General features: G+C 51.4%; 2 protein-coding genes across 3 annotated transcripts in view; both read left to right on the forward strand.

Moving 5' to 3' along the window:
• Positions 1–23,524: 23,524 nt before the first annotated feature.
• PIGQ (phosphatidylinositol glycan anchor biosynthesis class Q) lies at positions 23,525–52,534 on the forward strand (the record flags this gene model as incomplete). Its single annotated transcript, XM_082006991.1, has 10 exons — positions 23,525–24,198; positions 29,511–29,642; positions 30,837–30,957; positions 36,394–36,520; positions 37,520–37,673; positions 40,908–41,019; positions 42,901–42,981; positions 44,021–44,135; positions 47,986–48,047; positions 52,382–52,534. The coding sequence occupies 10 exons, from the start codon at positions 23,525–23,527 to the stop codon at positions 52,532–52,534; spliced, it is 1,731 nt and encodes a 576-aa protein (XP_081863117.1).
• A 10,856-nt stretch (positions 52,535–63,390) lies between these two features.
• The window catches only part of RAB40C (RAB40C, member RAS oncogene family), a gene marked incomplete at its 5' end in the record, with an annotated part of 34,069 nt that continues 26,986 nt past the window's right edge, over positions 63,391–70,473 (forward strand). The window contains one exon of one of the 2 annotated variants that reach the window (XM_082006562.1): positions 63,391–63,544. In XM_082006562.1, the coding sequence (XP_081862688.1) occupies positions 63,391–63,544 (154 nt within the window). The remainder of the gene's footprint in view (positions 63,545–70,473) is intronic. The other variant, XM_082006563.1, reaches the window with a different exon arrangement.

Raw genomic sequence — 70,473 nt, forward strand, 5'->3', positions numbered from 1 at the left:
GTGCATCCTCACACCAGCCCGGCTGCGGGGCGTCCGGGGGTGCAGCTCTGTACCGGGACCTGTTGTGTCGAGGAAGGATTTGACCCTGAGCAATGAGCCCCATCCACACAGAATGAGCCCTCAAATTCTCCGCCCTCCCCGGAAGAAATGCAGGTTTTGGTTCTAATGGGGAAGAAGCCGGCGAGTCCCTCCAGGGCAAAGCGGCGTCTGGGGGGCTGGCGCAGGCGGGCGCATGGGTGTCGGGTGCCCTGCGACTGCAGGAGGTTGCTGCTTGGCCACGCGCAGAGGAGCCCGGTTCTGCGGGCAGGGAGCCTCTGCAGGTCCGGCTGCCGGCGGAGGCGAGGAGCCGGGGCGCGCACTCCCCTGCCCGCTGCCGGGGCAGGCGGGGTGACGGGCTGTGGGACAGGCGTGACCGCGGGACGCACGCAAGGGCCAGCCCTGCGTCGAGGGGCCGCAGGGGACGTTCCCCAGACATGGCGATCTCAGGGAAGACACCTGGAAGTGGGGAAGCGTGTTTTAGCCCGGACTGGTTTTCCGGGCCGGATTACCCGTGTCCTGGCACAGGAGGGGGACGCAGGACAGAGTCAGCCCCACGCAGCCGGCGAGGCAGGACCACCCTCTCCAGCAGCAATGCCGCGTTAAAGGCAGTCTGTGTGCAGCCTCCCTCCGGCCAGTCTGTCCACCCAACCGTCCCCTTTGTGCCACGACGGCGCGTTCACGTGCAGGGCTGCCTTTAGCCCGGTTCCGCACCGGCTTTGGTTTTGAGCTTTGGAACGTCTTGGTCGGCTCCGGCACTGCAGCACCCAGGAGACGGCAAAGCTGTGCAGGTCCGCGCCCAGCACGGTGCGCGGGGCTGCGGGTGGGTTCCTCCTCTGTTCCCTGCCCTCAGCCGGGGAATCACTCCTGGGCTGGGGCTGCCCCAGGGAGGCTCCGGCTGGGTGGACAGGTCGCCTGCGAGCTTCAATGTCAGCTCAAGGTGGTTTAGCTTCAACGCCTTTAATAGCGTTTGTTTTCCTTTTCCTCTGGGGTGGCTTGACAGAAGAGGGTTAAAAATGGGGCAAGCATGTACGGGCACAGCGACAGGGCTTGGGCAAAAATCCTGTCACTGGCTCGGGTTTAAATCCCAAACACGGGAGCTCCAGGCTGAGGTCCCAGCAGCTCCGCTCCCTGGGGCCAGAAGGTGCCCCCCGGGAGCAGAACCATCTCGCCAGGGAGCAGCAGGCTCACCAGCTCCATGCTGTCCTTCTCCCAGGGCACACAGTGGTTCCCGGAGGGCTGTGGGAAGATTCACACGCCGTGCCCCTCCGTTCCCACAGGGAGCCATCTCCAGGCACCTGCCACCATGTCCAAGGACGACGTGGGCTGCAAGTTGACCTCCGTCTACAAGCACAAGGAGAGGAAGCCAAAAAAGCCCCACTACATCCCAAGGCCATGGGGCAAGCCATACAACTACAAGTGTTTCCAGTGCCCCTTCACCTGCATGGAGAAGTCCCACCTCTACAACCACATGAAGTACAGCCTGTGCAAGAACTCCCTCTCCCTCCTCATCGAGTCCGACTGGCCCTACAAGAAGGGCAATCTGCTCCACCCGGAGCTGCGGCTCCTGCACGCAACAGAGACCTCCCGCCTGCGTGGGCGGCGGGACGAGCGGGAGACCTGCGACTCCTCGGCCGCATCGGGGGGGTCGGTTAGGACGAAGCAGGCCGCCGGCAGAGACGGCCACGAGGACAAGCTGACGTCAGGGGTGGAGATCCTGCCTGCTGAAGGGGCTGGGGAAGAAGGCGGCCCGTTCCAAGAGGAGGAGGAGGACGTTGCTGGCCTGTTGAGGGAGATGGATGCAGGGGAGAAGAAGGAGAAAAACGAAGAGGCAGGCTGCCGAGGTGACCCAGCTGAGCCAGAAGTGAACACTTTGGTCTTCGGTTTTAAGAACAAGAGGGACAAACCTTGCAAGGAGGTGGAGCCTGACTTCATCATCACGGACGTCTTCTCCCTCAAGAACCACGTCGTGAAAAGTAGGGAAATGGCCTCCCCAGACCTAGATGTTAAGCCAAAGCATTGCAAAGTGCCAAAGAAATGCCTGGCCAGCAGTGGGATCCTCATGGAGCAGTGGAAGCTGGTGGCAAATGGGCAAAGCAGGAACACACCTGAGGTCTCCCCACCTTGTACCAACAGCAACATCATCCCGTGCTACCCCCCTCCAGCCTACGGTGACTACCATGAACCTCAGGGCCTCAACCTCTCACTGCTGGGTATTAATTATCCGTTGAACCCCAATCTCTTCTCCTACCTGAGCCCCACCATGGCCAACAGTGCTACGACACACCCGCACTTGGCTCAGCTGCCCTTCCTGGCCTCCACGGCCCAGCTGATGCACCCACATGCCTCCCACTTCCAGCCTCTGCAGAGCCCTGAGCGCTCAGCCTTCCTCCCCCGCTTCTACTACCCCTTGCTCTTCGAGCACACCTTCGGCTCCAATGAAAGCAAGATGTCCTCCAGCAAGCCAGAAGCCCAGCAGCTGGCGGGCTCTGTCATGCCCATGCCGCCCCAAGCCAAGCCCCCCAGTGAGCCCACCAAACCAGGGCTGCTGAAGGTACCAGTTGTGAAGACAAGTTTTCCTTGGTCGAAAGGAGTCCGAGAGGAGCCAGCCTCTGAGCTCAGCCACCCGGCCATGCTGGGGCAGGGGGAAGGGGAGAAATGGCTGTCCCAAGAGAAGGAGAGCAACCCAACTTCGGGCCTCAACAATCTACGCAAAAAGCCAGCCACTGACATCTACCAAAACACGGTGGGGATGAAGGACGGCACTTTTGCCCCCAGCAGTGTCCGGAAGATGGAGTTACCATTGGTGACCTGTCCGGAGACCAGTAGCCCTCCAGGCAACTCCCTGAAGAGGAAGTTCACTGCCAATGGGCTGGATTTGATGGGACCTGAAATGCTGATGCCTGGAAAACTCAGCTACCAGAGCAGGTAAGGTGCCTTTGATCTCTCTGCTTCTTCCTCACATCTGGCTGGCACTAAACATCATCTTCATAACCCATCATCTCCCTGATCCGCCTGCTTGCCTCTAAATCATAAGCTGAGCCTTCAAGGGCTGAGCACAGTCCAGGCTTGGTGGTCCATACCCCCAAGACTGCCAGTGCCCACCCAGAGCAGGGCTTTCCGCCCTCCAGGAACAAAGGACCCGAATAGCCTTCAGGTGGGTCCAAGCACCCGGGCAGCATCACCACTTGCTGCCCCTCACTTTCCCCGGTTTTATACAGAGCCAGAAGTGATGTCGTGGCTGTGTGATGTGGACCTGCGCTCCCCAACCACCGGGGAATCTCCTCTTGGGTCCCCAGATACCCCATGGTTGCTGGAACAATCACTGCTTATTTTTAAACATACACATTTGCATTCCTTTGATTTGCCTTCTGGTTTCAAAGCCCAGGGGGAGGGTCACATTTCCAAACATTTCCTTTTACCTGGGGCTAGAAATGTGCACAGCTCCTTTTAACAAAATTTCAGTTCCTCCCCTGGTTGTGCAAGTCCATCTGTGGCTCCAAGAAAAATGTCACTGTAAAACCCACCGCTTTTGGCACTCGGGCGAGCTTCCTCTGGAGAAGCTCTCCATGGTTTTCTATCTCCACCTGCCTCTTCCCTGCTCTCAGACCCCCTCCAACTGGGCCTTCAGGACGATGGGATGGTCATTTCCATCAATGTTCTCCAGTGTTCCAAGAAAAAGAATCCAGGTTTGGCCAGCTGAGGAGGGATCAACCACCAGCGCCATCTCTCCCGACTTGAATGGTCTGTCCCTTTGTTGGCTGGTGTTACGAAATAGGGTGTTTTTGGGTCCATCTGCCTCCTGGGAGAATGCTGCCAGCAGCAGGTCCAGCCAGGGCTCTGCATGCTCGGACCAAAGCCCTGCCTGGAAGGGCCTCACGCTGGCAGCAGACAGTGGAGGAACCCTGGCTCAATTTGGCAATGCTGGCCTCGGACACATGCCCAAGGATTTTCCTATCTCTTTCCCTACTGATTCTACTTATTTCTTCTCCACAGTGGTTCAAGGGCCAACCCTAGCCACATCCCCAAGGTCCTGGACCACTGGCACACGGAGATCCTCGCAGCCCGGCCTGAGGAACCGCAGAGAGGCAATGACGCTGAAGTTCTTCCCTCTGCGGGTGCTGGCCTGGACCATGGCCTCTGCAAGCAGAGCAGACCCCAAGAGACTTCTCCCACCGTCACAGAATCTGAGGCCACAACCGTGCTTATCGGGGACCTGTCCAAAACCCTAGAGGAGTACCAAGAGGTGGAGAAGAAACTGTCTGATCTTGCCAAGGAGGACACACCTGGGCAAAAAGAGCTGAGGGACCAGCTAGTCAAAATCCGAAGGGAGCTCTACCACATTCACCAGGCACTGGAGAAAGCCACCAAACCCCACGAGGGTCCTCTGGACCTTTCTGTGAAGAGATCCTCTGAAGGTCTGGAAAAGGTCCAGCAGGCCAAGAAGGAGCCCTGCAACGTGACCCTGGGAGGTGAGAAGCTCCACGGCAAAGACCAAGAGGCCCTCAACAAATGTACTGCCACCGGGGAGGCCGGAGACGCGGAGGGGCTGCCAAACTGCCTCCTCGAGGCTGAGAACAAAACCATCGACCTGCTGATCAAGATGAGCCGCTCTGAGAGCCTCCGGGCATCCTCCTCCGAGGCCCACCTGGGTGCCGTGATCAAGGCTGAGGTCCTGCCGCTCACCGTGCCCTTGGAGCTCCGGCACGTGATGGAGCCTTACTACAGCCGTACCACGAAGTGCGAGGCAGACTCCAGTGTCCTGCTCTGCTCCGACGGCAGATCCAGCACCACCCAGGGCCCTCAGCTCCCGGTCACCACCGAGGATGGGCCCCTGGGCTGCCGGGCCATGCAGCGCTCCCTCTCCTGCAGCCTCCCCAGCGAGACGGACGCAGTGTGTGTCCACAGCCCTCTGCATGCCGACCCCTAAGTCCACTTTGCTCGAAAGCTCCTGGATCTCACTGACCACCTCATGCTTCACCTTCCTAGCGTCCCACCTCTCCGCTCCCCCTCTTCCCCGTGGGTGAAAGCTTCACCACTGCCTGGCTGGGGCCACGTCGCGTGGGGTGCCAGCTAGCTCCCCCGGCTGACTCCACAAGGTGTAAGAAACCGGTCCCGGCCCTGCCCCGCTGCCAAGGACGGTGCTCCTGGGCTCTGCGTGCTCCACCGCCTCAGCTCCCTGCTCCTGGAAGCCCCTTCCGAAGGGAAGTCACTAGCAGGCAAGAAAACTGCTAAAAGCACCGAGATTCCAGCAGAAGGCTCACCCAGCCCTCTCATCAGAGACACTCGGGGACTTTTGCAGCCCAGCTCCCACGACCTGCAGACAGGGGAGGTGCCACAGGCAGGGTGTCTGCGAGGCCAAGCCTGGGTCCAGCTGTGGTCGTGCTGAAACAGACTGTGGCTGTCACAGCAAAGACACGGTGGCTTCGTCCCACGGCTCACAGCAGGGAATTAGGTGCCCAGCTGGGCTGACCCAGAGGCCAAGTACTTTCCCCACTGTGGAGACAAGAACGTCCTCCCAGCCACAACGACAGGATGACACAGGAGCCACCTGGCCACAGCCCCCATGGCCTCTCCCCATGCAGGCATGGCGCACGTTGCTCACGAAGGCCCCGTCCCTGCAGCGTACCGCTGCCACGAGCTCCTGCTCGCTAGTCCTAATCCCCCAAATGTTGACACACGGGACGGACAGCAAAGTGGGTGAGATGATGCTGCCGGCCACTCCACTGCTCAACAACTGTGAAGGGACAGACCTGGCCTGTCCCAAGCTGGAGCAATGCTGAGTGGCCACCCCTCAGCCAGAGCGCTGGAGAGCCAACCGCCCGGGCAGCTGCCTGCTGCCTGCCCGCTGCGGGGCGAGCGCTGGCCTTCCCGAACGGCCACCTTCTCCCCGTGCTCACTGGGGGCTCTTGCCTCTGTTGGGCAGGCTGGTGCCCACCACAGGGCCGTCACACCTCCCTGTCCCCTGCCACCCTGCTGAGCAGCATCTGCTGTGGCTCAGGATGTCCCCACGCTTGGGTCAGGATTTCTTGGACTCCTTCCTGCCGTGGGAGGTTTAAGGTGCTCTCCTCAGCCCAGCAAAGCCAGGCAACCTTCCTTCTCCCATCCACACTCAGGAGATGGTGGTGTCTCCTGCTAGCACCCAAGGCCTTCACTGGCTTGACCTGGTGGCTTGTTCTTCGCAATGAGAAGAGCTGGGGTTGGAGGCGGGAGGGCAGGACAAAGAGGACAGCAAGCAAAGCCACAAATAAGGGACCTACACAGCACAGCACAGCAAGGGAGCTTGAGATGCTGGCTCTTCTCTGGGCACAAAGTGGACAATCCTGCTGCGGGTGGATGAAGAAGGCAAGCCTCCATGTGGGACCTGGGACCCTCAAGTACTTTGATGGACCCAGACAACAGGAAGGGTTGACTCTTCTCACCTGATTGCTCTCTGGACAAAGCTTCCACCTCATCGGAGGGGTTTATTTTTCACTCAAGGACTTTGCTTAGGGCACATAGGCCTGTGGAGTTCTTGGTCTCTTCTGTCTGGAGAAAAGTGTGGGGCGGGGGGGGGCATTCAAAAGGAGGGATGCTCAGCTCAGCACCGTGGCCCTTTTGAGCCAGCTCCAGATCTTCCTGATGGGCCATGTCCTGCTGCTTCCCAGCATGGCCCCAGCCCCACAAGGCCCAAGTGAAGGTCATGAGACCCCACGAGACCAGACCCCAGAGCCTGGGTGCAGGACCCTCGATCCCAGAGCCCATGGGAGGTGGCACTGGGCCTTTATCTCTGGGTTTGAATAGCGCTGTCGTCTTTGGATGCCGTAACACCGTCAGCACAGCAGCCCCCTCCATACCAAGCACCTTGCTCGCATTACGCACTGCCAGTCTCTCTCCAGCCTCTTCTGCCACCCTGTGCCCCGCTGTCACCCACCCCTTCCCACCGTCCTCGCTCACACAGCCCTGGCAGCCGCCATCCCCCATGCCAGCACCTTCCCACTCCTCAGGGTTCCCTGCTCTCCCCGACACCAGTTTCTCCGTGCATCTCTCATGCTGGGACCCTCACCCAGCGCACAGCAGTGCACCCACAGGCACAGCCAAAAGGCTGGAGCCCCATTTTCCTGTGACATCCTTTGCTGACCACCCGGCTCTTACCTCCTCCGAGGAGCAACGGGATGTGTAGGTCCCTCTGCCCACCCTGGAGCCACATCTCCTCCCCACCCCAAGAAGCATGTTGTTTTTCTTAGCAGGTCCCCAGCTGAAGTTGGGCACCTTGGAGGTCCAACACACCAGAGGGGTAGCTGAGCTCCGTCCCCGGGGCTTCAGCAGATCAGGCCACCAAGACAGTGCTGCCTTTCACCCCTGTTTAGCTGAGATATTGCCTGCACACGAGTCACCTCTCCCTCCCCAGCCCCTGACTCCATCCTGCCACCCCAAGCTGGGGTGCTGCCCTGCTCCGTGGTGCCCACGCTGCGCGCCGGGCACCTCTCCCGCGAGCGGAGCCGGCACCAGCAGCCCTTGCCATGTCTCTCACGGTCTCCCTCACCTCCGCAGAAAGCCGGGGGGAACGAGTGGGAGGAGAAGGCCGATCACACGAGTATTTATTGTTCACGGTTTTACGAATGTACAAAACAAAAACCAAACCATTAAAGGGAAAACCTCCGAGCGGGAGTTGCGGCTGTCTGCTTTGCTCTCTTCTCCGGGGAGTCCTGCCTGCTCCGGCCGGCCGCTGCAGCAGCCCCACGCCACCAGCGCGATGCGGCCAGGTGTTGGTGCTGGCTGCACTTGGTTAGGGTTTACCTGGGTGGGTTTCGACTGTTTTCTTCTGCTGGATCAGCACTGGGACCCCATCGGCTTGTCCCGTGCTGGGGAGAGGGGCGGTCTGCTATGTCTGAAGGCAGTGGTCAGGAGGAGAAACGCCCTCACAGGAGCCATGAGGGTCCTAACTTCTCTTGCAGAAGTCCCTGCAGGTCCTAATTTCTCCTGCAGAAGTCTCTGTGCACGCACACAGCTTTTTCCTGCGGAAAGAGGCAGCCCAGCTCCCTTGAGAGCTACCACGGCTGGGCCATGGGACTGCAGCACCACAGCCTGGGTCCTGGTGCAGGCAAGAGCGGAGAGGAGGGTGTGGGGTTAAGTCCCATGTCCCCAGTGTCCACTCTGCACCTCAGCCTTTGCTCCTTGTCCCCGAAAAGGGGATGGCTCCCCTCCCTCCCTCCCCTGCCCAGGGGAATCCTGCCCACCGGCCACCAGGATGGGACCTTCAGGAGGTGGCCGAGCTGGTGGCACCCTTCCAGTTGAAAAGATGAAAGCATTTACCTTTGCATTTAAATAATGGATGGGAGTTGAACTACTGGGATGGCTTATCCAGTCTGCAATCTGCACCCCCAGGGCCCTCAGCCCACTCCAGCACAGCGCCCATTACACGGCTATTTGGTCACCCTAAAGGCATCTGATAGTGAGCCATTACCTGCTCTTTGCGGCAGGCCCACCTGATAGCCATCTTTCTCGGTCATGGTTGACTAAAGTCCCCCACTCGCATGTCCCCCCCACTCTCCTGCCAAGCCAAGACCAGTCCCAATCGCCAGCTGGAGGACCCAGCCAAATCCTTCCCCTGCCCTACCGAGGCCAGCAGCCCCCCTTCTCCTGGGGCAGGGGGACGCGGGGTCACAGCAGGTCCTCGGCACAGCTCAGAGCCCAACAGCTCCTGGTCAATGGAGCTTGCACAACTTTTATGGGTTTCTAACCCCAGGTGGGTACAGCTGCTCCTGCTCAAGTATTCCTTCTCCTCCGGGTTCAAGAGCAAAGGGATTGGGAGCGGGGGAGGTTTCTTAATAAACAAACCCTCAGGGAAGGCTTATCTTGGGCAAGGCAGTGGCAGGAACAGGATTTCAAGGTTCCTTGTAAAAGAGGAGGTTGTTGCTCTCCCAATCCCATCAGCACAAGGACGTGGCCCCGGAGAAGCTGAGAGCGGAGCTGGGACGCCAGAGGTGGGTTTGCTGCATCCCCAACCAGTTTTCCAGCCACGCTGGTGTGGCTGTGAGCTCCGGCTCGATGCACTGCTGGGGCCAACAGCAAGGGGAGACAGTGCAGGGGCAACCCGGCCCCCCGGGACACAGGGACGGGGCCACAGTTTGTGGGGAAGGGTGGCAGGATGTCATGTCAGGCTGCTTCTCATGAGCAGGGCAGCCACCAGCATGAGGTAGGAACATCCCACAGCACCCACGAAAACACCGTGTACCCAGATTTCCCTGGCTTGCTGGCAAAGGGCCAGCGGCAAATTTTGGGGATGGATCCCGGTGCTGGAACAGGACAGTCGCTGCAGGGGCACAGTCCTCGTCTGCAGGGAGGATGTCAGGGGCGGCGGTGGGCATCGCCTCCTCCCGCTGCACTCCAGCCTGGCAGGGGAAACCACAGCCCAAGGGACAGAGTTGCAGACGCCATTGGGTTGCAATGGGTAAAGGATGGGGTAGACCCAACCCCGTGTTCGGGGGAAGAGGGTGCTGCCACGCACTGGCTGGGTGCTCGCTGTGGCACCAAGAAACAGGGACATGTTGGATGTCAGGGTGAGTTCACCTCTTGCAACACCAGTCAGCATATTATGGGGGATGTCCAAGTGACCCGGGGCCACAAAAATCCGGAGGCTGTGGCTGAAATGACGGGGGGAAGGCAAGCGCTGAGGTGCCCTGCCTGCTGCGTCTTGCCCAGCCGCCCGTGTCGGTGCATCCCACCACCCACCCGTGGCAGGGCCGGCGAGCTGGGCGCTCACTCGTAACGGTGGGCTACCAGGCGGAACCAGCTGGGGACGAGAAGTGGTTCCTGCCCAGCACAACCAGTTTTCTCTTACCCCAACGCGGGCAGGCCAGAGCTCGGAGCAGTGGAAAGTTACCAAACGTGGACTAAAGAAGGGCCAAGGTCGGCCAGGAGATTTCTGAGCGGATGTGTGAAGCTGCAAAGACAACCTGGAGCAGAATTGCCCTGTCTCGGGCAGGAGGGAGGTAATGAACCGGCTTCGCAGCGGCGGCAGGGCTGAGCGCAACACACGCTCTTTAACTGCGAGCCGGGGGCAGGCGGAGATACCGGGTTGGGAGGACTCTGGAGCTGGGAAGACAAATCAAGAATTGCTCCCAAAGGGTCCCCATCGTCCCAGGGAGCCTGTCACAGGCTTTTCTTTCTGCCAAATGCCTGCATGCCGGGGGGAGTTTCCCCACGACCTTAACTAAGGAGCTGTGGTGTTTTCAGAAGCTCCAAGCAAGGTGTCCTCGAAGGTACGAGCAGCACCAGGAGGAACACCACCCTCTGTGTCTCCTCCTCAGTCCTCTTCTCAGCCTTGTTCCTCCCTTTTCTCGGAATTGTCAGCACAAGACGCAGGGCAGGACACCAGCTCCCCTCGAGGCAGAAGCGTCATCCCAGGGCTCGTGGCACCAGGGAAGCAGCGCAGATGTGCTGAGACCTGGCAAGGAGTTGATCCACAGGGATGATCCATGCAACCGCATGGACAGCCAACCAGCCTGGCCTGTGATACCGCCTGTTCTCACCCAAACTGCAGCTCTTGCAGAGGAACAACAAGTTCTCCTCATCCTCCTGGGATCATCTCTGTGGGAGAAAGAGGAGCGGAGCTCAGGCAGCCCAGAAGGCATCACCCCACGCATCGACCACCGCTCATCTTGGATCCTCTGGTCCCAGCTTTTTGTGGCAGCAGCACTACAGCTCCTCACCGCTCTTGCCGTCACAACTGCCATGGTGGCATCACTGCCTCCAGCCACCTCGCTGTGCCCTGGTTGACTGTCCCCTGGCTCTGCTGCAAACCCTTCAACCCCCGGCAGGCAGCACCGAACACCGATCGGCACGGCAGGCCCAGGGAACCGCAGCTGCTGAGCTGCTCGGGTCGCGGCTGTATTCTCCATCCCTCCATGGCCTGCAGCCAGCGTGGGCGAGCGCGGAGGAGCAGCTATCCCATCTCCTCTGCTTTAAGCGAGGAAAAATTGTACAAGAAGCTACAAAATTTCCCTGTTGCGTTTTCCCCCTGCCCATCTGTTATTGCAATTGGAGGTTTCCTTTCCTTGCTCCTGGATGCCTCCAAAGGATCATTTCCCTGGGTATTTTCCCAGGGCAGAGCCGTGCTGGCTTTGGAGTTGGATCAAAGGCGCACAGAGGGTAGCACTGAGGGTTTAAGTACTTAAAAGAGCCAGGGTGGGCGAGAACAGTGAGAACAGCACTCTGACTCTCACCGGGGCTGATGCTCCCTGAAGGCAACCAAGCCCAGCGGGGAAAGGGTTTCCCTTGGGCACCGCGGGCTGCGGTGGGGTGAGATCCTGGTTGCGGAGGATGTTTGATCAGCTCCTGCCTTGCCTGCCCGCTCGTCTGCCTGGAGGGTGCATGCAAAGGGGGCCGCGCTCGCTGGCACCCAGGCGACGTGGGAGATGCTGAGTCGTGCCGAGGCGCCGGGGCTGGGTGCTCCCCGCTGCTGCACCCGTGGGGTGCGGGGGAAGATGCTGAGGGTCGAAGGGCTGAGAGGGGAGGAGGAAATGTTCCTGCAAGGCAGAACCTGCCTGAAGACCCAGGAGTGCCTGCACGGCCAGGTATGGTGCCTGGGCAGCCCTGGCTCACCCAGCCCAGGCAGCGGCCAGCGCGAAGCCAGAACGCCCCTATCATTTTCCCGGATCTGGGGCTGAAGGCAGTCAAAACCCCATGACCACTGTTATTTTCGCCCTAATTTTAGGTGTGGGGTACCCAAGGATGCAGACAGTTTGTGTTTTGGGTGGGAAGGGGGAGCAGAAAGTGCAGTTGCTTCCTTGTCCGTCTGTAGCCGGTGCCCACCAGCCTGCGGCACACCGGCACGCCAGCCTGCACACTTCCTCGCCAAGAGCTGGAGCAACCCTGCCTGCAAGACCAAATGGCCCAGTATTGCCCATAAGAGAATGCCTCTGGCACGTAGCTTTGCTCCAGTAATCCCTGTGTCCCAGGAGCCCTCCTCATTCGGATGAGCACGGGGCTCTGTTTGCAGAACGCGTCTGTCCCTCTCCCGCTTCCCGCATGGCCTTGGGACATTGTCCCCTGCCGGGACATGAGGACACTTCACTTTCCTCCAACCAGCCTCCTGGTGCTGGTGTAGAGACCTGCCTGGTGGGACCACTACCCAGCTCCCACAGCCCCGGGGCCAGGCCGGTGCCTGGGGCGGGTGGGGAATGGGGGTGGCAAGGCGGACCTTGCCACCAGCACTCGCCCATGGGGCTGCTCCCCAAAGGAAAGGGGCTTGGTGCCGGTGCCCCACTGTGCTTCACAGCTTTTGGCCCTTTTGGTCAGGCTCAACAGGGAGCTTGATGTCTCAAAAAGGATTAACTTCTTAATCCTCCTGTGAGCCTTGTGAGAGCGGGAGGAGGAGGAACAGAGCAAGGGAGAAGCCGAGGTGTCAGCTCAGCCCTCATCAGACCCTGGAAAATCTTCTCCATGGGTTAGCTAACCGGCAGCAGGGACTCTGGGGTGCCCATGCTGGCTGGAGGACAGTGCCAGGGCAGTTCTAGGGACCAGAGTAGTAACAACTTTCCTTCCTGGAGGGATTTCTGTGATGCCTGAAGAGATGCTCTCCCCTCTATGTAACTGGGTTTAGGAAGCCCCAGCCCAAGTCCCAGCCTGCCTGGGGGACCAGGCTCTGAAAGCACTGTCCCCCAGCATCCCCCTGAGCCACTGTGTGTCCCCAGCTGGGCACTGCGGACATTTTGGGGCGCGTTGGGGAGCGCAGCTGGGATGGGGGCTTTGCTCGGGCTGGAGATGACATTTCCTGCGTGTGGCTGTGCATGCTCTGGCTTCCCACCGAAAGCTCTTCGCACAGTCCTGGGACACCACCTCCTGTTGCATACACACATACGCACACACACACAAGTAAATTGCATCTTTTTGATAATTAGTGCCAATCATCCCCCCCGCTTATTCGGACAGACAGAGCCGCCTGGTGTCTGCGCAAAGAAACGACAAGCCCATGTCCAGCTCCAGCCAGCCGGCCACCCGGCTGCTGCCCCATTTCATCCCCACAACTGCCCGCTTCTGCTCCCAGCAAACAATCGCAGCCCTCGGCTGAAACCTCCCCATGCTGACGGTGGTCCGGAGCAGGCTGGGGACTGCTGGGACACTGGGGACTGGAGTGCTCCAGCGACCAGCGTGGACCTGAGCTACAAGAGGGTTTCGCTGCACCACAACAATTATCACTCCACTGACACTGTGGTCATCCATGTCCCCCTGACCCCCTCCCCAGCACGGAGTTTTGCTCTAGACAGCGAAGCATTCTCAACGGATGAGTCTGGGTTTTTTCCCGCAAGTCTGTGAGTAGGTAGCAATGACATTGGCTCATCCCACAGGATGTCCCGCTGGCTCCCCGCACACATGCACAGTGCCAAGCGAATGCCGTGCCCGCCTCCCGGGGCACGGGGACGGGCACAGACCCAGGGCTTGCGCGTTCTCTGTGGACACTCAAGCAAGAGCTGCTGTCCCTGTGCCAGGGGAGGAAGAACCACACGGGAAGAAGTTCACCATGAATGCCTGCAAGTAACATGCTCCAGGAGAGCCTGAACTGGACCCAAACTCTCTTCCCCTCGATCCATCTCCAGCGCCGGCAGCCTGACCATGCTCCCATCCTTGAACCCTGCAGCTCCCCGTGTCGGCATGGGCACGGGCTGTGCCAGGGCCCTGCCATGACACAGGCGTCTCCTGGGGTCCGGGGGTGGCTTTCAAACAGGTTGTGACAGAGCCACGGTCCTGGAAAGGTGAACGGGAGCCCCAGGGCCAGGCTGTGTTTGTTTATCCTGGTGACAGAGCACACAACAGCGAAACAAAAGGTCAGACCCTGTTGCCCTGGGAGATGGTTTTTGAAGCTGCCTCCGTCCTGCTGGGGCTCGGATGGAGCCGCCCCGGTGCTTGTCATGTCAAGTTATTTTTGTAATTTTGGTTGGTAATAGGTCTGAAGCAGCCCCCCAGATGCTGTGAGCTTCAGGGATACAGATACAGGACCAGAAGGGCCCTAAACACACTGAGAGAGGAGCACCCAGCCCCCGGGCTTTGGAGGCAGATCCCTGTCCTGCAGCTCCTGCAGCCAGCCGGACCCCAACCCACGTCCTTCGTCCAAAGGGCCAGGCACACACAGCTCCTCCAAGCATCCCGAAAGGCGGGGGGAGTCTGATCCAAACTTCATTTACCTTTGGCCCATCTGAGTAATGAACAGACACAAACTTCTTCACGCCTTGACCAGGTTTAAGGTGGATGTTTTGAGCTCACTGTGGGCAAGGGTGGACCGAGCACTGTCAGCAAGCGTTGCCAGGGAGGGAGGGCAGGCTCTGACCAGCCCCTTGCAGGCTGGTCCCGGCTGACTCTGCTTTTACTCCTGACCCTCTTTGTTTGAGCTGAACCGATAAACACCGTTGTCAACTCCAAACACAGCCTTGCCCAGCTGGGGGGAGCCAGGGTTAAGCAGTGTGGAGATGGAGAGGGGGGCTGTGCCCAGGAGTCCCGGCTGATCTGCCCCTTCCTAGAGCTGGACCTCAAAGCCTGACATGGCAAAAATCACCAGTCTCCTTTTTCCAAGCGGGGAGACTGAGGCACACAACCACCCAATAGCCAGGCTGGGAGCACCCAGGGAGCCAGCGAAGAAGCAGTGAGACAAGGCAGGAGCCCTGATTCAAGGTGTGAGTGTCCCTGTCCCACCCCAGCAGCAGCGTCTCACGCTAAGGGTGAGGTGCAGCAAATCAGCCCCTTTGCATCTACCTAAAAGCCCCAAATCGCCCCTGCAGCTGGGCACCTTGGGGCTTCTCCTTCCTCTGGCAGGAGCAGGTAAATGGGACATAGACTGATCCTGGAGGAAAGGCACCTTCTCTCTGGGCATGAAACCAGCAAGGAATAAAAGCCGCACATATCAGCCCTTGTCTCGCTGCTTCTGGTTGTCAGCACATGGAGCTTTTGTGTTTACCCAGACTCAAGGGCAATCGCCCGTCACTAACAACACAATATGCCTTGGCCCCGCTGCCCCGAGCCCGGCGAGGGAGCAGGACGGAGCCGGTGGGAGGGCAGCGCTGCCAGGGAAGGACAGGCAGCCCCCAGGACGTCAGGACAGAGGTACGAGATGTGTTGAGCTGGGCTCATGGTCACGCATGTGGTTGTTGGACTTGAGGTGTGCTGGAGACAGCATCAGGGCTCTCTTTCTGGGCTTAGACGTGTGAATGAGCAGCTCTGGCTGGGCTCAGGAGACACCATCAAGGGTCTGATGGCAGCTTTGGGTGCCCAGCACCCGGGAAGCGAGGTGGACGCTCCTGATGCTGGGTGTGTGGTGGCTGGCATGTCAGCTCCCTGGTGGTGACTCCCTTTCCCCATCTGTAAAATCCAGTTTCTTGGATTTTGAACTCTGTCCAGCTCTGAAGGAGGACCCCGGCAAGCAGTCACAGGGGGGTGGCGGAGGGCTTGCTTCCACCCAGCAGGTCTCTGCTGCCGGAGACACAAACCACTTTTGGGGAAGAAGGTGGCAAAGCTGTTCCTGGGCCCCAAAACCAGCAGAAATTGGATTCCTTCAGTATTCACACTCATCACATACTTGCATTTGACAGCTCTGCAAATTCAGGGGGTGATTTTTAGACAATTGGGGTGTTTGCACATGGGAAGGACAATTTGCACCCAGTATGCCTTACACCAGCACAGCTTCCTTCAGCTGTGGTTTGGGGAAGCATTACTTTTGCAGGTAGTATAGACCACATGATACCAAGCAATCATGGGACACGGGGCAATAAAGGTGGAGTGGTGGCTTGCAAACAACTCAGAACAGCCAAGGGTGTCCATTAGAACATTAATTATAATCACATTTAAAGCAAAGTTAACTTCTGCCTCTCCAGGAACTTTAATGAGGCCACATTTCTCTTAACATTTCTCTTACCAGCTCCTGGCTGCGTGTTACGAGCCATGCTCCAGCCAGCCCCTGGAGAGCACACAGCAGAGCTGGGCTGTCATCTCTGCCTTTTGGGGGGTTCGTTCCTTATGGTTTTAAAACAGAGGGAGACTGGGCAAAAGAGGAATTGTGGTTCTCATGGTGGTTCTTACATACGAAAAATTTGTCTAGGTTGAATGTGTCCTTCAGAGCAGTAGTTCCTTTCTTCTTCCTGACAAGTTGTTGGCTGTTTCAGGAATAACTTAATTTATTTGGATGGAGAGGGGGGCTGCCCTTAGCAAAGACACACGCTGACCGAGTGTGACACCTGTCCCGTGTGGGACTGGAAGAATAGTCATCCTCAGCGTGTCAAGTGTTAGCATGGACTGAGCATGGTTTGGAGGGATGAGGCTTACAGAAATAGGGTTAAGAAGTGTTAAAGGCCTGAGAAAAGCCACTAATCTAAGGAACTGAAGAGGTGGAGATCCCATTCAGTGTGCTCACACACAGGCCTCTCCTTTACACATAAATCCTCAGGCCAGGTCTGGCACCAGCCAAGCTGTCATTGAAGCCGGTGGACCTTTTTGGTTGGTTCCTCCAACTGCAGATCCACCTTGCTGACTTTCTCATTTTTGTGCCGTGGTCCCTGTTCATCTTTATATTCTTAGCTGGCAGGGCTATGATCTGGTCTCTGTCGCATCGGAGTGAATCCAGACTAACACCAGTACCTTGACCCTGGGTAGACAGTAAGCACCTGAGCTCAGAGCGTGTTCCCAGAGATGGCAGCAGACAGTAACGGTCCTACTGCTTCCCCCAAACAGGGACAAAAGATTTGTCATGGACTACACACTGGAGACCAGCCAGCAAAAGGAGAAGCTTCTGAAAACCATCTACACCCTCCAGCTGAAATCAATCACCACGCTCCAGACAGCCAGCCCGCTGCTGAGCAGCCAGCGTGGCATGGGCATGGTGACAGAGCACCAAGTCCACCAGCTGGCGGATAAGGCCAAAAGCCTGTGCGGAGATCTGGACAACATTAAGAACCTCCTCCACTATTGCCAGGATGACCTGGTCCGGCAGATCCCCAACCCCACTGGAAGCCGCTATGGGGCAGTAAGTGGAATCCATTGCTCCCTCAATGGTTCTGTCTACGTGACAGCCGAGAGTGCTCCCTGGGTCCACGTCCTTAGCAGCACAGGCCAAACGCTGCAGTCCCTGCCCTGCCAGCAAACGGGGAAGAAAAGCGGCACCTTCTTGCCAGAGGATGTGACCTTGACTCGGACAGGAATGGTGGCTGTAGCCGACATGATGAATGAAGCCATCTGGGTTTTCAACCCTCACACCAGCCTCTCCAAGGGGGAATGGGTAAAGATCAGAAGGGTTGGTTCCCCCAGGGGTATTGGAGTAGACTCCATGGGCAAGATCTTGGTAGCAGACTACGCACAAGGCCAAGTCCACATCTTTGCTCTGGACCATGCTTTCAAGACGCTCAATATCCATTCAGTCCCCAACCTGCACGGACCTCGCTACGTCAGTCCAGCACCCAATGGAGGCTTTGTGGTAAGCGAGGAGTGCGGAGACGTCAAGGTCTTCACGAGCAGCCGTAAGCTCCTCTGCTCCCTCAGCAGCAAATACGGGCACCGGTTTGGCAACCCAGCTGGGGTCTGCGTTGACGCGGATGGCAGCATCCTGGTGGCAGACGAGCAGCACCGTACGATCAGCTTGTTCCCGGAGCACGGGGCTCCCATCTGCCTGGTGTCCGCAGGGCTGCGAAGGCCTGCCGGTGTGGCTTGCTCCTCCTTCGGGCACCTCTTTGTGGCAGATGCAGGGGAGAACTGTGTCAAAGTCTTTAAGTACCGTGTGAGGCCCCCTTACAACCCCACCAACCCTGGGGCAGCAGGCTGGTGACCCCCACCTAACACCCAGGAGGGGAGTGGGGCTGGTTCTACTGCAATCCCGCTGAGCTTTAGGTCTGCTGGTGGGCCATGAGCTCCACTGCTCCCATAGCCGGGCACTGTCCCCATACTTGACTGCCTTATTGCCCTCCAGCTTCTCCAGATGGCAGAAGCAAGGACTAGACCAGTCCCGAGTTTTTTGGACCGACCAGAGTAGCTAAAGGAGGACTGAGCTACTCAGAACTGGCCACGCACTGGTGCCTTGGCAAATTTGTTACCACCGTGCCCTCGAATCCTTGTGTCTTTTTGCAAATATCATTATTTCTCTTCCCCGCACACCATTTTTATGTGGCCATGGTTCCACCTTCCTGATGCCAGAGTATGACTGGAAGGGTAAGGCCAGGCCAGAGCTGTCAGCCATGGTCTCTCTGGTGGGCTGGGTTTGCAGCAGACTCCAGAATGGTAAAATGAATGTAACCCATTCTGTGCTGCGTTCCTGACCTCTACAGGGAAGCAACAACTACTGCATGGAGTAAATTGCATATGGGCCTGTAGAATTGCTCACATCAGTCCACGTCCTGGGGCTGAGCCTGCCCTGCCATCTTGTTCTCCCCCTGTAGAAGAGGTCGCAGGGAGACACAGCCACTGCCTTTATCAGCAGAGGCCAGGGGAAAGCAGGCAGGGTGCGGTGGTAGAGGGAAGGGCGTTCACCTCTCCCCGCTCCAGCCCTCGGCACGGGCACGGTGCTGCACAATCCTCAGCTTCTGCCGATGCCTGAGACCTAAAGGAACCCCAGAGGGAACCCTCTCTCCTTCCTGGCCCTGGAGCAAGGGCTAAAGACGATGGACACCCTGCGGTGCCCTCCCAGACCCCCTCTCCCTGCAGAGCGAGGCAGCCCTGGCAGCAAGCCCAGCAGCAGGGAGGGAGTCCATGTGGTTGCAGGAAGAGGGACAAGCCTGTCCCATCCCCGCCCTTCAGGTGAGCTCCCAGAAAACTAATCTTCCCCCACCTTATTTCCAATTCTGTGGCATACAACCAAAAAAAAAAAAAAAAAAATCTTTTCTCTAGCCCACACCTGTGGGGCCTGCACCCCCCACCTCCGCACCCACCCTCCCTTTCCATGTGGGACGCCCTCAAGCTGCCCAGCATCCCCCCGAGCTCGCTGGCGCCAGCATGGCCCCAACCCACTGCCGGGTCAGAGGAGGGAAGATCCCAGGCACCGGCAGCCGCACCCATGGGCCTCTGCCAGGCGGGGGGCTTGCTGAGGCAGCAGGGATGGGGGACAACGGGGTCCCGTGAGGAAAGGCGAGTCCCTGGCCTTGCCCCAGGCCCGGGTGACGGCTCCTCTGAGGGCTGGGCGAGCTGGCGCTCCTTATCGTCCCGCTCAGCCGGGGCCCCGCCGCCCCGCTCTTGGCCCTGTGAGAAGGCATTGGGGCCAGCCTCAGGTGAGCAGCGCTGCCGGGTAAGCCGGGGCAGACCTCCGCCGGGCGGGAGAGGGGCACCGGCACCGGGCAAGTCCCTCAGCGCGGGCGGAACGCGGGAGCCCGGTTCCCGGCGCCGGCCGGGCCCGCCGCGCGGCACAGCCCGGCGCCGGCGGCGTCTCCGAGCAACCGGCCCCGGAAGCGGCCGGCCTGGCGGAGCGGGCGGTAGGCGGCGGCGGCGGCGGCGGGCAGGGCCGCGGCGGCGCGGGGGAGCGGGGCGCGCAGGCCTGCCCGGCCGCGGGGGTCTCCCCGGCCCCGCCTGCCCTCAGCGGCCCGGCCCCGGGGCTCCCTCCGCGCCGAGGCCTGGTGGGGGGTGTTGGCCCTTACCGGCTGCTTCATCCCGGTGGACGGCCTGGGTCTGGGGGCGGCGGCGCAGGCTCCCGTAGGGGCTGCCCGAGGGCCAGGGGGTGGTGATTCGGTCTGCCTTAGGCTTGAGCGGGGGGTGTCGGGGAAGGAGGCGTTTCATCGCTGTTGTCTCTCGGCCCACCCGTGCCCTGAGATCACGTTTAAAAACCTCAAAAAGTTGGATGAGCAAGAAGTCGGCGGGCTTTGCGGGGAGAGGGGCCTGCTCCTGCTCCCCTGGGGCAGCCGTGGCCAGCTTGTCAGTGCTTTATGTATCTCCTGGCCCAGTGGCCTTAAACCCCGTGGAAAGACCTCGGGATGCTCAGGCTTGGGTTTGCCAAGGGGTGCTTGCTCCACGTGGTGAGACCAGGACCACATCCCGCTGTTCACCTTTGCTTTTCTGTCTAAAATTCTGAAATTAATCAGTCCTGGGGCCCTTTCTTCATTTGTTGGTTGCATTAGTGCAGTTTAGGTAGTGTCCATTGTTGATTTTGCTACGCCCAAGATTGTTGCGTTGATGCTGTGTGGCATCTCAGGGGAGGAAAAACTGAGGCTTTGCAGGAGAAATGTGCAGATCTGGAAGGCTTTAGGCACTTTATGAGCAGGCACTAAGCATATTGGTAGGATATTTCTGTTAACAGCAGTGAAACAGTTCACTGTGGTGACATTTAAAATGTCAACTCTAGATTTCAAATGGTCTGTTGAAATGAATAAAGTAGGATGCGCGACTAGTCATGGATTTGGGAATACCAGCTCTGCTGCCTGAGCTCCCAGGCCTGCTCCCTGGTCACTATCGTATGCCGCGTTAATGTATGAATAGTTGATGGGCTGGTTTTCAGCTACCAAGATATTTTGTACAGCCTGAAAATTGTATCAGAATCTTCTCTGCCTTATCTGCAGCAACCAAAGGACAGATGATGTGCTTGGGTATTACTTGACCTGAGCTATGGCCAAGGTAGTTAGCTGAACAAAACTAAGTTAATTTAAAAGGTTGGGGAAGGTACGAGAGAGAACACACAAAATAGCAAAAATAAGGATGAGAAGTGTTTCTTCTCCATGAGAAGTTTTCCCAGATGACTGTGGCTGTTTTTAAAAAAAATCTCAGTGAAAAATAAATGTTTGAATTAAAAGAGTCAGATAATTCTTCTCTGAAATGTCCACAGGATTGGGCAAAGCTTTAAGGAGAAGAGCTGTGCCAGGGACACTGGAAGTCTCTTGTAACAATACTGCAACTATGACATCTCTTGAGGAAAAGGACAAATAAAAATTCAACTTTAAGAAGTTAGCTGTCCAATATTACTGGTGGTAGCTTTGGTAACTAAAATAGAAATACTGAAAAACCCCATTCAAATACTTATTTTCTCTGGGCTCTGTAAAATATTGAGCTCAATTTCAGTTTTTAGAGTATTCAGTTATTGGTAAACTTCACTTGTAAGGTTTTGGTACTGTGATATAGCTAGAATGTTACCACTCTAGCTAAATTTATATTATTTTAAATAATTTCTGAGCATATGCATGTATGTACATTCCCGACATATTCAATCTGTTATTTTTCCTTTCAGAGCCCCTGTATTGATACCATTTATTTCCTTTTTCCTGGGAATATGTTTGTGGATTTGGGGGGGGAGGAGGGAGAGTAATCTTTTTTAAAACCTAAAGTTAAATTGTGAAGCAACTATCATCTCGCCTGATAATAACTACTCTGAGTTAGGCAAGGAGGTAAGAGAGGCGGTGAAGGGAAAACTATTTTGGCCAGTATCTTTTGGACAAACCGCAGTCTTTCTAAAAGGAAGAAAAGCACCATGTAAGGGACAGGTTTTATTTCAAACTTTTTTAAGGACTAATGTAATTAATTGTGTCTGTTAGCTGATTTTCACCAGTTTCCTGTTGTGTTAGGAGCAACTCTTTTAAATAAAATTTGCGTCCTTCGTTGTCTTCATGGTCTTCCAACCCAAACCCAACAGACTGAAAACCCACCCGAGTCTTAGCCATTTCAATAGAAATGAAAAATAAGCTTGGCTGTCCTCTTTTTCAGTCCATTTGGGTCTAATAATCATTAAACTTTGTCTGGTGAAAGATTACATTTTTCAGTTGTACTGCAAGTCTTTGGTCTTTCTCATGCCTGGTGTCCTGCACCCTTGCAGTCTCAGGATGTCACACCAGCCATTTTTCTACCCTTCCTTTGATACATCTTTCCACTTCCCCTTCTGCTGGAGCTTTGCAGTCCTTTGGAAAAACACATATTATTTGAGTTCTTTTGAGATCCTGCTTCTTCACAGACTCCATGTCTCTGAGGTTATCCCTCTGATCAAGGAGGGAGAGATGGAAGTCCCTCTGTGGCCTCCAAATCTCACTGTGGGCTTGGAGGGTCTGTGGGGCGGCCGGGGACGGTGCTCGCTACCCTCAGCACCTGCAAACGCTGTCTGCTTCCAGCAGCATGCTGCGAACAAAATCCCTCATGAGCACCCTTACGCCTGTTTGAGGGGAAGCCTTGGGGTGTGCTTTGCAGGTTTGCAGTAAAAGGGAAAATTCAGTCCCAGGAGAAAAAATACTACTCCTTGCAAGCGCAGCGACTCTGATACTTCTGCCATCGGAGGAGCAAGCTGTGCACCAAGGAAACTTCACCTTGCTGCCTCGAGGGGCTGACAACTCATCCGTGAGCAGACATTTCCTACTGCTGTTCTTGGCAGGGCTGTGAGGCTGGGAGTAGGTTAATCACTTGCCTCTGCTGCTTCCCCATCGCCTCCTCCATGCCATAGCAAATTGCCAGGTGCTGAGATTTACTAGATCAATTGTCCTTTATTAAAAAGAGAGGAAAAACAAAACCACCAGGGACCTCCACATTGCGCATCCTCTCTAAGTATTATAAATACAGTCTGTGTTCCTCTTTCCAATTGACTGGGTCCCTCGCAGAGGAGCCAGCCTCAGGGGGCTGCAGAGTTTTCACATCTCTAACAAAGCATTGAAGGACGGGAAAGGACAACGGGTGCCGGATGCTGACTGTTCTGCGCCAGCGCCCTCCTTACTGCAATTATATTTCTGTTAGAAACCTCCACCTTATTTAAAGAGACATTGTCAACTGCCTCAAAGCCCCTTTTTGTAAAAGTCTTACAAAGCCATTGAGATGTTTTCTTAATGATGCGAAGAAAAATATTGTAGATAAAGAACACTGAAGCAGAGATGCTTCTCCTTTTTTAGGATCTTGTATCTAATGTGTTAAAACCACTATGTAAACTTCAATCAGTTAATCACTGTAGTCCCTTTTGACAAAATTACCATCTCTGTTTCCAGATGAGGGGAGTGAGACAAGAGGAGACGAGTGATCTGACCAAGGTTGTTCAGTGAGTTGGAACCCAGAGCTGTCCTCTGCAACATAGATGATAAAGGAGGCTTTGAAATTATCTGGCCTTATAGCATAAACCAATATTTGATTGTCAGTAATAGGAGGAACTATTCCCCAGAGGCATCATGGTGTGCTACGATGTCCCTTCTCTAGGAAGTGCTCAAGTGCATACAGTGTCGGATCCAAGATCTGAGGCTGGATGGATTCCTGATCTTGGCTGGTCTGATGGGCTGTGCTTATCAGTGTACCATGATGGAAGACTGCTCCAGGACTCAGAGGAGGGCTTTGCTGAGAAACTACCCCTCACTACCCCTCACTTCAAAGACTGCAGATTATCAGGAACCTCCTAAATACTCCTCTAATGTGTGTGTATTTGCTGGCTGTCACTAATGTCATTATGCAAGTGGTTGGACTTGGCATTTTTAAAACTTGATTGGGCCTCCTCACCAGTGACTGTGGTCAGCTCAAATTTTCCTTGCATTTAATTGCCATTTTCAAGTTCTATTTCTCTGTTTATTGGCAGGTGTACCATTCTTCCAGGATCGCTGCCATGGTACTTAAGGTCTTCTTTCCGTCGTGCTGCTCCTCAGCAGAAAGCGGCATTTTGATCGGCCGTTGGATCTCGGAACAGAACTCTGCTGTTATCCTTGCCGTGGTCCATTTCCCTTTTATTCCTGTCCAGGTGAAGCAATATCTCAGTGAAGTCCAGCGGGTGACTAAAGTCAGTGTTTCTGTGCTTGGCTCATGGAGCAACAGCAAACAGGAGAAAGAAGGGAGTCTGAGTGAGTTCTTGGAAGACCTTGGGACAATATTCTCCCATGAGCCGTGGATTCAGATAAGCAAAGAGGGAGACAGCAAATTCTGGAGCTGTTCTACCCTTCAGAAACACTCTAACAACCCTAAGGAGGAAGAAATCATCTTCGTATACTATGACCAGCGCAAAGTCATGCTTTCCTATCTACATCCCCCTTTGGACACAGCTTCCTCCACTGACCACAGAACAGATGATGCTTCAAAGCTCTCTGCCATCTTTGACACAGTTGCGAAGAGTAAGATACTGTTCATGACGGACAGATACGACGATGGGCCCATCAAGTTGACCCACTGGCAGTCAGATGGCGTTGAAGCTAGTATCATCGTGGAGCTGATGAAGCAGGCCTCTGTGCCTGTGTGCATGCTGCTGACATTTCTGCTTTCATTTATCTCTGGGGTCTGCAGGAGCAGGTAAGTCGTGCGACGTCGGCCAGCTTATGTTTTGCATGGAAATGTAATTCATGTTTAGGCATTTGCAAGGTTCCTGCTCAGCCCCAGTAAGAAATACAGTCGATACAAAATCGTCTCTTTCATCAGTATCAGTCACATCGTATCTCCTGGTACTGCTTGTAGATTTGTGGACCTTATGTACCTCTTGGAGGTCTTCTGATCTCTGAGATCACCAGTGTGTAAAGGGGCCTTTAGATGGTACAGCACATGTCATAATAGGTATGGACTGTGGAGCAGGGCTGCAGCTGACAGGTGAATATGCCTCCTGTGGAGCTTCTCTGTGAAGAGGTCCTTGCCAGCTGGTCCCAGCTGCAGTGCAGCCCCTCTTTATGCCCTTGCACCCCAGCAGGCACAATCCAGCAGGCTGTGGGTCAGGCTGGTGGACCTTATGTGGCTGGCAGGGACAGGCCACAGAGGAGTGCCGCAGAAGTGCAGACCTGCTGCAAGGAGGGCAAGAGGCGAACCAGCTGATACGAGCCTCAGTCATGAGAAGGGTGGAGGGATGTGCTGCTGCTTATGCCAGTCCCACCGCATCCACAGACCAACCCAGTATAAAACAGTGGTATGTCAGGTTCCATGGGCAGCAAGAGGCAGAGAGCTCCTGGATAAACTTTCTGTTGGAGTCAGACTGCGGTGGAGCTGCTATTAAAGTTGGGGAGCTCCATTGAAAACACGAAGCTAAGGGCTTCCTCAACCAAGGAGTGCCGGTCTATGCGAATCCTTGAAGTCCCTATGAAACTGAATAGGATGCTTCAAATTTAATGCATGGCAAGTGGTCGCACTAGAGAGGAGCTCTGAGCAAATTTGAAGGGGAGAAGGTTCTGCGTGTAAAGCTTAATAATGCGTCTGGTCAGCCTGCCTAGAGAGGTTGTACCAGAGAGGGGAGTGGACTTCAGGTTCCAAGCTGTGAGGGGACACTTTGATGAAATTTGGATAACAGCTGCTACTGTATTTATGGATAAATCTTCTCAAGTACAGCCTAAGGGTATGGGGAATGGCATCTTTTAACAGGTTTCCAGTTGTATGATACTGTCATAAAAAATTACGGTGAAACTCTTCATACACAAAGATTTTTCTGAACAGTTGGGTTGTACGTTTTGGTGCACAAAGGGAAAGCTGTCTGGTTTTGCATTACTCTGTTAGAAGAGATTTAGGGTCAAACCCAAACCTGATCTAATCAGGGACCACTGGTTCCCAGGACTGCTCTGCAGACACTGGCTATGCATTAATGGTCGTTAATGGTAACTAAACCAGAACTTTGTGGTTGGGTAGAAGATTGAGAGTCAGCTCTGAAGGTCCTTTTTCTGGCTGTCCATGGAGTGTGTGTGACTACCAACAAACAGGATGATCCTTTTCTGTGTAGACGCTTGGTCTCAAAGTCAGCCTTGCACACTTTGATTGGTGCTAGGACTCAGGCCAGGCTTAGAGTCAGATTAAGCTCAAGCCTCGCACATCTCCAGAAGGCCACAGTCAAAGCATAACTTGGGAGCCTGAGCTGAGTCTGACAGGTTGGGCACAGATAGCTGCTACCCAGCTTATCAGCCACTATTCTGATTTCAGCTTTTCCTAAGCCTGGTACAGACGTTTTGAGCCAGAGCAGCAGCCAGGCTGGCAGCCAGCTGTACGTACCAGCAGGCAGAATGCGAGGCTTGCTGTGCGTAAACCTAGGTTGAACTTGTTCTTAACCTTGGGAAGTAGATACATGCTTCTTTCTGCTTTGTTTTATTTACCCGTAGTATCAGCATGATATTTACTTATCTTACAGGTGTTTTAAAACATCAGTCTTAGACAACAGAGATTAGTAACTGACTTTATGACAAACCTCCTGCTTGACCTTCTAAGTCATTTAATATAATTTGGTTCAATTTACTGTGTGATGTGTGGAACAACCTCCCTTGTGCTGACACACACAAGGCAGGGAGTGTTCGAAGATATCTTCCAGTCACCTCCTCCCTGTGCTGGGACAGGACATCCCATAAAATAGGATCTATCTGTTTTTTGCTGCTTCTGGTCACTAGACTTCTTTCTTTCACAGGTTTTTGTGGTGTAAAGGGATAGTCAGCTTTGAAAAGCTAAAGAAAGAGATCAGTGATGTCCCCTCAGGTTGTGGAGGCTTGGGGCTTTTTTAGATATGCCACTGTTGTGTATTTGAGCTGGGGAAGCAGGGCAGCATCGTTAGAAATCCCTGAAAGTGAGCGCTGACATCCATCCAAGCTTGCGAAGTGCTCTCAAATCCTGCACATCTCAAATTAAGGCATTTCTTCAGCACCACCTTGTGCTAAAGGGTGGCCATTGCAATTCTCTCTTTAGAGGGACCTGTGTGCAGGATTTCCATTACCGCTGAAGGTCTCTAGTGTGCTTTAGTATTGAGGCAATAAATTGTGTGCTCCTCTTGAAAAAAGTCTGTTTACAAACACCATGACCTCTGATTCCTCATCCAGAAGGGAGGCACTGTTCCTGCAGTTTCAAGCAAGGAGCAAAAAGACAGCCAGGTTAATGAAGCTTTAACATTTGTGTGTGATCCTGAGTTGGAAAGATTGCTTTTCATCTGATATCTGGAAAAGCCACCCTTGCTTTTGGAAAAACTTATTGCTAAAATTCCTCATATTTGGAAATACCCCAAAGATCTCCTGCTGCTTAAATAATGCAATGACACAACATCACTGGTTTGGTTTTGGTTTTTGTTTGCTTGGTTTTCCATTGCACTTCTGAAAATCATTCCATAGTCTGTGTGGTAAACAATTGGGAGCATTTATGGCAATGCATAGTTGGTATGCATAGGGGTAGGAGACCACACAAGAAATATTTTTGGCTTCCTTTCTCGGTACTCCTAGAGATGGGAGTTTCCGTAGCACATCTTGCAACTATTATATTGAGCTTTTTACAGAGTGTTTGTATTTTTATTTAAATAAGTATGTGTATGTATTTACTTTCCAAAGAAAGTATGTAGGTGGGATAGAGGTTGTCCTGTTGATGTTAAGTGAAAAGAAAAGAGAGTCAGTGGTAGTACAGACAAGCACGGACCTCTGATGTGTCTTTTGGGCCCGTCCTATTCAATCAAGGAGATGCGTTTACCTGGTAGGTGCCCACATTGGGGGGTGCTCCTGGGGATGAGGCTGCTTTGGAAGTCATTCTCACTCGTGCAAGAGATTCCTCAGGCAGAAGAGAGCAGCAGCTTTCCCTTGAAGCGGGAGACCAGGGGTGTATGGTCAGTGGGTGACCCACAAGCTAGCTGCCACTAGCTTAGGGACTCGTGGAGCAGCAATGGATGGTGAGAGACACACGTTGCTGGGAGAGGATGGGGAGATCGTCAGCCCAGTGAGTATTTAGCACAGGGCCCCAGAGCCATTGCTTTCCACTTTAACTGAGGTGGTCTGGCAGCTGTTGGTTTGACCAGTAATTTTTCACCTTCAGCCATCTGTACGTAACCACACAGGTAGAGCATTTCTCCTTCCCCCTTCTTTGCATTTCAAGTGCAATTCTCTGCTCTAGCAAAGGTTTGCCACACCAGAATTTGTAACCACTGGACTAGGATATAATTGGAAGAGAAAACTCGTCTGCACTTGTGCCTCGGTGAATCTGCAAACCCAGGTCTTTGAGATCAGTGGCCAGTGCAGTCGCCCACCACCGTGTCTCCCTCCCCTGCACGGTGCTCTTTCCCCCGCCGCTTTAGGTACCACCTCCTGACAAGTCAGCTGAAGAACAGTACACTCATTTGTCTCTAAGGTGGGAGGCTGTAATGAAGAGCTGAGTAACTTGGAGGCCTCAAATTAAGAAGAATGATTCACAGTACACTGCGTGTATTTCAAAACCCATGTGTCTGAAATTTGAATGGGGAGGGGGAAGGAGGAACTTCAGCACTCTGTTTTTTAAGCTGACAAACCTTGCATGAAGGATGATTGAAAGGGCTCAGGAAGATGGGGGAAGGAAGGGGATAGCAACCACAGTGAACCAAGCAGGATTTTGAACGAGCCATACCCTTTCGATTTCTGTGAAATGTCTAAATAGCAGCTGGACCCCCAGTCTCCCCATCCTGCATTTTATCCTGGCCAGTCCTGAAGGCGCTCTGCTGCTGGCCACAGGCTGAAGTCCTCCAGATGAAGTCTGGGAAAGGCATGCACACATTGCAGGGATGTGCACTAATGATCCAAACAGCTGGACAATTTCAAAAGCGAAGCAGAATACCAGGAATGATTTTAGCATTTGGAATGAATGTAAACTGAAGGAACATGCCAAAGCAGTAAGAGAGAGTAGGTGAAGGAAGAAAAGTGAACATAGATTCCTGGACCCTTAATAAGAAACAGTGAAACACTGTGAAAATAGTGAAACAACCATTGTGTATGGGAACAGAAGCCATCCAAATTACGTCCACATCAGAATTTATTCCCCACAACAAACATGGTGCTTTGTGTTGCTGTACCGCTGCTGGGCTTTCTTTGACCAGCCTGCATCCAGTGGTGTCATTTTAGACTACACAAATCACCATCGTTCCTTTCTTTATAGGTTGTGTGGTAATAAAAGTAACTCCCAAAAATAATTGAGTATGATTTAGTACTTTTCTTCTGAGTCATAAAAAAAGAACCGTGTGAATATTTCCTCCCCTACAAGCCTAATGTGGATGTTAGCTCTGAAACCCAATTACAGGCTAAATGTTGTGTTATCTACATAATGCCAGCCACTCTTGGCAAGGCAATGAAGAGAAAATAGAACTGAAGACCTAGAGAAAGGAATTTGGAAGTAATAAAGAAAAAAGGAAGAAAGGACCAAGTGGAAAAGGGATACAAACTGCAGGGAGAACACAGCTGTTTGTTATACCAAGCTCACACTAAATAGAGACTTGTGATTAGTACTGGGATAATACTGGGATTTGTGAAATGGTTGCACCACGTTGTGTTGTTGCGCTGTACACACGACTGCCTTGACTCCAGTCTCCTGGATACTTAGAGCAGCATGCAATCCCAGTGATGTATCCCAAAGCACAGGGTGGAATGAGGGTTGCATTCTGGCTTCCTTGGAAGAGCCAGACACTTGGTTTTACAGAATGGAAATGAGAGGTTGGGTTGTCTGCTTTAGATGTCTTGATCTGGAAAGGTTGCCTTAAGTCTGTTAACCTTTAGGAGAGTAGATAACATCTAATATTCTTTAATGATAATATGTTGACACCGTCTCTGGTTGCACAACCTTAACTTTACACTGAATATTTTGCATGACGTTCGTACGCTGTACAGCCTGCTGTGTGGCAAAAGGAAAAAATTCCCATGGTGTTTCTGCAGGGTGCTGAAGTTTTGGCCTTTGTCTTTCTTATGGAGCAAACTCTCAACTTGTGAGCAGCTGGGACATCGCCTGCAGCACCTCCAAGTCATCGGCAGCAACAAGAAGGCTCAAAACCAGCCTCAACTAATGAGGTACAGAGTGCACATAAAGTCATGCAGGTCTTTTCTCTAGCCCTGTCTCCTCTGGGGAACACAAACCATAGATCCTGTGCCCACACAGCACTTCAGGGTCCTCGCTGCACCATGTCATGTTTTCTTCCTTGCTCTACTCCCTGCTAGTTTGCAGATCTTTACTCTGCACTCTGTTTATGTTAATTATATCTTTTGCCAGATATATGCCTTTCTCCCTAGCCTGGGAAAGGCGACCGGGATATTGCCCACAGAAAGCTTGTGCTGCACCCATGTGTGTAGTGCTTTGTTATCACTACTCCCACAAGCTCATTGCTTTCACTTATACTGCTGTTAAGCAAAAACTGCAATCATTATTCAGTGGCACTTTCCATAAGAGCAGAACAGCTTAAATGTTCCCCTCTTTCACCCACTCTCTTGGGGAATCTTTCTTGTGGTAACTGCAGACCAGAGAGTCCAACAGCAGCAACAAAGTCAGCGTAACAGAAAAAGCAAACATGCAGCACGGTGAGTGGAACAGGGAGAGGCAGAGATCCGAGACAGATATTGAATGCCCTATGGCCATTACACACCGAGTCTTGTTCTGTGTGGTTCTCTGATCCTGCAGTAACAGACTCCCAGGGAACACTTAAAATATATTAGCAGATTTGAAGGCAAAAATAACTGTGATTGTTTAATCTCATTTCCCAAATAACTCTCGTCATGGAATTTCATTCAGAAACTCCAGCAGTGAGGGGGCAGTTCAGCAGCCCTTCTGTGTATGTTTGTGTACCCTGAAACACTATTTATTACATTGACTAGTGGTTCAACTCAAGTATACCTCTTGGAAAGCCATCTGATCTCAACATGGATACTGCAAGTGATGATGCCCTTAGTATTGGTAAATCCCTCCTGAGTATATATATATACACACACACTTTGACTAACATTACTCTTTGTAGCTTCAATTCTCTTCGCTCCCCTTACTAAGAAAGGTTTTGTGGCATGGCAGGCTCTGCGTGGCTCCGTGTTTGGCCACAGAAGTAGCAGCACACCAGTGAAAGTCAAAAGATCCCTACACTGTGTTCTTCAGTAAATTGTCCTGGTGTCCCTGGGACATTAAAGATGCCATATAAGTGAAACCGACAATTGTCATTGAAACATTAAGCACAGTCCTTCCTTTTTCTCTAACACTGTTTCTCTTTATCCTGCATGCAGGAAAGCCAACATCTTTGTGTCTCTGCTGATTGATGTGGCTCTGGGGATACTGCTGATGTCCTGGCTGTACAGAAAGAACCGAATTGGTCACCTTGCTGACACCCTCATCCCTGTGGCTGATGTAAGTCTGGCCAGAGCTGTTCCTCTTTCATCTGCTGTGGGTACTGACCAGCTCTTGATGCCTGGGGTAGTTTTAAGGAGGCGATCCCTTATGCACAAGGATTTCAGAGAGTCCTGTCTGAAGTCATGCAAATTAGCTCCCTTCAAGAACAGTGAAATCTTCAAATCAAGCCTGCTGGGGCTGCTCAAAAGGAACACAGCTCTGCTTTGCGTGTGCAGTGAGTAGTAATTAGATGTTTACCGGAGGGCTGCTGTAGCTCCTAAAGTAACAATTATGGCTTGGACAGAGCTCTGCAGCTGCAGGTTGAGTGGTTATCGAGCCAGAATACTTTTATTCCGGAGTCAACAGGAAGTGTCCTCAAGTTGTTGCTATAAGTGGCATTTGGAAAAAAAAAAAAAGCTGTAACCTGCGTTGAATCTGATAAACTGCTGAAAAGTCCAACTTTGTAAGCAGCGCAGCTCTGCTTGTGAAGAGGAATTTGATGGGGAAATCCAAAGGTGTTAGCTCTGTATCCTAGCCAGGGTACAAACACCTGAAATCCTGTCTAAGAGCTCTGGTGTACAGATGGTAAACTAGGAGAACTTGCTGTGTCCTGTGATTTTCTCAAATATAACTCCACTTGCTCACTAAGATCCCTTGGCATCAGCATAAATTCATGAAGAACAAGTATGACTCATGCTATCCTGCTTTTCTGGTGGCTGATTTTAGGTGCAGTACTCCAATATATCTGTTTAGTGGCAGTAAGGAACATAGAATGTACTTCAGAGGCTGGAGACCAGACCACTAATCTGAAGATAGCTCCATTTTAAGAGCTTCTGTGTCTTGGGAATACATGTGCAGCCAGTGTTGAGCACTGTCATGCAGCTGCACAGCCTAATCCTTTCTCTGCCCACTTTCATTTCTGGGAGAGAAGGTGAATCTTTCCATTCGTTTCTTTCTAGCATCTGGAGAACATCCTCTCTTTGCTCTTTCTGTAGCTTCTTGGTTGGGAGGAATTTTATTCTGATTAGAGAATTCCATCAGCAATTAATTTTTCCTACTTATCCTGTCTTTCTTGGTAAGAGCTTGTTTCCCTTGATGATCTGCTTGGTCCATGCCTAACCTTTTAAGCCATAGGTTTCTGATAGTTCTTGTACATGTTATGCTTTCAGAAAGTGTGTATAGAGTGTCCAGCATAGCTGTGGATCATGATTATTGCTATTTTTGTTATTTTTCATAGTCAAACTTTTAAGGATTGCATATTTTAAAGACTGCTGCAGACACTATTCAGCAGCAGTGGTGGGGTAGAAAGGACCACAATTCTTGCAATACACCTGCTCTCGTATTTGAGCTATATGCTAAAAATACTTTTCTAAGTCTTTTCCCTTACAGATATTTCAGCTGGAGAAGTTTAAGTTCTCTAGAGCTCTCCCTATGGGATTACTGTAAGTGCCCAGCTCTCAGAAATCTGATTTCTTAACAAGTCTGCGAGGAAGTGGCTTTTGGCTGCGTTCCTGTTTGCACAGGTGGCTCCAGGAGGGCTTCCATCTGCCCGATGTCTTTGGCAGATGGACACTTTCTGGCTCAAGGTGTACCCAGCACCGGTCCTGGATAGGCTTGCTTGTGAGAGTTGTTCCTTCGTTCCTCTTTCAGTAATTTATCTCATCGTCACTCAACTTACACATCACAGCGTCAGTTATTTTCACCATGTCTCCTACATGTGCGGACTTTATTACTTTGCTATCACCAAGAGCTGTTTACTTACTTTCCTGGAAGTGCTAACTCCTCCTTGTCTGGGTGGCCTGGTAGTCAGTCGGTGCCTTTCTTCTCTGCTTCTCCCAGCTTATCAGTTCAGGCCAGTTACAACTTTTCTTACTTTCCAGCCTTACTTTCTTCTTTCAAGCATATTAGATTGTGGACATAAAATCATTTGGAGTCCTTTTACTGCCTTCAGCGGGCATTGATTTATATGCATTATGTGCAGGCCTTAAAAAATGCAGATCTGAGTGATCCCAAAATATACCAGTGATTTCAGCATGTGGTGTGCAAGCCAGCACCACTTCTTTTCCAGTATGACAGCAAAATCTCCCCTTAGCCATTCAGCAGTAGGTTTCCTCTTTGCTGCTGAGTGTCCATCTGGTACGCATTATTCCCATCACTTGGGCTTTCTCAAGCGCTCATGTGTTGCCAAGTTCAGTAACGCGAAGTTTCCCATGTGCAGAATGAGTTACTTTTCCTTCCCTAATGCTCCTTGCTATTCTGTTTTTGATATGTGCCCCAGATCTGCTGATAGCATTGACCTTACATGTCTGTATCTGTTAGTAAATAGAACATTATATATATTATAAGATCATTATATATTATAAGGTTATATACATAACCTTATTTTAACCTTATTGATTTGGTTGATTTTAATATTGACAAACTAACCTTATATAACGTATAACCTTATTGGTCTGATTGATTGATTTTAATATTGACAAAATCGTAGCTGTGTGGAGACAGGACACAGTGCTCATTGTTTTTTGTTAGCAAACCTCTTTGTGGAAGGAAGCAGATGTAGGTAGGTTATTTTGGCTCTCAACAACTGCCAGGGTCACAAGCTCAGCCTGCTGACGTGAGGATCAAGCCGTGCTCCCTAGCCATCATTCGTCATCTCCTGATATAATGGTTCTCAAATCAGCACTTAGTTAGCAATTGTTGATGATGCGCAAGACATCATTGACTGCAGCTCCCACTTTCACAGCTTGATGAGCTGCGCTGTGCTGACTGTAATAACAAGTTGCTTTTGTCAGTAAATGAGGCAGATGTGATTCAGAGACACCTAGGGAGTAACTGGCAAGGAGCTCTGTGCAATACGAAGGACTGATTTTGCAGCAGACTTTCAAATCCAAGGATGGAAAATGTGATTAACCTTCTCCCTGTAGGTGCCCTCACAACTCCTACCCTCCTCCTTCCTCTCAATCACACCAGGCTTCCCAATGGTTGTCCTTGTTTTTGCCTTCCACAGACAGCCTTCTTTCAAAAATACCTGATTCAAAGTGCTACATTTGTCTGCTTTAAAAAGAACTGTGTAAAAACCATCTTCTTTTTTTTTTTCTCCTTCACCTCTCTCATCCTTACTGATGTCTCTTTTTCTTAAGCTGTAATCTCTTTGAAACAGTTAAATATTTATCATAGATTATGCCTCCAAAAATGTTACTGAGGCTTAGAGATAATTGGATATAAGTCCCTATTCAGTCATGTTCTAATCCATGAACAAAGCAAGCAGAGAGGACACTCCTGGAAAAATATATTCGATGTTAATTTGTAAAACAGTGTGACTTAGAGCCCCAAACGCCTGCAACAGACACAGGGCAGATGTGTCTGGTAGGGAGTGCTGTGGCTCTGCTTGCTCCGACTTGCACTAGATGCTCCACTCGGGAAGTTTGCACTGTGCTTCCCAGTGCCCACCCGCAGTGCGCTGTGTGTCCTTCTCCACTGATGCCACATCACCATTAGACCCTCTGCATATGGAGGCTAGAAAGAAGAGCATGACAGTAAAGGAAGTATTTCCACAGTGATCTCATCTAAACCATGACATCTTTGGTCTCCAGTTTGGTAATGTCCCTACACCCCTTTATGTAAACACTTCCAATTCACTGTATCTTATTTATTGATACTGGCCACATTCAGTATTCATGACAGCAACAGGAGAATTGGAGTCCCAGTCACCATTTCTGATTCTGCTTGCTATTGATCAGTCCTAAAATATCTGGCTGGAAAACAACCTGCAAGGTTATGCCTTAGGACTGTATTTTGAAATGCCTTGCCCAGCTAAATAACAGCAAGCTAGGGCACCTTCCCAGAGCTATATGCCCCTGTCAGAATTTAGTAGCACCTCTGGGACTGGCAGCCTCCAGAAGTCATTCGGTGCTGAAAAACAGCCTTGCTGAAGGCTGCTTTCAAGCATTTAAATATTTCATTAAAATCCCCAAATGCTTTTTCTAAGTTACCAGTCCAACACTTTAAATATTAAAACCAGTCTATTTATAAAGTAGCTGACACTTCTCAGCCACAGAGGTAAGATCCATGGGTTCAAATCAGTTCTGACTTGCAGTGAGACAGAGGGAAAATGAATGAAATAAAAAGGCAATCCTTTTGGATAAGTTGAAGATGAAGCCCTTAATTTTGCCACTACGCTAAAAGTAAATGTTTACACACTCATTTTGCTAGGATCATGTTGGTTAATAAATAAAGTGGAATCATTCCTTGGAAATAATTTCCCCGTGGGGAAATTATCTATATGAATGATTGGGAAAATAGGCTACAGTCCATCAGCTTTAGGTAGCATGTCTTGATTCTTCTACATGTGCACAATTGTCAGTGCAGTTCTCTTGCATGGACTTGACTATAAGTAGGATTTGCAGAGGTAGGCGGCTTTTACTCACAATCTCTGTTCACGCAGGACAGTGTGAGAGGTCACTTCTTCCAGGTATGTTCCCCACCTGATTGCTGGAGGTTACCACTCTCAGCTACCTCAGTTCATAACCTGGTAAATGGACTTCACTGCTGGTTTCAGCTTAGGTGAGTTGGTCAGGTGCAAGCTGCTGAGGAGCAGAGCAACCCCATCTTCTGCCCTGCAACTGCAAGGGGAACCTCTGGCAGAGTAGTGGGGTAGGGAGAGAAAATCAGCAAATAACATCAGCCTGGGATTAAATCACCAGAAATTGTGAGTCAAAGCCCTCAGTGATTTGGGGACAAGTTCCATTAGGCTTTTTTCCTCCATGTTTCAGAGGCCTTTTTTTTTTTATTGGGATGCCATGGGTATCTCTCCGTGAAGCCTGCAGAGTGATAGGTAGGCAAGATCAATGCTATACAGCATGGTTAATCTTGCCTAGTACACCACAGAGTATCAAGAAAGTTTGTTTATGTATGAGATACATTTATATAATTGTGTTTTCTACCCTGCTGTAAACACATACAGGTTGTAAAAATTTGACTTTTTTGTCCATGAGTGCACTGCCATCTTGCTCCTTTTAAAATCCTGACAGCCTTCCTCATAGTTCAATTACTTGCTCAGTTCTGACTTTTCAGTTGACTGTCCAAAGAAGTCGATTTGTGCACCAGCATTGGCCATCTATTTCAAGGACTCATTACACCAAGAAATCCTACTGTGCAAATCTACCAGAGGTGGCCATAAACAAACACTAGGTTCATGTTCCTGGAACTGAGACCATTTTAGCAGCTCAGCTTCGTCTCTGCTGCTATGTTTGGGTAAAGAGTCATTTGCCAGTAAAGGTGCATTCCTGATTTAACTAGTTGTCTGTGAAGTAGTAATTTGGATGTTGTTTTTTCCATTGGTTTGAAGGGTGTTGTAAGAATACTTTGGTGGGGGGCAGCATGTACAGTACCCTGGCCCTCTTCAGTGTGGTAGCAGTCATTTATCTCAGGTGCCTTGCTTCCATGTGTTTGTAGCACGTAGCTGAAGAGCTCCAAGACCTGCTCCAGTGGCTAATGGGAGCGCCAGCTGGACTGAAAATGAACCGAGCTTTGGATCAGGTTTTGGGCCGCTTCTTCCTTTACCACATCCATCTTTGGATTAGTAAGTGCAATTGTTTAACTTTTCAGCCTTCCTTTTCATTTCTTCCCTCCCGAGTGTTTAATGTTTGCCTAGAGGTGAATAATGAATCAAAATGCACTACTGCAAGTACAAACTTGTCTGTGAGTCTTCCTGCTGTGGGAACTCAAGCCAAAGTTGGATTCCCACACAAGGAAATCATGCATATTAAATAACGTGCTTGTATTGATGCTTTGCAAGACATGCAAGTCACGACGGAGCTTGCTTACTTACTTGGTGCCATTAGCACTGAGTGCCCAAGGAAAGGCTTTAGGTCTTCTGTAGGCTTTTATATTCTTTGCCCTGTAACAGGCAGCTGATAGGATAGGGATCAGAAGCGTGTTCACGGGATGCAAATGCAAACTCTGTCTTGTCACTGACTTCAGCTTAGAGCAATTTTGTTATTTCAACACACCCCTGTTATCCTTGATAAGTGTCTTGATGAAGGAGTATAGTCATGATGGATGTGAACTCCTCAGTTATTATACTGATTTACTCTGCTCACCAATCAAGTATGGTCTCGTTTCTGTGACTTTGCTCCACTTTAGTGATGAAAGAGACTGTGTGCCTCCGTGGTCTTTTATTTTAGAAAAGCCATATGGAATGGCTTTTGTGGGAATAGGAAGAAAAGGGGAATGGTTGCAGTAAAGGTTGAGGTGTGCAGTTAAAAATATAATTAGGAACCTGGACACATACGTAGAAAAGCAAATCACATGTGGAGCAAGGTGACTGCTCTGTTTAAGCTGAGCATGTCCTCCCCTTCCTCACAGAGCTGCCACACCTGGACAGAAACCTAGGGGGAAAGGGGGTTTTTGTTGGCCCTCCTAAACAGAAGATGGCATCTAAAGGAGTTTCCCAGTTTTACTTCCATGTTTTCAAGGCTATGATTTCTGGAGCAATGTTCTAGGCTGGGGAAAACCAGTCTTTTGAGAGTGTCAACAGGAAGATGTCTGTCAAGTACTGACACTTTGCAATGTCCACTAGGCTACATTCACCTGATGTCCCCATTCATTGAGATGATCCTCTGGTATGTCGGTCTGTCAGCTTGTCTAGGCCTGACCGTGGCTCTCTGCATCCTCTCTGACATCATTGCGCTTCTGACCTTTCACATCTACTGCTTCTATGTCTACGGAGCCAGGTGAGTTGATCTCTCTTGGTTGTGTCTTGGGTATGTTTGGAGGGAAGGGCCACTGAACACTCAGGGCATGTCTTTAATTTGTGGAGCATTCAATCCTAGTGTAGTTTTCTTGAATTCACAGTTTAGCCAGCAGTTAATTTATTGCATTCTTTCATACATGTAGAAATGATGGCCACAGCGGTACAAGCAAGTTCTTCTGCATTTAAATATCTATTGCTGTGGTAGTGGCCCAGAAAAATAAAACTACCTGACAGGCAGAGGACAAGAAAGCAGTTCACCCCATCCCGTTGATTCAACCTTATAGAACTCCTTTCAGTTGCACTCTACCCAGTAGTTTTGAGAGGAACTGGAGGAGAGGAGGAGAAAAGGTGAACCTTGTACTTCTGGAGAAGCCCCAAAGTCCCTGCCTCTGCCCTGCCTCAGAGGTTCTTGTCTGTATCGTGGAGCACAGATGGCAGGTTTGGGGTTACAGCATGGCTGTGACACCATCCTGGTGTCATTGTCAGGACCTGCTGGAGGGCCCCACAGCCTGAGAGCCAGGCAGAGACTCCGAGGGAGTGTGTGGGAATGCAGAGGGCTTTGGGGCACGTCCGGGGCACGTCAGGGTTGCTGTGCAAACAGTGCCCACCAGCATGCTCTGTTCCTGCCCTCCATTAACACGTACTGCAGCAAGGCATCATAGAATCATAAAGGTTGGAAAAGACCTTTAAGATCATCTAGTCCAACCATCAACCCAACACTCCCATGCCCACTAAACTATGTCCTGAAGTGCCACATCTGTACGTTTTTTGAACACCTCCAGTGATGGTGACTCCACCACCCCCCTGGACAGCCTGTTCCAATGCTTGACCACTCTTTCATTAAACAAATTTTTCCTAATATCCAATCTAAACCTCTCCTGTTGCAACTTGAGGCCATTTCCTCTCGTTCTATCACTTGTTGCTTGGGAGCAGAGACCAACCCCAACCTCGCTACAGCCTCCTTTCAGGTAGTTGTAGAGAGCGATAAGGTCTCCCCTCAGTCTCCTTTTCTTCAGACTGAACACCCCCAGTTCCCTCAGCCACTCCTCATCAGACTTGTGCTCCAGACCCCTCACCAGCTTCGTTGCCCTTCTCTGGACACGCTCCAGCACCTCAACGTCCTTCTTGTAGTGAGGGGCCCAAAATGCTCAACGCAGTATTCAAGGTGCAGCCTCACCAGTACCAAGTACATGGGTATGATCACTGCCCTACTCCTGCTGGCCACACTATTGCTGATACAGGCCAGCATGCCGTTGGCTGCTGTGGCCACCTGGGCACACTGCTGCAGGCCATTGGAGAATAGCTGCTCTTGCCGAGGAGATGAGAGACAAAGGTAATAAATAAATAAACTTTTGGCTTATAAAGTATGGAATGGTCGTCGTTCCTCCCCAGGCTGTAAGCAGAGGGCTCTACATTGCAAACAACAGAAGAAATAGTAAAACTTTAGTTATGGGTAGTTTAGGGAATAGTTAAAAATATTGAGATATGATTTATGAATCAGTTCTGTTGTGAGCATAGGGCTTACACCCGAAATCAGTAATGTCAGTAATGGCGAGTCTCCTTCCAACACCTCTAGTTACTGGACTTTCTGGTTTGGTCTGTGAGGAGTGGCCTTGCTCCTCCTAATTATGCAGAGAATGGAAAGAAGAAAAGCATTTTCTCAGCTGATTGCTTTTCCCTTGTGAGCTGCAGGGAGCCAATCTACCGGCCTCAGCTGTTTGTTAGCAGTATAGAGCAGCTATACATTATCTTGCCACTGGCACCACCCTGCCCCTGCAGTGGCAGGTGCCCCCTATGGAGGGTGAGGAAGGGATAGCAGTCACCCACATCAACACGATCGCCACAACACCTTGCGTTCCCGCAGCTGGCGGAAGAATTTGCTGGTTCAGGTGCTGTTGAAGCCCGAGATCCCCTTCTGAAACAAACCTCATGGTGAAATGAGAGCGGGCGTGTGTGTGCAGGCAGCCAGGGAAGGTGGGGCAGGTGCTACAGCAGGAACACCCGCTTGATGCCATGTCAGGGTGCCATGTCAGGCTGTGCAGGGGAGTGTGTGGCCTTAGTCAGAGCCACAGGACAGGTGTGTACCAGCAACCTGGAGAAGCTGTCCTGGGCACCTTCCTGCCTAAGGATTAGTGCACCGAGCTGTGCCTGCCAATTCCTTGAAGCAGTTGGTGTTACTCAAACCACATTCTTCTCTTGGATAAGACTCTGTGGCTCTGCTTTCACAACACTGCCTTGAAATCTGAGCAGCCTCTGCACCTTAACTAGGCTGGTTAACCAGTCTGGCTTTTGTAGCTCAGGCTTTCTCAGACTCTGCTCTGCCCTACAAATTGGCTGTGTCCCCCTGCTTTACATCCCTGTGTGTTGGACACTGCTGCCTAGGGGTATTTGTGCCTCTTCTCTGTTCCAGGGGCTCTTTCTTCCTCAATGTTATTCCGTAGATGTCTCTATTTCCCACCCTTTATCACCCCAAGCTTCTCTCACTGTTGCCATTTTTCTGGGAGAAGTAGCTCCAAGTGTCATAGCACCAAGTTACAAAAGCCTAAGGGGAGGATGCAGCAGGGGCCACCAGCCATTGGGTTGATCTCTTCCCGCTCTTAAGGATGTTTCAGCTGTGGTTTACTAAAGAAGGTGCAGGGGCTCCAGTCCTCTCCCTTACCTCTGTGCTGTGGAGGCAAAATTGAATGGCCTTGACTCGAGTGTGAGGGGTAGGACCTTGGCCACTCCTGCTGTGGAAGGTTGTGAAGCAAGGGGAAAGGGCAGATCTAAACTGGAGAGACAGAGGTAAGCTTGGGGGGATAAGCTTGCTGCTTCTTTTGCTGCTGTGAGGGTGGTGGCATGGAGCTGGCGATTGCTGCCGCTCATGGGGGCCACCCTCCAGCAGCACTTGCCACTTCCGGTAGACCAACCTCTTCATCAGCAGGAGCAGAAATCGAGAGCCTTGCCACAGCCCCAGGGCATGGCATGGCCGTTGCCCTCCAGTGGTCCAGAGCTGTCTGCGGTAGCCTGCTTTGCCCTGCCAGGGGCTAGCCCAAATATGGTTGACTGAGCAATTAGTGTTTTATCTGTGTCATTCTTGGGCTGATTGCTTTTGCCACCCTGAGTTCTGCGGCACTGGTAAGTGAGTGGGCGCAGGGGTGTAATGATGACAGCTGGTTTGTGTTGAAGCTCAGGAACTTGCAGCTCTGATGCTTAGTGTCTTCTCTTTGCTCAGGCTCTACTGCCTGAAGATTTATGGCCTGTCATCTCTCTGGCGCTTGTTCCGTGGGAAGAAGTGGAACGTCCTCCGGCAGCGGGTGGATTCCTGCTCCTACGACTTGGACCAGGTAGTGCTGCAGCACCGGGGGCTCCCTGCAGGATGCTGCCCGCGGGCTGTACAATCCTATCCTGCTTTGGCTAATATTGAAACAGAAGCCACAGGAGGCTTTGCGGTGCTCAGAACAAGTGCATGCCATGGCGCTCTGCATCCGTGGCTCTTCAACCAAACGCTTGGACTCTGCCGCTCGGCAGCACCTTTTCATTTCTCTGCATGTTCAGGGGGCCGAATTCTGGCAAGTGGTGAGCACCTGCAAGGCACCCTGGTGAGCTGTGGTGGATGCTGCAGATGCAGCTCCTGGAGGATGGGAGTGTGTCGAGGGGGAGGGAGAAAATTTAAAAAAGTGGTGCCCAGCAGTGTTGCCACAGTAACAGCCGTGCCAGCGTTTCTATTAAAAGACCCTGTTTCATTCACGTTGTGCTGGAGCCTGGCCCACACGTTCTCACTTAAGCAGCAGAGGCAGATTTTTGTCAAATGCTGTAAGGTCTTTTTGATTTCTGAAATGCCATGCAAAAGTTCAGCAGAGCCTGAACTGCTCCACACCGGCAGTTGCAAACATCACTAAAATAATACAATAATATTTGATAACTACCAGGGCCAGTGCCTCTCCCTCCATTGCAACAGATAACCTTGAGCTTCTTATTCCACAGTGGAGGAGCTATTTTTCTGTTTCTTTGGTGATGGAAAAGTAAGAGCCTCCGTGCCAGGAACGCGGTTTGCGTCAGGGCTCAGTCCTTGTGTACTTTGAGGAGAATTGGTTTGGCACTTCAGGCTTTATCGGGCTGCTCTGGAGGCCAGTGGGAATTATGTCGTGGGCCTGGGTGGGAAGAGACACTCAAAGCAGACCTTAAAAGACTTTTGGAGATGTTAAACAACTGCAGTGGAGTGACAGAGGAGGGGACAAACAAGTGCTGTGAAGAGAATGGCTTGGGTTATGATCTATTTCTGGTTACGTGCATAAAGCTGGGATGTTGATCCACCTCTGTGACATGACTGTCTGAGTTATTTTCTCTCCTAATATACCACGGCCGTGATCTGTTTTTGCAGAAATGGCAGTGCCCTGTGTTCCTGTTGCCTCTCTGTTCTGGAAGTGGTGACTGAAAATTGAAGAGTCAGATCCCTATTTGTCATAAATCTGCATTTCTCCCAGCTGGAATTAGTTAGACTTACACCAGCTGGGCTGCTCCAGAATAAAAATAACTTTTTCTGTGGGCAGTGGAGATAATGACACCTGCTTTCCTATGGATTTTTTTCCTTCATCCTCTGAATATTGCTCCCCCAGCCCAGTAACTCCAGCTTCTTTCTCTTTCCCAGTTTCCCACTAAGCAAGAGGCAGAAGTTCTCTGGCTGGACTGACCAGCTGACTGCTGCTGCTAGGAATGTTTGTCAACCAAATTTTGTCAGATTTTCCCCAGCTGCTTGTTCTGCTAAGACAAGGAGGAATAAAAATACTTCTCAATTCTCTTACAAAATTCCCTACCAAATTTCTACTTCTTTGTACCCTTCCACCTTTTCCTGGTAAACACTGACCAGTGGCTTTAAAACTTGTGGGGACAAGCAACATGATCATGTAATTCTTATTTCATAAGGAATCCGTCCTGAAGTAAGAAATCTTGACTATTGTGCGTAAAGGGAAAAATGCTCTCAAGATCCAGCTTATTTATCTTTCGAAACATAGTCCTATTCTAGGGAGCTTTCTAAAAAGGCCCAGTGAGAGAAGTAGTGCTGAAAATATTCAAGGTAACAGCATTATTCACATAGGGAGTAAAAAAAGACATTAAGGAGTCTTGCAAACTTTCGTTGTCTCACAGTTTCCTCTTCTTTAATTTTTATTTTATTTCATACTGCCATTCCTCTGCTAATGCTTGTTTGTGTTTCTTTTCTCCCCTAGTTATTTATTGGCACTCTGCTATTTACAATCCTGCTGTTCCTCCTGCCTACGACTGCACTGTATTATTTGGTGTTTACCCTGGTAAGATTTAACCCTTGAAGCTAGTCATATACTGTCTTCTGAGATACTAAATAAATTTTAAAAAGGTTTGCCAGTCATTTACTGTCATCCACAAAGAAAATGTAAGACTTGTCTAAGTGTCCCAGGCAGGGTTCTCACGGCACCCTTGTAGGCCACGCAAGTGGAATTCGGGATACATGTTTGTGTTTCTCCAAAGGGAATTCCCAGCAAATCCCAGTCAGCGAAACAAGCTGTTCCCCTCTCTTTCACTCGGAAATAATTTTCTATCTTTCCATCCCACATCTGGGGTGATGACCCCTCTAGTTTGATCCAGAAGTTTTTTTTTCAGGAAATTAACTTGCTGTGTAAAATGCTTTCAGCCAGGCTTTGCTCAGAGGGTTGGACTTCTTTATTTTTCTTCTCTTCTCCCAATATAACCAGTCCTCTCTAAGGCTTGCCTAGAGCAAAATTTTCTGTAGACAGTGGCCATCACATGATTTCAACATCTTTTTTGGGCATTCTCTTTTCAGATGAGCTTGGCAGCACACATAAATGCAGTCTGACGAAAGGAGGTGCTTTAATCAGGGAACGAAAACACTGAGCAGGAAGCTCATTTCTGACTGCTTTGCTCTTGCTTAGATGCTCTACATGGGGTTTCTTCAGGCAGAAATAAGGTATTTCAGTTCACTGTAGGAAAGAGAAGAAATTATATTCACTGACACACAGTGATGGAGTTGACTAGAAATGGAAGCCTGAATGGTCCCTTTTAGACTATGACTGCTGAAAGTGTAATAGCTCTCGTGTCTCTCTCATGCTATGACCATAGCAGGTCACAGCCTCTACAACCGTAGGAGCTTTTCATTTCAGTTACACCCTTAAGCTAAGATTGTCGAGGAACCTCATGCAGGGACTGGATGGCCAGCACTTCTAGACATCAAACCCACTTTGGGAGGCTTTAGCTTAGCACACAACAATGTCAGATTGTGGATCAGCTCATGAATTTGCAAGTGTTGCATCTCCTGTTTTTCAGGGATGTTCTTAATAAACTGTTTCTTTGTAGCTCCGTTTGCTGGTGGTGATTGTGCAAGGCCTGATACACTTGCTGGTTGATGCGATTGATTCTCTGCCTCTTTATTCAATCATCCTTCGGCTCTGCAGATCCTATAGACTTGCAGGTAAGTCCTTCAGCACTGCACATGCAGAAGTTCAAGGATTTTGCATTATGCATTGAATTTTGATGCAATGGGTAGCTTCTGAATAGAAAGATGCGGGGGGCGGGGGGGGTAGGAAGGAACCCAAGGCTCAAGTCGTGCAGTTGTTCATACTGTTAACCAATTACTGCAAGAAGGCAGGATGAGGATGTCAATGAAGAGCAATTTGATGCTGAAGCAGAATCAGGAGCAGCTTTACAAAGCCTGTGGCAACTAAAAGTGACATCCAAACAAGTACCGTATAAATGAGTTCATCTTTTGGTTCCAGTTCTAGCGTACCAGGTCAGGTAAAACTTCTGAGAGTTGAACAAGCTATTAACCTTGGGGGTTTGGGCTATGAAACAAGCCAGATTACAAAAATTACAAAAATACTTGGAAAATCTACTGTTTCAAAGGGCTGGATCTACACTGGCTATGAATCAATGGACCTGCTTCAGTTCTGTGCTGTCTTGATTAACTGAAGTTCTGAGCTGAGGTATTTGGATTAATTTCAGAGCTCTGGGCAGATTTCAGATAATCATTCTCTTTGAGACTAATCTGTCACCATTTTGAAATGAGTTGTTTTTCCACTTTTGGTAACCATCAGCCATGGTTGGCATCAGAATAAAGGGTCATTTTGGAATGGGTTTAACTGTCAACAGCTATGGTTAATCTAGTTAAAATCAAGCAGGTCTAAATTATTATCTCCCATCCATTTAAAGAGCATGCAGCAGGAATTTTAAATATAAGAAAGAGCTTGATTATCACTAAACCAAGGCTAGACATCAAATGCAAAGGAAGCTTGAGGCAACCGATAATAGCTTTGTCTGTTGGAGCGGTGCCAGGCGCGATTTGGGAAGGTAGAGCTGAGCCATGTTACCAACTCTGTTGCGTTTCCATGTGTGCCTTCAGCAGGTTCCTATGAATTGCCTGGCAGAAACTTCTTAACCATTCAGGGCTATCTTTGGGAAACAGGAGATGCTGCTGAAGAAAACTGACCCAGTAAATAGCAGGTCATAGAGTAGAAGGAAATCTTGAGGCCACTGAGAGATGTAAGGCCATATATTCCCATCGGTCCTAGATTAATTCTCCTCAGTTTTGTTCAGCCAGCTACTGTCTGCAGGGTAATAAGCCTCCACCCAGATAAAGGATTGTCTTCTCAGTTGAGTTTGTTACCTGACTTACTGTCTTTGTTGGCTCTTTCTTTGCTCCTCTTAAACATTTTAAGAAAGAGAACATTGCAACAGAGTGCTGCCTGCTAGATGAAGAGGCATCTCTGAGAATTTCTGCAGCCTGTGTTCCTGCTCCAGCACAAAAACATGTCATTGGAGTGGTAACAGATGGAGCAGTTGAATCAAATTCAAAGGACTAAAGAGAGTACACATCACTTGATGTCCTCACTGCTTAGGTTTTGCCTCCTTTTTCAGGCTCAGAACTTGGATAAGACATCCTCTAGCATATGTTATGGCAGCTGATTTTACAGGCACCATAAAGATGGCTCTACCAGCATGAATGGATAGCTATTCCTGTCAGCAAGGTTTAGTGCAGTGGTTAAGTTCAACTCAGTTCAGTTGTGGCATCTGGCCTCCAAGTTCTTTGACTCAGTTTCTGAATCAACAAAGTATTATATTGATGAAGCCTGGGACAGGATAGATGAACGATCCATCCACAGGCCAGAAACAAAGTTCGTGTTTTCTTTCCACACATCGAAAGTGAAATACTTTGGACTTTAAAAAGCCTTTTGCAAATATATCAAAGTTGGTGTCATGTCTGCAAGAATTCTGTGTGCCCAGTGCGGGCTCAAGGGATGCCGCCCTGGTTGGGATGGGTACACTGTGATGATGATTTAGAGTGTGAAATAAAGGTTCAGGTGAGGTTCAGGGGTCTCGGATTCTGCCTACACCCAAGTTACCAAGGTACTGTTTGATCGTGCCCAGGTCAGTTCAGTTTCTCTGTACTTCTCTTTCCCTCTTGCCCAATACGTAGATATTCGCATCAGAAACTTTTGGGCAAGTTTTGTCATGGTCCTGTGGTGTCTCCACGATTACTGGAATACAAACAAGCAGTGAGCTTGCTTTAGTGCTTTATATGTCTTGTGAAACAAAGCAAACGGCTTCATGTCCTGATCTCTCTTGTGCCATCGATGATACCAGTGTACAGAAAAAGCAGAACCCTGCACTCTAGAGTTGGCTGGAAATCACAGAATAGTTTAGGGTTCTTCTCTGCTAGTGTGATCTACAGTAGATCAAGCCTTCCTGCTTTTTCTGTGATGTGAATTGCTCAGACTCCTGAGCATTGTAGTAATCTATAGGTCATTCTAAAGTAAATTTGTAGACTTTTTGTGCTTGTGTTTTCTTAGAAGTTTAAGACTCTTGAACAATTAAATAATCTGATCAAGAGATTGTTGTTTTGCAGCTGTAGAAGGAAAGTGTGTGGCCATGACCTACAGAAGCAGCATTTTCTGGTCTAATGGACTGTTCCTGGGATAAGGCTCCAGAGTGCTCAACTACATACCTGAAACTTCAGTGCTCACTTGTTTCTGTCTCTCTCTGACAAAGCCCCTGCCTGGAAAGTAATTCCTGGAACGGCTTAGACACCTTCTCTTTAGGCAAAACTCAATGAATCATGTTGACCACTTTTTGTCATCCAACACATTTGCTTATTGAGACCCAGGGTATTCAAACATCTTTTTGAAGCCATTGGGGAAGCCCATGTTTCAATATAATCCAGCAAAATGCAGATAAATCCTTCCTGTCCCATACAGAAAAGACTTTTTGATTTGGAGAGAGAGTTTAAAACAGAGCTCTCTGCTAAACAAAAGCATTCTCTCCCAGAAGGAGTAAACTGTATCATTTTAATTAATTCAAAGCTTGAGGAAAAAGAGAAAATGTTTTGGTTTTTAAATGTGCAAGAGCTGCATAGATACTATAGAGATGGGGCTTACACAGCTGAAGAGTTTTATTTCTATTTGTACTCCTGAGTCGCTGTTTGATCTGTGGCAGATCACTTCGCTGCTCTTGCCTCATCTCCTTACCTGCAGAAAGGAATAATAGGGGCACGCTAGGTGCAGGTGTGCAGAAGATGAGTTGGTTTGATTTCTGTAAAATGATTCAAGATCTTTCAAAGAAAAATGCCTCTCTAGTCCTAGTTGTTACCTTTGTTTGAAACATTGCATTAAATATTCACATGCACTATGTCACCATTGGAATCCAAAATCTTTCCTATTTATCTCTACAGTATTGGGAATGTAGCAAGACTAGAGGAAATATAAAAGTGGCAGGCTTGACGGGTTTCGTAGCATGTTAAAAACATATTAATGCTGGGATTAATAGGCCGTGATTGCTCTGAAATGTCTTTAATGCCTCCAGGCCAGCCACTTTCCCTGGTTGGTCTGAAAGAGGGAGAGATTTGCACATGTGCTGTATCCACATGGGCATAAATTAAAGGTGAATTCTCTGCCTGCTGTTAACATGGAGTTCCCATTCTGGTGGAAGTTTGGGAAGAGAGAAAGACTTTTCCAGTTCCTTTGTCATCATCAGGTCTGGCTGTCTGGTTTCTAGGCTTTGTGCTTAGTCCTAGAGGACTGTGTTTTCAAGCTGGAAGTCAGAGGGCTGCTTTTAATGGAGCTAAGAGAAATACATCGTTTGTCATTATGCTTAAAACCACTATAGAGAGAATCTGTACTTCCTGTTGAAAACATGCAAGGGTTCACAAATCAAGAAAGGTTAAAGGCTCCCTTTCTAGGAAATCGGTGCTCAGCCAACAGTGCTGAGCAGCAAATGGCACTGGCTTTTCTCCAGCATGGATTTCATTTCCTTGTTTTGTTTCTTTTCAGCCGGTGTGAAGTTCAGAGTCCTTGAGCAGCAGGATGGAAGACCTCTTCGACTCCTTATGCAGGTAAGCCACTTGTGCCCTCCATGACATTTTCTGCTGCACACTTCCCCTCAGACTGACCCCAAGGTCCTTCTCTTTTCTATAGCAGCTCTGAAACTGGTCCCACTGAAAGGTCCCACTTAAAAAAATTCAGCTGTGAAGTGCTGAAACAAGGGAAATATGTTTCACATTGCAATCACCTGCTGCCGCTTTCTCTTCTTTTTAATACCCTGCTTGAGTCCTCCCTTTAGAGAAAGTGCAGTGTCTCATACGGTGTGAAATGAAATGTGACAGGTATGAGAAACATGAGGCTCTGTTACTTCTGGAATTAAAACTTCATGTCGCTTTCTGGCTGTATGCAGCTTTGCCTTAATAATTGCTGAACACTGAGAGAAGCAAAAGAAGGCAGCTAAACCATCCAGAATGAAAGACAGTTAAGGGCTTGTAGAAGGTGTTCCCCTTCAGATGTGCTGAAAAGCCTTAGCTGCTCCATGATGCCAGCAGGATGCGTGGGTGGGCGAGACAAAAGAGGGAAGGGGCCTCCAGTTATTCTCCTGAGTTGCTCTGGCAAGGTGCACAGAAAAAGGTTACCTGTGCTTTTGTAACCTCACATTTCCATGCGCTGTCATCAGAGCTACTAAAGGAAATTTTTTTCTGAAAAGAAATGCTGTGATGGTAGCAGTGAAGTTCTCATTACGCTTTCAGGAGTGATTGTGAAATTTCCATTTCCTGACTTTGAAGGCATACTGCCATATCACAGGGGCACTTTTCTTGTTCTCTGCATCCTAGGAGAAAGGTCTGCAAGCAACATACAGAATTTATAAAAAACACTGGGACGCCAGGGGAGTGTGTGGGAAGGAATTAACTGTGGCTTCCCAGTTCTTTTGATGTTTCCATCACTGGTTCAGCCCCAGCCCTATTTCAGCAGAGGTCAGAGTAGCACAGAACCAGCACATCAGCTAGCTGCAATTCAAAAGGGAATCCTTTCTAGGGCAAAACCAGCATTTCCTAAGCATGCTGTCTTCCCTGCTCCCGTGTTTCAGTAGGGTAGTGGCATAAGAACCAAAACCTGTCATTCTCCATGGCCTGAAGACCCCATAAAAAGAAAACCAAACACCAGACTTGAGGCACAGGAGCTGCTGAACAGAGAATTTGGCAGTGTGCTTGTTTGTGAGATGAGGTGGATAGCTTCTCCAGAAGAAAAGGATCACGCCTTAGAGAGCAGAGGCAGTGAGTCATATGAATATGATGAATATTCCTTGGACCACTGCAGAAAGATCCTTTTGCTATCTAGAACTTAGCATAAGTCATCATGTGAAGAGGTGGAAGTGCTTTAGTGGATGTCTGTCTTGGCCTTCTGTACAAATAGTAATGAGCAGAGAGTCAGTAAAGGTACTTTTTTGCTCTTTTTGTGCTGGTGGAAATGAAAAATGGGCTTATATTAGAAATCCTGCTGAATATACCACTTTCTGATAGGTCTTTTGAGAGGACAATCTCAAGCCTATTTTTAAGTGACATGCTAAAGTTCTTATTTATGGTACGTGATGATACTCCTTTCTAGAACTTTCACAGTGGCTTTGTCCCCTCCCCGTATGGTAGCCCTCTGGAGCCATGCTTGATGGAAGTAAGGCTGTATGCATGTAACTATACCCAAAGTAATTTAAGCTGTAGGTGACTGATACATTCCCAGCTGTCCTCTGGGGCACTGGCAATGGATTCAAATCAATAATGCTGGTTTTGAGCATTCATGTTCAGGTTGTGGTTCAGCCAAGTGATTATTTTTTATTTTTAAGATGGTGTCACTGGAATGTAAAGTCCAGACACGGGCAGGCGGAGGGCGGGGGATGATATTTCCATTCCAAATGCTACTTAATTTTCTCCAGGAAGTCTTACATAGTTCAGTATTTTCATTAGTGTTTAAAATAATTTATTTTGGTGCACAGGAAGAAATATTTCTGGCAGTGTGGCTGAGTTGAACTGATAACCCAGTGAGAAGACACGACGAGTTTGATTCATCTGTATGCCTTCTGCTAGAAGTGTCGCCTTTCACAGCAATTGCTTTGAAAAGGGTTAAGCAAAAGAGGAAGGGAAAAAGGGACAGCTCCATTATGAAACAAAGGATGTATATTATATCAGGGTATATTATAGCTTTGGACTACAGAAATTGCATAAAAGGAACTCATATTACCACTTCCCTAATAAACGGTTGCTTTTGTTTTGCTTGTTTGTTTCCATTTATAACAGGAGAGGCAGACCCATATATCGCGCTGGGCGTAAAACCATCTCTTGTTATTTCTCAGACAGCAAGTGTTACCGCTCGGTATCACCACTCTGCCTAGGGACGATTTTCAGCGAGAAATATTGTGTCCACACCTTCCAGCCCACGTAGCTAATAGTCACGGGAACATACACTGTGCATCTCCCTTGTGTAGCAGCAGTTCATATCCTCCCCCAGTATGTTTTCACTTAAAACATACTGGTTTGCCTACAGCTGAGGAAATAGGCAGAAATAGTTACTCAGGTTTTACTGTTGTTTGTTTTGGGGGCAGGTTTCTTTTGTCTTTTTTTTTCCTATTTTTTCTTTTTCTTTAGCTAACTGACTATGACTGCAATGCGATGAGGTTGCTTGTAGTGATGCAGAATGTCCCATAAAGGCTGTGGTCGATCCTTGGCCTTTAGGCTGTTGAATGTGTTTGAAATACGAGCTGCGTGAGTTTGGGTTAGACATACCTCAGGTAGTACGAGCTCCTCTCTTGCGTTCCTGGTACAAATGATCATTTTGAGCGCATTCAGAACTAGCTTCCTGTGAATCTGTTTGGGACCCGTTTAATAGCTGCTAATGAGTCAATGTCCCATGGCTAGACCGCACTGGGTCTGGCTCTTCTTTGGCTTCCCTCAGCCTGTGCGAGCTGCTGCCCTGGCCTTTTTCCTAAACTTCATAGTGATGCTTCTGTGTACAGGCATTTTCTCCTTCTGCTTCAGCAATGTTGTACTTGGAAACTAATTTGACAAAGGTCTCCAGGACTAATTCTAATGAACTCTTTGCTTAATCACCCCTTCCCAAAGCTCCACCTCTGTGGGCTCTCTGAGTTCATCCTTCCCCTCTTCATGAGCACTGAAGCAAACTGGTGGTACAGGCAAACTCCCAGAAAACTGGTTGCTCTTCAGTGGGCGAAAGAAATATTCAGCTTTCGTCAAAGTAGTGACTGTCTGCGTGGTTTTTTGCTGTCTCTCTTTCCTTTTTGTGGCTGGATTTTCTATGGTGAATTATAGTCTCCTTTCGCACAGCCTCTTGGCTGGTTCCAGCATAGCTGGACCCTTTCACTAGAGGAAGATGTCCTTCCATTTCCCCCCACTGTCCAAGCTTCCTCTAGCTCTGCAAGTCTCTTCACCTTGGCATCTCTCATGGTCTGTTTTCTGACATCCACCATTTCTGTGTAACCTGCTTACTCTTTTGGAGGCAATCTATGGCTGTGCATCCTTTTCATGCATTAGATCTTGGCCAGACTACACCAGTCCTCTGGGCTTCACCTATCTCTACCCTGAAATGCTTCACTGGAGTGAGATTTTCCAAGGTCTAATGTGCTTCTGTCATCCCTTGTCCAGCTAAAATGTCTGTCTGCCTCCCCCATCTTCCAAAAGGCCAACACAGCAACTTTCTAACCATAATCAGAGGCCACGAGCTTTTGTAGGCAGAGACTCCAGACGTGGTCATTCTTGGGATGGTGATTGAAATCAAATTGAAAAAGATTAACTCGGCCAAGGAAACTTAATTTAAGATGGTAATGAGCAGCCCTGCGTGGCATTGTGTGGTATGCATCCTGTTCTGCTAGCACTTGATTCCACTGGGTGAGTATCAGGTGATACCAGGTTTAGCTTAAAGCATAGCTGTGGGCTGAGGGCTTAGCACATTAGAGCAATAGGCCCACAAAAGGTACAGCTTAACTGGAACGTTAAAGAGGAGTTCCTAAGAGTCCAAGCACACCCCCAATGGAGTATTGCCGTCTGCGGTGGGAGGCCCCCATCCCTCCAGCCACTCCTAATGCAACAAGGCAACAGTTCCACACCCTCGTTTAATGAGCATCGCTGTCAAAATCCTGCTGGTGCTTGCGTCTGCTCTCTGCTTGAAAATGATTCTAATAATGCTCCTTGCCAAGCTCGATTTGTTAATGTTTCAGGATGTTGTAGAAGGCTAAACAGCTTTAGCTAGCCAGAGAGGGATTCTGACACTGTGAGTAGCAGTATTGATGTTTTAACAGAGGCCAGTGCTATGCAAAAGTTGTGCTTGCCCTCCTCAGCTGCCTGTGTTTGTTATTACAACACATTGTCATTGCTGCTATCCCTCTTTCTCCTCATAGATCAACCCTCTGTCGTACGGCAGTGTGGTGCAGACATACAGGCTGCCAACCTACAGCTGTTACCCTAAGGATTCCTGGACATCCCTCTGCAAGAAGCTGTTCCTTGGAGAGCTAATCTACCCTTGGAAACACAAAGGAGAGAAGCAAGACTAAAGACAGCAAAAGAGCTTGAAAGACTTGGTCAGAAAAACAGACTGAGTCCTAATGCTTTCGGACCAAAGGCATCTCAGAGCCAGCAGCTGCTGGATCCCTTTAATTAGATTTTGGTAACATGGGAGGGGCTGTATTTTTAAAGGCAAGTATTTTCAAACATTATTTTTCAACTTTCCCCTTCCCCTATACTGTGTTTGTGTAAGATGCTAATGATTATTTTTGAAGCAAAAGGTTAAACCCATCAGTGCCTCATGGAACCAGCATTTAGTGTCATCGAGGAAGTACCTCCGGAATGGTTTGATGATGTATATATCCTTCCCTGTAAGCTCACAGGGCCGTATTTAAACAGCCCTTCGGGTGGTTCAAAGGCACAATGTTGAGGTACGTTCTGCCAAAGGGTATTTTGGACCTTTTATGCTTCAGCCTTCAAGCCAGCTGACCAAAACCAAAATGAAGGATCAGCTTGTAGAGTCATACAGTGAAAACTGTATAGCAGGGTTATCTGGGTTCATAGGATATTCTTTGCCTTTTGAGTGGGCTTGGATCCACCCCCACTGTGGCACCAGAGGAGGTGTTAAGCATAGAAACAGTGGGGCTGGAGGCCCAGAAACACAGGCTGCTGTAATTTGTGCCTATATGGTCTCATCTACATTTTTTTTTTTAAGGAAATAGTGTTTTGGGGAGAGCTGAGCCCTGAGCTGACACCAGAACTGAAGTGCAGAGCACACAGCCTCAGACCCCAGACTCTTGGGCTTACGTGGCAGCGAGCCATGGTAGCTGAGAGCTCTGGGCTCCGAGCCTTCTTCACTTAGTCGCAGTGTAAGGCAAACGCAGCTTTGCCGAGTCCAGCTCTGGCTGGTGTGTCTGCCAGCAGACTGCAGCCGCTGGGCTCGTTCCGCAGCTCGAGCAGCTCAGCTACACGTGTGCTGCACTCCCTCACAGGGTCAGTACATCCCCCTGTTCCTCAGGGCCTGGGTCATGTGGTCCCTCATTTTTTGCACTTTCTGATAATCAAGGAGCTTTTAAAGTTATCACAGATGTGAGGCATTTAAAGCCATTTCTTTCCCTGAAACCATAGACATGATTCTTTTTATGAGAGTTTTCTTGCTTTGGATAACTACCTCCAGTGCAGCAGTGCTTGGCTTTTCGGTGTCCCGGTCTGATTGTGTGCTTGTTTGATGCAAATCTTCTATTCCCTGTTGTGGGAAGAGTGCCTCTGTGCACAAGAGTTTGATGTCCTACTGGATACCTTGTTGTTGTGTAGACATTTACATACAATTGTTACCCAAAAGTATGCTTCCTCCGGGTCTGCTGGCGCCTCTTGCCCCAGCTGAAACACTGATGTAGTGTCGCTGCACCCTGCACGCCCAAAGTGACTGCATTAACTGGCAGGTGAGAGGTGTGCTGAATCCTGCCCCTTTTTCCTCTCTCTCTGTTCCTGGAACCAAGGATGGAGGAGGAGGAGGGTGAGGGGGAGGATGTGCGTGGCTGCATTGCTCATCCCTTCTCTGGAGGGCTGCGTGGGAGTAGGTGGAGGCAAGGCAAGGAGCCACGGCAATGTGCCCTGGGCTTTAGTAGCCTTCAGTCAGCACCTCCACTGGCAGGATAAGAGTTTCCTACACCAGCCCCATGTCTCATCCATGTGTCATTCAGCTGTCACAGAAGAGAAGGGGTCATGGCCCCAGGAATGTAGGCTGCTTTAAGATGTCCCCGGCCAGATACATTTGGTTTGTCTGTAGCTGCTAAAGCCTCTTGCGGTGCAGCCACTGCCTCTTCAGTCATCGCTGGATGGAGAAAGTGAAGCTCTGTAGGCAGGTGCTCGGTCCAGACATTCCTTAGCAGGCACACACAGGAGCTGCCAAGGTCTTACAGTTTTCTTAAGGACATCACGAAGGGAGGCAGTACTATGTGGGCACTGCTACCCGAAGAGGATGTCCTGTTACCGTGATCCAGGGAAGAAGGGCACATCGCTGAAGAAAGACAGCGTGGCAAAAGCCCCAACTCCACCATCTGCCACCGCAGGCTCTGGGTGGGACAACACTGGCTGCAGAAACTGGAGAGATCTTTGTTCTTTAATGATCAGTGCTTAAAGTTCATGTACAAATACAGTATCTTCTCTTGGAATATCGATGCCCAAGTGTTTCTCTCCGCTCCGGGTGTGAATAACTCCAGGTCATGATCCGTTTAGTGGATGAATGGTCTTGACCAATGTTTCTCACTTCAGCTGAAGTTAGTCATGGATACCCATCCTTACCTGGCACTCAGCGGAACAGATTTACACTTTACCTCCCTCTCATGTCTCCACTGGAGCTACTAAATGATATTCTCCCTGCTTCCTCCCACGCCTGCATAGTTTGGTTTACTAACTGCTGCGAGGGACTTTGTTATTTTTGGTCTTGTGAAAATAATGTTCCTAATACCCTGGCTTTTAAAATCTTTCTTTGAGACCAAACAGCTCACGATGGTCATAATTGTGGCTGTCCTTTGGGATTAAGTGACCTGAAAGCCCCAGAGACAGCACAGAGCCATGAAAACCAGCAGATGTGACCTTCCTATTGGGAACCTGCCAGACATATTAGATGTTCCAGTGTTGGGACTGTTTACTAAAGGCTGATACTGACTCCAGGGATGGTGAAATATCAAACTGAGAAAAAGCTCCTCCTCAAATCCTGAATCTTCTGTGACACAGAGGACCTTGAGTAGCCCAGCTGGGACATGACAGCCCCTTGTGGGTGCAGTTCTTCTCTGTCAGGTAGAACTGGTGCCTGAGCTGTCTTACTGTTTCTCGTACTCGGTGTTCTTGCCCATGATGGTATCTGAGCCTATGAGTTTCTTCTGCTGGATATTTGCCATGTCTCTCCTCTTCCTTTCCAGTCACTGCTGTGAAACAGTCTTCCCCCACCCTTTTCCGATTCTGCGCAGAGGCATTACAACAACTTAGCAGACATCCTGCTCAGGAACATTTGACTTTATGTCATCTCTCTAATTAGAAGTTGGGATCAGCATCCTCTTCACAGCAGCACAGACCGGCCTAGCGCTGACATTTCCTCAGGGAAGGGACTGCTGGTAAGGTTGTGTCTCTAATTTGTCCTCAGATCCATATTATCTGTATCAGTCTTTGGATGAGAAGTAGTTAAAGATTTCAGACCTTCTCTGATTCCTACCACACTCCCCTTACAGCATGCAGCAGGCTGTCTTTGCCAACCATCATTCAAAGACCATAATCTTGCAGACTTTTTTTGATACTGCATTTCCTTATTATTATTTCTTTCACTTTATGGTTCCCAGTGCTGGCACAACACTCAATATGCTTCTTTACACAGATGTGGGTTTTGTGAAGGAAAACGTGATTCACTGCATGCAAAACTCCGTCTTAGATAAAAATTCTGCCTTGGAGAAATACTTTCCTTTCCTAACCAGAATAGCATGTGATGATTCTGAAGGGAAACCTCAGTAATTACACTGCATTGAAGGCTCTGGTTATGATTTTGGGAGGTTTCCCTCGATCCTGCAGCTGGACTGGGCCTTGTTCTGCTGACACATGTGAACATACCATCAGGCCCACAGAAAGAGCATTTGCACATATGTATAATCCATATGTTGATTTACACTCTCAGGAGCATAAGGCAGGATAACCTCCTGCTTTGTCATCGAGCAGATAATGAGTTGCTTTCTGCCCTGTGCTGCCTGATCCTGCTCCCACACCACCATCTTCTTGCCTAACTCAAGCCCTTAGTGATTTATTCTTTGTGCTTAGACCGGCTGATCACACCATCACAGAATCACAAACTGGTGGAGGTTGGAAAGGGCCTCTCAAGGTCATCTGGTCCAACCCCCCTGCTCAAGCAGGGCCACCCAAAGCCGGTTGCCCAGGCCCATGTCCAAATGGCTTTTGAATATCTCCAAGGATGGAGACTCCACCACCTCCTTGGTCAATCTGTGCCAGTACTCGGTCACCCTCACAGTAAAAAAGTGCTTTGTGTTCTTCAGACGGAAGTTGATGTGTTTCAATTCATTCCTGTTGCCTCTTGTCCTGTCGTCGTCTTACACTGAGCTAGGAGACACCATAACTCAATCTCTTCAGCGAATTTGAAGATTTGCGGTCCCTGTTGTCTCTGTTCCCTGTGATTCAGGGACTGTTCAGCAGTCCCTTTGCCTTTTGGGGGGTGTATCTAAGCCCTCTGTGGTTAGGGAGAATTGCCTGCTCATTGAGTCATTGCCTGACCTGCTCTTTGCCAGCTTTTCTGGACCTGGTAGCAGAGAGAATGCTTGCTCTCTAGCCAAACTCGCTGCCTGCATTGAGCATAGAGTGGAAACTCTGGAAAAAGTGGAGCAGAAACCTTTAAGCTGGCAGCACGCAAGCCTACTAGGATCAGGGAGCCGCCTTTGTCGGTGCTCTCGGGTTCTGCGTGGGTAATCGGTGGCAGCGCGCTGTGAATACAGATGGGAGGTGTCTGGATCTCAGCTGGGCCGTCCACAGGACGTGAAGCCACGGGGCTTACCAGCTTGTTCAGGAGCTTTTGGGTTGTACTCCATTGTGCAGGATCACAGAATCACAGAATCATTAAGGTTGGAAAAGACCTCTAAGACCATCAAGTCCAACCATCAACCCAACACCACCGTGCGCACTAAACCATGTCTTGAAGTGCTATGTCTACATGTTTTTTGAACGCTTCCAGTGATGGTGACTCCACCACCTCCCTGGGCAGCTTGTTCCAATGTTTGACCACCCTCTCAGTGAAGAAATTTTTCCTAATATCTAGTCTAAACCTCCCTTGGTGCAACTTGAGGCCATTTCCTCTCGTCCTATCACTTATTACTCGGGAGAAGAGACCAACCCCCACCTCACCACAACCGCCTTTCAGGTAGTTGTAGAAAGCGATGAGGTCTCCCCTCAGCCTCCTCTTCTCCAGACTGAACAACCCCAGTTCCCTCAGCCGCTCCTCATAAGACTTGTTCTCTAGAGCCCTCACCAGCTCCGTCGCCCTTCTCTGGACACACTCCAGCACCTCAGTGTCCTTCTTGTAGTGAGGGGCCCAACACTGAACACAGGATTCGAGGTGTGGCCTCACCAGTGCCGAGTACAGGGGCACAATCACTGCTGGCCTCACTATCTCTGATACAGGCCAGGACATTGTTGGCCTTCTTGGCCACCTGGGCACACTGCTGGCTCATGTTCAGCCGGCTGTCGACCAGCACCCCCAGGTCCTTTTCCGCCGGGCAGCTCTCCAGCCACTCCTCCCCAAGCCTGTAGCGTTGTCTGGGGTCTTTGTGACCCAAGTGCAGGACCCAGCACTTGGCCTTATTAAACCTCATACAGCTGACCTCTGCCCATCGATCCAGCCTGTCCAGATCCCTCTGCAGAGCCCTCCTGCCCTCCAGCAGATCAACACTCCCACCCAACTTGGTGTCGTCTGTAAACAATAACCATCTTCAGAGTGATCCAAGCATTACGTGGGCAGCCGAACTGCCTCCCAGATGAGAAGAGTGTGCCCATCACCTGTGCATCCGGCTCGCCATTTTGCACTGGGAGGGGAACGTCTGCTTGCAGGAGTCTGTCCCCTTCGGCTCTCAGCTGGCAGCCTCACCTCCATTCCCTTATCCACCTGGGCCGGGACCTCAAATCAAGAATGCTCAAATTCCCCATTTTTTGTCTCAGCGAGGTGCGTATGAGGAGGATACGTGCGATTACGAATGCTGCAGGCGACAGGATGTAAACCCCTCACGTCTAAATGGGCGACAAGGCTCAGGAGCAGTGGAAGTGCTGGGTGGCTGCTTGTCCGGGGAAGCACCAGAGCCAGAGTCCTGCTCTGCACTCGCTGGGGGTGGCAGGGGCTGCACGCACATCTCCCCTCCGCACTGTTATTTAAGCATCTGGCATTGGGGAAATTCATGAGAACTTCACAACTGTTGCAGTCGATCCTCCTACTGATAATGTTTTCAGTTTTTTAAATAAAGTATTATAAAAGAGTGCTGAAACATTTGCAGTTTAACGAGCAGCGTGTGCATGTGTTTGCGTGTGCACATAAGAGACGATGAAGAAATTTGATCTGCTGACTAAAAAGCGCCGGTACATTTTTCTCTTTGCATTCACATAAAGCATCGAGTGTTAAGCAGGAGCAAAGCGCTCCCACAGTAGCAACGCGCTGTTTGTTTTAAAATGTCACCGTTAACACCATTTGAAGGTGACTTCCTTCCCACCGCAGCCCTGATTTAAAACACAGGACTCACAGGACTCCGCCTTACCAGTCCAGGGAACACAGCCCCTGGCTTAGCAAACAGGCTCGCTTCGTGCCTGTCGCGGTACCGTTTCTGCAGAGAGAAGTGCCTGGCAGAGCGATGGCGATGCTGCCAGGGCTTGTGTCGGCAGGTCCGCCACAGCCGGGAGCGGAGAGGCTCTGCGTGTACCGGTTGCAGGTGCTTGTGTTTGAGAGTTTAGGGATGGAGGTCTTTGTTCTGCTGACAGGTGTGGGTTTTGTGGTTGATCAAACCTTTTAATCAGAGCTTAAATGGATTTTGATTACACTAGAATAAAGATGGTGGGAGAAAATACGAGCTCTTCCCTCTCGTTTAACTTGCCGCTGAGCAAGTGTGTGGCCGCTGCAGCAGTGTCTGCCACCGCCGCGGGGACCGGGCAGGGAGGCTGCTGGAGGCTCGGCTTGTCCGAGCGGGCTGCTGGTCCCGGTCCTGAGGCCGGGCCGGGCGGTTGCTTGATCTCTGCTCTCCGCACACAGAAGGTATTTCACCACTCGCCCGGCTGAGAGGGTTCTGCGAAGGCCAAGTCGCGAAGCCCTTGCAAGGAGCAGCAGCGATCTGGCGGATCCTGCCTCAGGCCTGGGAGATGGTCGAGGTGATGCTTCTCCAGCCCCATTTGTCCCTGTGCTTCAGTGCGGGGCTCCTTCGTTCCCCGTGAGCCGGCCCGCGCCATGCCTTGCCGTTCAGCGTGGGGGGCACACGGAGCAGCACCGCTGCAGCACTTACATGGCGCAGTCGGAGCAGGAGCACACGCCATGCCTGGGAGCAATGGGTGCCTTGTGGCCGCTCCTCTCCTCCTCACATCGGAGCAGCCGCACTCTTGATTTCTTTTCCTTTTCCCTTTTCTTCCTTTTCCTCCTTCTCCTTTTTCTTCCTCTTCTTCTTCCTCAGCAGTTTGCACCCGGCTGCCTCTTGCCCAGCTCGCGGCACCCAGCGCTGCCTTCTGCAGCGTGCGGTCGTCCGAGCGGCCCCAGGGCACCACCGCTTGCGGGCCACGCAGGCCCGGCGTCACCGGCAGAGCTCCGGAGGGCTGTTCCTCGGCAGCCGGCAGACGGGGAAGGAGCGCCCGGGCTCCCTCGCAGCTGCCATGCTGCGGGAGCCCAGCAGTGAAGCAGCGTCGCAACGTCCCCCGGCCGCAGCGAGCCTCTGCTGGGGTCGCCCCTTCTTGCGGCCACCTGAGGCCGAGGCCGCTGCCTCCTGCAGCGTGCAGCCGCTGGCCCCTTGGACAACCCCGCCACTCCGGGCCACCTTCTCTGCGCTGCTCCTCTCTCGTGATGATTCCCATCGGTCTGGGCTCTAGTTTGGTTTCCGCCATCCCAGCAAGGAGGTGGGAAATCACTTCAATAAGCCCTAAACCATGTAGGCTCTGGGGTTGACCCTGGAGGAGTGGCAGGATTGAGAACCAGAAGCTAAGAAAAGAGAAACAAAATGGAGGAGATTCCTGCCTGGCCTCCTCCTCCCACCCGCTCCCCACCGCTGGGGCTGATGGACAGAAATGAGAAGAATGGCTTTTCTCTCCTCCTGGACTTTTCTCCTCTCTCCACTTCCCCTGCTCTGCCATCCTGGGCTCTGCCCTGGGGCGAGTTTCTCTGCAGGCTTTGCCCGCCGAGCCCCGCTCCCCAGGGAATGCCGCTGGCAGCGGCGGGCGGGTAGCAGCTCCGGGTAGAGGCAGCAGGACATCTGCTATTTCACTCTGCTTTTATCTGCTATTCCGCTTTGCTTTTGCAGCGTCCTTCGTCCCCAGACCCGTGGGGCAGTGGGGTCCTGCCACCCCATGGGGCACTCAGATGAGGCATCTTGGTGCCCAGAGCTTGTGTCTCAGCCAGCTGAGGACTGATGCAATTGTCACTGCACGTTGCCAGTCCCATCACCTCCGAGGGTGGAAGGTCCCCGTGGCTGCCCAGCCAGCGTGGTGGAGCCAGCTGGGCTTTGGCAGCTGCCGTGTGCCCGGTCTCAGTCCACCCCACTTCAGCCCATTTTACAGATTTGCCCTCGCCAGCCCCGCTTTTGGGGGGTCTCTGGCAGAGGAGTCGGTGATGGGGGTTATCCACGCGCCGTGGCCGCAGCTCTCCTGGCCCACGGCTCGATGCAGAGCAAGCCCCAAGGAAGAAGCGGAATCAGCCGTGCAGTAAAAGACAGGTTCGGGCAGCAATTAATATTTTATAAAAGCAAGAAGTCTCGCTGCTGTCGCAACTTGAGGAGCGTGGGGCAGGGAGCAGAGTAGTAGGAGGAGGAGGAGCAGAGGCTGAAGGAAAGCGGAGCAAAGGAGCTGACTCACCAGCCCGAGGGAGGGCTGCCATCAGCCCCCCCGAGCCAAGAGCCACGGACTTCCATGCCACTGGGCAAGGCAAGAGCCCTGATCCTGCACTGACGAGCTGCGGCACCGTTATGCAAAGGCTGGGAGGTCTCACGCAGGATCCGGCCCCCAGAATCACGGAAACGGGAGAGACAGAAGGGCCGGGAAGAGGCAGGGGGTTGGCGGGGAGGCCAAGGCAGGAGGAGCAGAGGGACCCGGAGCACCGGGGCTGCACGGGGGCATCTTCGTAGCAGGCAGCAGGGAAGGCTGCGATGGATGCCAGTGTCCTCCCAGCGCGAGGCAGATGGGAAGGGATTCAAAACCGGGAGAGGAGCAGAGCAGGCGGGAGGGAGGGAGGTTTGGGACCACCGTGCCCGGGGCTGGGGGACGCAGCCTGAAAGCTGAAAGAGGAACAAAGCAACGGCTGAGAGTGCTGGAGCGTGATGGGGCTGGGTGGTGGGTCCCATCCTGTCCCTCTCCATCCATGCGTGACACCAGCCTGGGTGAGGTGGGGTCGCTGGGGTCCCTGGGGCCCCACCCTGGCGCTAAACCCCCTGGGCAGGGAGGAGGGAGCAGGGTTCCCGTGGGCACGCCTGCGGCTGGGAAGAGGCCCTGGGCACCCCGTTAACGTTGCCGCAGAGCCGGGAACCCACAGCCCAATGCTCCCGGCCAAACCCACTGACCCCAACCCACCTCCCACTCCTCCAGCACATCTACGGGGCTGACCCCAAACATTAATTTCCCTTAACACAGAGGCTCTGCCACGCTCTTCAGCCCTTTCCAGATTTCGCGGCTGTTGGGAACTCCCCGGAGGAGCCGCAGCATCCTGGCATACTGATGAGTATCCCCAGCACTCGCTGGGCTGGGAACCCCTCGCTCCTGGGTTTGGGGACACACACACACACACACACACCCCCCCCCGTATCGTTTTAAATGGGACTAATTGGAGGCAGCCAGGCTGGGAACATAATTAGTGGGCTGCCTGGCTCTAAAAAGATTAGCCAGGCTGCTTTGTTCGGCATGGGGATTTGCAAGCGATGCCAGCAGGGAGGAGACCCTCACCCAGCCAGGCACCAGCACCTGCCCATGGGAATCCTGCAGGATCGGGCCTGCGAGGGGCTCCTCGTGGCAGGGCCGGTGCCGAGGGTCTCCGATGGAGGTTGGCCGGTCCCGGCAAGGTGCCGCTGGACCAGCGGGGCGGTTTTTGGTGCCGCAGCCCTTCGCGGGTAAAGGCTCAGCCCTGGCGCCCACGGCCCCACGGCCGGCCCCAGCCCCCGGGGACACGGCGGCGGTCACCCCTCTGGCCCCAGCCCTCGCTGCGTGCTGGCTGCCCCGTCAGCCCTCCTCAGGCCTGCCCCACTGACAGTGGGGTGCACGCGCCTCCTACCCCCCCGTCACCCACCCCTGGGTGCCCCCCCATACCTGGATGCCCCCCAATACCTGGGTGGCCCCCCCGGATGCCTGCCCCACCCCTGGATTGCCCCCATAAATGGATGTGTGTCCCCCGCACGCCCAACCCACCTGGGTGCCCCCCAATCCTGAATGAACACCCCACACTTGGATGCCCACCCCACACCCGGATGCCCCCCACACGCCGGCCGGGCCGGGCCCCGCCACGACCCCTCCCCTCCCCAGACTCGCTGTCCCATCACGCTCTGCTCCGGCGCGCCCCGCGCGGCCGCGGCCGCCCCCCGCAAGGCACGCCGGGACCTGTAGTCGACGGCTGCACCTCCCTTCCCTCCGCCGGCCCCGCCCCGCGAGGGCCTGGAGAGGAGCACGGGGCGGGGTCGGCCTTGACGGACGCGTCACTAAGCCTATGGGAGCGGAGGTACCCGGGCGAGGGGCGGGCTCCGGCACCGCCTCTCCGTCGGCCGAGCGGGCGCTACGCGGCGGCGCCAGGCGGAGGCTGTGGCCGTGGTGGCGGCGGCGGCGGCCCGGCCCGGCCCGGCCCGGCCCCGGGCGCCCCGGCCGTGAGGTGTGTGAGTCCGACGCGGCGCGGCGAGGGGCGGGCGCGGGGCCTGGCGGGGCGGCGGCGCATTGTGCGGGCGGGCGCGCGCGGGGGCTTTGTCAGCGGCGGGGCCGGGCTGGGCTCTCCTCCTCCCGCTCCTCCTCCCGCTCCTCCTCCTCCCCTTCCCGCCGCAGGTCCCCAGCGCGTCCCTCGGCGGAAGATGCGAGGCGAGGCGGAGCGCCGGCTGTGAGCTGCGGCGGGGGGAGAGGCCCGGCGGAGCCCCCGCGGCGGGGCCGGAGCCCGAGCCCCCCCTCAGGCCGGCGGGCGGCGGAGGATGCGGATCGGGCCTCCTCGCCGATGAGAGGGAGGATGGGCACCCAGGGCAGCCCGGTGAAGAGCTACGATTACCTCCTCAAGTTCCTGCTGGTGGGAGACAGCGACGTGGGGAAGGGGGAGATCCTGGAGAGCCTGCAGGACGGCGCCTCCGAGTCCCCCTACGCCTACAGCAACGGTGAGGGGGGCCGGGGCCCGGCCCGCCGCCGCCTCAGCCGCGGGCAGCGGCGGGGACCCGTGCGAGGGGGCGGCGCTGGGGGTGGGGGGGGCTGTGGGTGCTTCGCTCTTTTTCTTGGTGTTTGGTGGGGGGGTTTATTTTTGTTTTGTGCTCACGGGGAGGGTCGCGCGGGCGGCGGAAAGGCCACGGCCGTTCCTTAAAAGCGTGAAGAGCCGCAGGAGGATTTTGGCCGGCGGGACGGGGTCGGCGTCTGATGTAACCCCCGCGTCCCGCAGCCCGGCTGGGCCCTTCCCGAGCGGAGCTCTGCCCCGGCACCCTCGCTCCAAGAGCCGGGCTGCTTTCCCGTGGCTGCCGGGACCGAGCCGTACCCAGCGGACGCCGGGTCTGTAACAAAAGAACAGGAGCCTGATTTCCAGGCCAGGGCTGCTCTCACTTGGTAGCTGGCCACCATGAGCGCAGCGCGGGGTTCGTCCGCCTCCTGCAAACACCAAGGTTTCTAATGGAGCCCATGACAGACCATTAACTCGAGCGTCACAAGACTGTAATTAAGAGCCAAGGAGTGGTGCTGTGCTATTTCCTGCGTCCCCTCGCCGCAGTTAAAGCGTAACACGGCCTGGTGGGGTGCAGGTCTTGGAGTGGTTTTCAATCTGTCAGCCTTCTCCCCCAGCCTCTGCGCAAAATAACATCCCCAAGGGCTCAGCAGAAGCGATCCATTTCAGGCCCTGCATCATCGCCGCAGCCCACCGCAGGGCTGGAGCAGGTGGTGCTTAGTTTTGCCTGTAAGCAGCAGTCTGAGCGAATCGGGTTTTTCTCGATGCTCTGCGTTGAAGCTGGCTGAATTTAGAGCGTAAAGGAGCGGCGTGGCTCGGCTCCTGACTGCGTGCTCGGTCCTCAGAGCTACTACCAGCTTTGTAGGAGCTGATGCAAGCACGCACCTGCTCCACAGAGATTTACGGGGAGGTGGTGACTCAGAAGTCAGGCTGCTTGTGAAATGAGGGCAGCAAATTCTGGAGCTCGAAGGTTGTGGTATCATTCATCTCCTTGGGTGTCTGTCTGAGCTGGTGTGGTTTGCCTTCGAGGAGATGCTTGGCGCTTTTAAGCTTCCCTGAAGAGAGTTTGTGTCTCTGAAGAACCAGCCTCATCTGGGAGCTGCAGAGCTGCTCCTTGGGGTTAGCCTTTGCTAAGCAGAAAGGGATGAGGAGAGTAACGGGGAGGTTGTTTTAAGTGAAGTGTTAAAGTTGGAATTGTCAAGTGATAGAAATGGTTTTGACCGCTGTTTTGAAGCAGGCAATGCAGGAGTAATAAGTACGATTGCAAAGTGAGCGTGCGGTGGGTTCTTTGATATACACATAAAACCCAAAGAACAGTGACTTCGGCTATTGCTATAAAAGCTTTGTGTCTCTACCCGCTGTTTTATAACAACAAAATACCACCATCTTTTTTCCTAGGAAAAGGAATCACCATGAAGTAATATTTTCAGAACCTTCCCTCATCTTCTGTGGGCAGTCAAACCCATTCCTAATTACAGAATTAAGTCGCATACTGCTTTTTCACAGTAATATATGCTCTGATAGTCTCTGCTTCTGTTGCTTCTGCGAATGAAAAATGCCTTTTGGATAATCAGATGGAGTAGCTTTGAAATCTGAGTGAATTTGATACTGCTGATATTCCTGACAGCCTCGGCAATCAAACTCCTTCCGTCTTTGGCGCAATTGAATGTGCATACTGACAGGGCATGCTTCTCTGCCAGCGTGCTTTCACTCTGCCCTGACGGAGACCATCCCTTGACGTGAAGGCACTTAGATGTTGTGAAGAGCTAGTTCCTGGCTTCCTTTTTGACATGTGCCTAATGCTGTCCCAAAACTGCAAGTGGAATGTTATGTAGAGGCTTTTTTTGTAAATCTTTTACTTGTAAGTTCATCGTCGTTCTCCTCGTCCCCTCCCAGACCCCACATCCCAATTTGAAACAGGTATTATATCATCTACTACTTGTTTGATCTGTCCAGAAAACAGAACTTGCCATTATGGGTGTGGAGTATGCTTTAGGTTGATCTTGTGACTGGGACATCTCATGTCAAGCTCCGATCCCTAACCTCACCTGGGGAGGGGTAAAGCCATGGTGCCCACACTCACTGTCTCGTTAGGGTCTGCTGCTCTTACTCTGTTGGCCAATTACAGCTGCTTTGACACAGGTTTTTGAAATGCAGTGTGAAATGGATTATCCTTTCAGGACTGGGAAGGCATACCTTTAAAAGTGAAGCTCTGTAAATTAAGCTTTCTATTTTTGCTGCTGCTCTTCTGCCATATACCTGGCCTTTAGAAAAGGGTTTGAGGGATTCCTCTCTTCTCCAAGGGCATCTGGGTGCTGCAACAGCAGGCAACCAAGAGGTGAGAAAGACCCTTTCTATCTGCATAGCTTTTATGAGCTGTAAGCAGCGGGCAGCCTCTGCTTGCTTGCTTCCAGCATCGGAAAGCCTTGGATGCAGTATGAGCTGTGTCTTTCCAAAAACAAACAAAAAAAAAGCATTGTAGTTGCTTTTGACCGTCCTCGTTCAGGATCCCTTCTCAACACAGCCTTATAGCTTGTGCCTCACTGAGTATGAGGTGCCGTCTTAAATTAGACACCGCGGTTCCTATTGTCTATAGCGAGACCTTAGCAATGCTCTTTATTTAAATTGCTGTTAGAAATGGGTCTGGCCACATAAGTAGAGGTGGTTGTTACTCCCTGACTGCCAATGGCGTTTGCAATAAGAGAGGTGAGTGATGCCCCTGACAGTTGCTGCACCCGAGCTGCCGAGGGCACCGGGTACAGAACTTCTGGTGACATAAAAGCGTCATTTTGGGGGAGGAATTTGAGGTCCAGTTGTCACCTGTGTGTTTCTTACCAGGTTCATGCTGAAGTTACGGAGTGTATCGGTCTCCAGGAGCATCAGGCCAAGCGTGCTCACTGCAAAGAGCAGGGAGTGTTGTTCATGTCCCACGGCTGGATATTGTCACCTCCCAGCCCAGGAGGGTTTGTAACTGAGTTGGACTTACAATTTGGTTTTTCTTAGCCGTCCACAAAAGGCCGTGAATTAAGCCGCCTTACTAGTATTTTGGCAAAAATGCAGGTTTTTGGGGGAACATTAGTGTTCTTCTGGGCTTCCAGTGTTGTCCTCCTTCCCAGCTTTCACACCCACTCCCCCCCACCCCGGCCCCCTGCCCAAATCTGCAGTTGTGGAGGCAGGGTGCCATTCTTGGAACCCCACTGCTGCTCTTGACAGCTGGAGGACCTCACCTGGGAATCGAAAATCCTGCCTTTCCCCCCACCAGTGCCCTATCCTCCCAGCACTTGCTCCTTCTCCGGGGGTACAGGGGAGGGCTGCTCTGTCCCCTGTGCTGTGAGCAGACTTGGAACAAAGCCGCGTGCCATACTCGCAGCTACAAGTCAACTACACAGATCACTCATCACTTCAGTGCTTGAATTGGCTGCTTGGGGTCTCTCCTTATCCTTCCCCAAGTACCGAAGCAGGACAGAAAATCTGTGGTCGCAGGGTGGTTTTGGGCAATGAGGTGTGGTGGAGCTGCATGTGAAAGTCGGGGCGGTGTATGTGTCCTGCGAAAGGAAGACAAGGCTGTTCCTCACCTGAAGGACCCATGGCTTTGTCACTACCGTATCATACATCCACTCTTGAATATCTAGTTATTCATGTGCTTGGGCTGAAATGATCTGGCCTAGCTGGTTTGTTGGCTTGCTTGAGAAGCCAGCCCTGCTCGGGCTGCATCGACGCCGGCTGAGTCAGGGGAGGGCTCCTCGCACGGGAGCGCTCGGCAGGCACGAGTGCCATTGCTGCCATATGAGACAGTGCCCCACGTGCGCCAGAAATGGGGCTGGAGCGGGTCGCGCCATGCAGTCGCGAGTGTGATGTGTCCCGTCCTCACGTGATGGAGGGCTTTTTCTGCGGCAGAGCCTTCCCCCTCACCTGCTGCCGTTCCCATGGGAAAGGAGAGACGTGTGTTAGGGAAAGAGTAGAGTGTGTTTCTGAGCAGATGGCTTTGATTGGAAGGGGGATGGATTTTTATTTGTTTTCCTGTCCTCAGCTTGTATTAAGAAAGTGATGAGGAGGAAGCCTTATGTCCACAGTTAGATCTGCTTTCGTAGAGCACGTGAAAGCTAAACCGAAAGCGTTGCCCTGCCGCGGCGATGGCACCGTGACCGGCCCTAATGCAGTGAGCCTCGATGACTTGTTTCAACCCCATCCCGTAGCTGGGCTTTGGTGTCTTTATTCGAGCACAGTCCTTAGGTGCTCTGTTACCCTGCTGCTATCCAAAAGACCCGAGGAAATTTTAGGAAGAAGGCGATTTAAGTGCTCAGCTGCAATAGCAAGTGACGGGCTTTACGGTGCAGGTAAAAACTGGATCTTTCCCAAGAGCTATTCCCCCGTAGCAGAAGTGCAGCGAATTCAGCTTTTGGGCAGGGGCGGTGAGCTCGACGTCGGCGCAAGGGGCAAGGCCTGGGGCAGTGCAGCTTCGTGCCCTTTCCCTGGCCGGGAGGGCAGGGAGAAGCCGCGTTAAGGAGGAGCGGCTCAAGGCACTGCTCAGCCCTTGGAGGTGGTGAGGACCCAGCCGGTGCTGTTTGCCCGGGGACCTCAGCGCTGCTGTTTAATTACCAGGTTGGTTGTTTGAGTGACCTACATCTTTGAGTGTCTTTTCCCTCTGGTTGGTTTTGTGCAGCTGTTTAAATTTGGAGGTCCCGAAGGTGTCCCTTTCAAGTCTCTCTTTACAGCAGTTACTCTCTCGGTATGTCCTGCGACCCCTCAGTCACCAGCGTGCATCCAGAAACATCACCTGTAAAACTGCTCAGCTTTGCTTCCTAGCAGCCTTCACGATAGTTACTTGCCAAGCAGGAGATCGTCTGTGCCGCAGCCAGCGTGCGCAGGGGTGGAGGAAAGGGGACGCCTTGTCTCGCCTTCCTCGCCGCCACGGAGGGCGTGCGAGGGGATGCTTCTGCTCCTTGCCTGTCGAGTTTCCAAGGCTGAGCAGGGAGAGGGTCTCTTGCTTCTCATCCGCAGCCTCTGCGCCTGCCGCCGTGTTTGGCCGGAGGCCCTGCCGCTCTGCTGCAGTTTGCCATCGCTGGTTCGCTTTTCCCAAGCCTTAACGAAGCGTGCAGCTCAGCAGTTCTGCTTTAAACTCCTGCAGCCCCTGTAAGGACAGGACCTCTCTCAGTACCCGAGAGCATCTAACCTTCCCTTCTTGAGCACACAAGAAGGAGTTGCTGGGTGTACCTGTGTGCAGTAAAACCTCAGGCGGGGACAGCACTGATGTGGTGGCACCTCCTGGACGTAGACAGGAGAGCTACAGATGTTGAGCACTGGCTTGAGGTTGCAGCCGAGTGCTCATCCCGGCGTCGCTGTGGTGTGTCAGGGTTCTCTTTGGCATCAGCGGGGAGGGGGGAAACACTGATCCTGGTGCTGCTTTGCTGCCACCGCCGCCTCCTCCTCCTCCTCGCCTGGCCGGGTGCCTTCCTGCCGTCTGCCGGAGCAGCGTTGTCCCCGTCGGTGGTAGACACAAGCCATCCGGCTGGGCTGGCCTGCTCTTTCAGATGCCACATGCCAGTGGAAACTGCTGTTTGTTTTCTGGCATGGCTATATGAGTTGGAATAATATTTTATTTTGAGGTTTTAGCGCTCTGATGCGAGGGGGATTGAGGCAAAATGTTCTAAGTGCAGCCTTGCCATCGCGTCCCTGTAGTGGCCGCGGAATTGATCTGCGGGGAACGCTTCAGCTGGACCACACCGGTCGTGCTGCTAGAAGCCTCTGTCGATGGCTTGCAGAGTGGAGAGTGGTTGCTGCAGCAATTCCCGGTGTGTGCCAGCACTTGCATCAGTGTCCTTCAGGGATGTTCGCTTCCCTGTCATCAGGGACGCAAAAGTGATCTCATCGGAGCAGACTTTGGCTCAGAAACAACTCCAGCATCTCTTATTTCTCCATTGTGAAAAACATTTTCAAACGTACAGTATTGAACCTCCGGCTCTGCTTGATGTTGGGACTAACCAGCTGTGGCTTAAACTTAAAACAAAACAAACCCCAAAACAAAGCGAGCAAACAAACAAAAACCCCATCAAAACAAAAACCAACCCCCAAACCGAGTGCCTAGCAGGTTTTGATGTCTTCGGCTCTCTCTCAAGTCAGGATTAAGGATGCTCAGCACTGCAGGCTGTTGTGCATGCATAATTTTTCAGGAGGGTTGTGCTTTTTATTGTGTTTTTATAAAGCTGGGGACTTACTCCGCAAAGTTCTGGATTGCACTGGGCAGTTCTCACCACCTCTAATCCCCTGCATAAAAGCTTCGTTTTTTATGGCTGTTAATATGTTCCTGAGCCCTGAGTGCACAAAGGTGATGTGAACTGAGCAGTATAAATCTGAAATGGGTGGAATGTTCTTCTAATAACTGGGATTAAAAGTTTCTCTGTATTTTTTTTATTTTTGAAAAACGAGTAGGCTCTGCTCTACCCAGATCCCACGAAGGCACTGTCCACTTTCTCTTGCTGCGGGTTGTTTTTTTTATTTTGTTTGGTTGTTTTGGTATATAAGCCGCATAGGAAAACCCATGGAAAATGTCTCCTCCGCCCCGTCTCCTTCAGCTTTTGTTTCCAGCTGTTCCCTGGCATGTTTTCCTCCGGCGGCCTCCCTCTCTCGGAAGAGCAGAGCATCTTTCCCTTGCGCTTGCAAATAGCTCCGCTATGCGCTTAGGTTTTGGAACTGAGCTTTTATAACCTTGCTTTTTATCTCATTTTCTTTCCCTTTACCCCTCACCCTCCTCCAGCAGCCCAGGCTTGGCGTGAGACGAGCAGCGATACAGAAGCCTTATGTCATACCGGTTTCTATTCGATTGCAGGCAGAGGAGGAGGAAGGACGTTCTGATGTGAAAATCTTCGGCTCCGTTTTGCT

This window comes from Phaethon aethereus (assembly GCF_964289735.1).
Source record: "Phaethon aethereus genome assembly, chromosome: 15".
NCBI classification, from domain to species: Eukaryota; Metazoa; Chordata; class Aves; order Phaethontiformes; family Phaethontidae; genus Phaethon; species Phaethon aethereus.